The sequence below is a fragment of the Miscanthus floridulus genome, chromosome 1 (genome assembly GCF_019320115.1).
Source record: "Miscanthus floridulus cultivar M001 chromosome 1, ASM1932011v1, whole genome shotgun sequence".
NCBI classification, from domain to species: Eukaryota; Viridiplantae; Streptophyta; class Magnoliopsida; order Poales; family Poaceae; genus Miscanthus; species Miscanthus floridulus.
In genome coordinates this window covers 63,713,217-63,785,305 of record NC_089580.1, presented here as the reverse complement: position 1 = coordinate 63,785,305, position 72,089 = coordinate 63,713,217, and positions in this window count along the sequence as shown.

Sequence of the window (72,089 nt, the reverse complement as noted above, 5' to 3'; positions counted from 1 at the left end):
CTTGTTTTTTTTACTGTAGTCTGCAGGCTTGAATTTGCTTGAATATTTGAGAGAACAATAACATATATGTGTTGTACTGTTGTTTTATGCTGCATTACTATTTAAATTGTCCCTTCAGGCAAATTGCTGCTGAAATTTGCAATTGAATGGGGTGTTTCTTGATTCCTGAAAATTCGGTTCCATCGGTTAGAACCGAAACCGAACCGAATTACCCGAAACCAAAATTCCTCGGTTCCGTATCTTCAAAGTAACCGATCGGTTCCTTCTTCTCAGGTAACCGAATTAACTGAAGAACCGAAGAACCGAACCGATCGGTTTCGGTTAACCGAACGCTCAGGCTGAGTCATAGCGATAGATGAGATCTAATATGTTCATTAGATTTATTTCTATTAAATGGTTGAATGATGATCAATTGTTTCTTTTATAAAAAAGAGGTTCGGTTACTTGCAGTCATTGGCTCAGCATGAACTAATTATTGTTAATATCTTATGGTCATTGACCAATATTTGTTTAAAGAATGGTACTCATCCCGAATGATAACCGATTCTTCTTACACAACCTCATGAGCTTTAACCGATTTATTTTTATAAATATACTAGAATCGGCTATTTAGTCGATCTCCTTTCATATCGGCTCTCGGAGCCGCACATTCGGGACTGTCTGGCAACACCGGCATGTTTCGCCCTTAATTACTAATAAGCTTTCTCTCCTTGTCAATTGCAGGGTCAAATTGACTGGCACGTCTCGGAAGGAGTGCGCAGGATCGACCATCCCTGCGCTGAAGCCAGATGGATCTCCAGCTTCATCGAGCGGATCCTTTCGGCTTGCTCGTGTGTCCTCGGCACGGAACGAAATTCCGTGTCGACACATACCAACTATCTAGCAGAGTAATCACCATGACCAGAGAGCAACTAGATAAGTCGCTAAAAGAGTGCCAACATAGACTCATCACTGAAGTACCAGTTCACGAGCAGGACACTAACGATATGGTTCACAGCGCGTTCCAACGCAGTTTGAGAAATTTTTAAGAGAGCAACGTAACACCCAACACCACTACGACCAATACCATGCTAAGGGCTCACTTAGAGGCAATCAACAATATGAAAACATAAAGCTAGTGTTTTAACAATTTAGTTAGGATTTGAATGCCAAAACGGCATTGTCTACTTCCATTCAATCTTAGAAAGTCAAAAGTTCAGCTCGAACTAAACATCCATTAACACTTTTGTCATAATTTTTAAAATGTCTAAACCTTATTAACTTCAACCAACAAGTATTTCACACAATAGTCCATACTTCATACTAACCTATAGGAGCAAAATATTTAAGCACTCTTTAATTATTTTGCTCAATATAATTCACCACAAATGGTACTTTAAACATAAATTCAAGTGTTTGCCGACTTAACGAAAAAGGCTTATCTTAATTTCATATTTGATCTTTGAGCTCTCAAGAACACTAATTAACAACATTTGTTTTCAAAAATTAAAGTTGTATTTTTAACTACACCACTTACTCATCATCTTTACTTAAGTACTGCACACAAGTTATATTTTATTTTTGTTTATAGGAATTATTTTTCGTACTAAACAATTAAAACTACTTATTTTATTCTTGGTTAGGATTTTCATTAGCACAATTACGCACTGAGTAAATTAACTTAGATATTTATTTGATTTCTCTCAACCATAAAAGAGTCGCACAGGGTTTGTTTAGCATTTCATATGTGTTTTAATTTTTTTTTAACTCGAGAACTTGTTTTGCTAATTTCTCTCGGTACAAAGCAAGCTTGTAACACCCGGGGTGTTACAATTAATACCTTCTTGCCTATTATTTCACGTAAATTTTGGCCCTGCGAATCCTAGATCCAAGAGACCACAGTTCCCTAGGCATTCCCTAAAGAGCTTCATTTGTGATTCACCTCTTCGTGTTCTTCCCAAATGCTCATCACTACTTAAGGCTTCATTAAAATCTTCTGCACATAACCAAGGCCCGTTCCAGTGAGCTCTAATAAAATGAAGAAAATCCCAGAATTGATAACATTGTTTCGTTTTAGGTTCTCCATAAACAAAAGTAGATTTCCACACACTTCCATCTTCTAAATTTATTAGCACATCAATAATATTCATCGAGTAATGCTCAAGTGATACCACACATTCCTTAACCCAAAATAAAGCAAGGCCACCACTTCTTCCTTCGCTACTGACAGCAAAGCAACCTGAAAATCCAAGGGACCACATTAAATTTCTCACTTTAGTATCCCTCATTTTGGTTTCCGATAAAAACAGGAGGGAGGGACGGTATCGCTTCACCAATTGGCGAAGCTCGCCAATTGTCGAGTCCGTCCCTAGGCCTTGACAGTTCCAACATAAGAGACTCATGGCTCCCGGCGGGGCTGGAGACCAGCCGCCGTCGATATACTTGGTTGCAAGTCTTGCTCCTTCTTCTGTTTCTTAAATAGTTCCTTTTCTTTTTCCTCAAGTCCCACTTCAGAACTATCACCCAAAATAATATTAACTGATTCACTAGGTTGAGCCACAACCATAGCCATTTCCATTGGAACTACTTCTTTATCATCCTGTGCTGTCAGAGCTTTCAGTGAACCCTGCATTGAACTTCTTGTTTGTTTTCTTTTCTTGCCTTGGTTAAATATGCTGGGTTTTTTTCCTTGCACAAATTTGTTCCTGCACTCTTAGAGGAATTAGTTTTTGTTAGTCTCGCATATAAGCTGAGCAGCTGATAAGTCTAGAGAACTTGCTGTCTGAATAAATTGGGTGTTTAACTATCCTGATTATTTCTGGTAGATTATCTGTCATGGATGTAAATTGACCTATGTACCCCTAAGACTGATGATACCTCTTTTGCATCATTCGGACAGGAAAATTGATGTCTAGAATTGTCCGTACTTCTAACCTGATTATTTAGTGTTCTGACATCAATTGCACCTGACAATGATTCTTGGCCACTTGTGCCACCACTCTTCCCCGCTGAGGTAGAGCTCTGGCCACTTACATCATCAGAAGGCCTTTTCTTTCTGTCATCTGGAACTCTCAGATCTCCACTATAAGGGAGCAAGCCATCTGCATCTCGCTTAGCTGGTGTAAGACACTCAACAGAGGAATGTCCAATAATTCCACATGAGTAGCAATAATTTGGTAATTTCTCGCACCTCATACCATTCCTTTGATTGTCTTTTGGTTGAGAAAATTGAAACACCCCTCATAAGATGTTTCGTTATATTGATCTGTACCTTTGCTCTAAGGTAAGCTCCCCATGCACGGTCCTGATCATCCACTTCTAATTTTTCAACAGGCCCTATTTTCTTTGCAATCACATAACCCCATTTTCCATTCATCAGACCAAAAGGAATATTATAAATCCTCACCCAAATCGACATATAATCAAAGTGAATATCAGATGGCCTCATAGAAGCATCAAACTCCTGAACTAAAACGGCCCGCTTACCAATATTCCAGGGAGAACCATCTAAAACTCTATTTTTGTCCTGCTTGGAGCCAAAGTCCCCAACTGTTCTCATCCTCAAACCTTTCGGATTACCCCAAGCAGGTTTAAGTGCCGATGTAATTGTTTGTATATGCAAGACCCCTTGAGACATGACCTTACCAATAATGGTGCAATTAGATGTTGCCAAATATTCTTCAATATCATCTGCCACCTCAACTGCATCACTTTCTTCTGATGTCAAGTTCAAGCGACCTAACATCTCGACCATATTGGCATCCAATGGTGTAACTTGAACCCCTTGGCTCACCGTTTGGTTTGGAGACTCCTCCCCCCCCCCCCCCCCCCCCCCCCCCCCCCCCCCCCCCCCCCCCCATTCGTGGATTACGCAGCCTGAATCTCCGCAATCCGTAGGATAAGAAGGCCCCTTTCCTTCTCGTTCTGCTAATCCCCAAGCACAATCCAGCCCTGCCTCAAGCGCAAGCCAAGGGCGGGCAGTGAAGCAAGGTTCACCCCTGAATAGCCCCGAACCGCGATGGACAGGAACCAGATGAAGCCAGGGTAGCAAGAACAGAGCAATAGACCGGAAGGAGGAGCAGATTGAGTGTACCACGAGATGGGCTCGAGCACACAGAAGATCTCCCGACCCTGAATCCCGATCTGTAGCAGGTGGATCTCTGGTGGAGAGAAAAATCGCAACTCTCTATTGTTCACTAGAACACTCGAGAGAGCAGATCGGTGGCTATTACTACTAGCCCAGTAATATTCAGAGACCGATTACTACTAGTTGCGATGAAGGCCTTGTTTCAGCTTTTCTGAGTCTCGCATATAAGCTGAGCAGCTGATAAGTCCAGAGAATTTGCTGTCTGAATAAATTGGGTGTTTAACTATCCTGATTATTTCTGGTAGATTATCTATCATGGATGTAAATTGACCTATGTACCCCTAAGACTGATGATACCTCTTTTGGTTCGTCACAATGATATGAAGGCAATGGTGGGAATATTTTTAAAGTTTGAGATAGTAATATGGATCCATTAAATTGCAATATACAATAATAGTCGAAAAGAACATCCATTTGGGTAATGTAATTGCTACAAAGCAGAGTCAGAGACCTCATCCTCCTCGTCCGGATGGGCCTCCAACTCAGTGCCCCCCACAGCGACGGTAGGCTCTGGCGACACCTCCATTTCTCCGCCCTTCACCTCCATTTCACCGCTCTCCACCTCCACCTCCATCTCCTGCACCACTGTCGCCGACGCGGACGACACCTCCACTTCAGCACCCCACATCGCCGTCTCCGCGGACAAGGCCTGCTCCACCTCTGCATCCACTAACTCCTCCTCTTCCACCACACTGGCTCCCTCCTCCTCTTCCTCTTCCTCCTCCTGCTCCTGACCTTTCGGCACAGCGTGAGCAGGCGGCACCCCTCCGGGCTCCACCATCATCTTCCCCCCGGCACGGAACTGGCGGTGCTTCAAGGGGTGGCGCACGCCGAGGCACTTGTCGTGGATGGAGATCCGGTGGAGGGGGTGGGGAGAGCCGCTGACGCCCTGGATGGAGATCCGGTGGAGGGGGAGGAGAGGGCCGCCGGCGCCCTTCCTTCAAATCCGGCGGAGGGGAGGGGAGGGGAGGGGAGGGGAGGCGAGCCAGAGAAGAGGAGGCGAGGACCGAGCCAGAGGGGAATGGAGGAGGGGCGGCGGAGAGGAGGCGGCGACATTGAGGGAGCGCACGGGAGGGGCCGAACGCTCGGGAAGGTGTCGGTCACGGGCAAGGGAAACGGGTCTGGAGGGAGGGGCAAGGAGAGGAAACGCGCTCGCGATTTCAGAAAAGCGGAGTCGAGCTCGCGATTTGGGAAACGTTGCTGGCGACCGTCAGTCGTGGACATGCGTTTACGACCACGCCCGTATCACAAGGCGTTTGTGCGGGATTATTGGCTTAACTGGCTGGCTCAGAAGCTGACCAAAGGCTCTCCCAGACAGGGCCGAAGCATGTGCTGTTACGGAAGAGAAGAAATCTTACTACTTGCTCAGTAACGTTCAGACCCATTACTACTAGTTCAGGAATGTTCAGAGACCAATTGTGTAAATTTTACTACCATGAGGCCTCGTTTGGCTCTAAAAATGTTTTTTCCAAAAAGTGCTACAGTAGACATCACATCGAATCTTAGGATATGTGCATGGAGTATTAAATGTAGACGAAAAAAACTAATTACACAGTTTAGATAGAAATCGCGAGACGAACATTTTGAGCCTAATTAGTCCATGATTAAATACTAATTGACAAATAAAAATGAAAGTGCTACAATAACCAAATTCCTAAATTTTATCCATCTAAACACAGCCTGAGTTACGATAAGGTTTACGATTGCGTGGGGTCACGGAGCTCGAGATGATTGCCGCTGCTGCTACTACTCATGAGCTCCGTGACCCAACCTTACTGTAACTTTGGTTCGCTTCGTTGAAAATAAAACAAGTTAAAATACTATTCTAACTAATTTGTTGAGGAAAAAAAAATATTGTTTTATCTAAAAAAATAAACTAAAAAAAGATGAATTATAAGAAAAACAAACGGGGCCAATAATAGTAAAATTTACACAATTGGATGAACCAGTAGTAATGGGTCTCTGAACATTACTGAGCAAAGATTTCTTCTCTTCGGTAACAGCACATGCTTCATCGCGACTAGTAGTAATCGGTCTCTGAGTATTACTGGGCTAGTAGTAAGGCCATGTTTAGTCGGCCCAATTCAGCCGGCCTATTCGCTGGTTGGTTTTTGAGCTGGTTTAGGCTGGTTGGTGCTGGTTTGTTGTGAGAGAAAAACACTGTTGACTGGATGGTTTGGGCTGGCTGAAACCAACAAGCGAACAGGCTGAGCGTCGCCAAATATACTGTAGCGTCATGTAATGCACTGTATCATTTCATTTGTATTTGGTAATAATTGTTCAAACATTGACTAATTAGGCTTAAAACTTTCGTCTCGCAAAGTACAACCAAACTGTGCAATTAATTTTTGATTTTGTCAACATTTAGTACTCTATATATGTACCATCAGTTTGATGTGACGAGAAATCTTCTTTTTGCATAGTGCCAAAGTTTGGATTTTGGGCCATGTTTAGTTGCATGCCGAATCGGCGCCGCCGGAAAGCCTACAACACTGTAGCACACTATAGCATTTCGTTGTATCGCAAAGTACAGCCAAACTATGCAATTAGTTTTTATTTTTGATTTCGTCAATATTTAGTACTCCATGCATGTACCACAAGTTTAATGTGACGAAAAATCTTTTTTTTTACATAGTGTCAAAGTTTAGATTTTGGTGGAACTAAACATGCCCTTGTGGAACTAAACACCCCCTAAGATTCTTTTCTCCTCTGTAACAGAAGCGTAGCAGCATGTAGTTCATCCGAACAGTAAAAACAATAATTCCAGAAGCGAAAGCTCGTCCGCGTAAAATCTACTGATTGCTGTCGAAGCAGTAATTTCTGGACTAGTAGTACGATTTTTTTTTTGTTTGAGCAACACTAGTAGTAATTTGTGAATACTGATTGCCGTTGAAGGAGTAATTTCTGGACTACTAGTAATGATATTTTTAAGTAGTGATTCTCTGAATACTGAATCGCACGAACCAACATGTCAAACAAAAATCTTTTTGAAAGATGCTCAAGTAGTAAACTTTGATTCTGCAAGCCATGCGTGCATATCAAAAGACAGATTTGAACATGACGTGTCTGTGCAGAACCAAATTAAGTAACAAATCATCAACAATTTTACATAGAAAAACTCCATCAAAAAACAAATAGTAATCTTATGGAAACGCCTGGAGCCAGAACCAAATCTTGCCAGAGCTGCCGCTGCATCCCCGAGATACAGGAGCTGCCTTCTGTATTAGTTTGAGGGCAGGCACAGATTGACAAGATGTGCTTGACAACAAGAGTTCGTCATCTCGTAGAAGAAGGCAAGAAGCTTCCGCCAATGAAGGATAACGCTATTCTGCCTATCTGTGAACTCGAGAGAAAAAACGGGAGAAGCAACGGAAGAAACACCGGCAGAGCCGATGTATATTGAACTAATCCTCCTCCGCCGCTGCGGATAAAATTTCAGAAGCTAATACGTACTGTACAAAATCCAACGCCACCTCCACGAACTGGATTTGCTGGCTTCCTCCATGGATCTGCCACCACGCCGAGCATGGGAGGAGACGCCAAGGACCCGACAGCAGCTGGAGGACCTCATCTAGCCGGGAGAAGCAGATGCCGGAGGGGGCCGCCGCACTTCCCCAGCACCTCGTGCTCGACCGCCGCCGCCGTTGCCGAAGATACCGAGGTGACCATGGAGGACGCCGCCGTTGCCCAAGATACCGAGGTGACCATGCAGGACGCCGCCGCCGCCGCCCCCAATCTGGCCATGGAGGGCCGCCGCCGCTGCCGTGGAGGCCATGGACACCTCGCACAGGGAGGGCGGCACCGCCTGTTGGAATGAGCCGCCGCCGCTGTGGGGGGAGAGGAGCCGCGGCCGCCGGTTAGGGAGGAGCGCCGCCGCCAGTGGGTAAGGAGGAGGACGGTGCCGGTGAAGGATGCAGACGGAGAGGTCGCGCCCTCGCCGAGCATCGAGAAGTGTGGAGGGGCGGCCGCCGCCCTTGTTGGCGAGGAAGGGGCTGCAGGTGAGGGAACCGGGTGCAGCTGCCAGTGGGAAGGAAGGGCCGCCGTCAGTGGTGGTGGTGGAGGCGCCGCCGCCGCCGTGGGAGGAGGCGCAGCCGCTGGTGGGGAAGGAGGAGGCGCCGCCACCGAGGGCCGTCGTCGCCGCTGGGTCGGTCGCGCCGCAACGGGGGGCCGTCGTCGCCGCTGGGCCGCGCGGCGCCGAAGGAGACCACCAGGAGTCCAGGACCGCTGGTGAGGGAGGAGCCGCGGCCGCCGGCGAGGTCGAGGGGGCGAAGCCGCTGGTTCTGGAAAGGCCGCCGCCGCCGGGATGCGTTCACTACTACCGCTGGTCTAGACTATCTCCAACGGCTCATACCTAAATACCTAAATACAAGACCCCTTCTAAAAATTGGATCACGAACAGTCATTAGGTAACCTATCCAAAATTTCCTTTCTTCAATAATGGACTTAAAATTTCGTTTACAGGAACAAAATATCTCCCTCTCTCTCTCCACCAGCGGCGGTGCACCCGCGCGCACTCTCTCCCTCTCTCCACCCGCGCTCGCCACCGTACCCTCTCCAGGCTCCTAGATCCGGCGAGGAGGCCGGCTGCCCGCCACCACCAGCTCCTCTCCATCTCTCAGCGCCCAGATCTGGCGAGGAGGCCGGCCGTTGCGCTCGGATCCGGCCAGTAGGAGGCTGTCGACGAAGTATGGTCGGCAGTCCACCGAGGGGGGTGCCCGTGGTGGTAGATTATCGGTAGGATGCGTGTGATCTGGAACCAGATGGTGACACAAGGCGCAGAGACAGCGATTTAGACAGGTTCGGGCCGTCTGGTCGACGTAATACCCTACGTCCTGTGTCTTTGGTGTATTGTATTGAGATGTATATGGATTAACCTCTTTGGATCTGTCCCTGAGGGGGACCCCTGCCTCTCCTTATATACTTTGGAGGAGGAGGGTTACAAGTAAAGTATCCTATTTGGTACTATTACAATATCTAGTACAACTTATAATCTTGCTATGCACGCCTTGATCTTACGGGCCGGGCCACCTCGGATGGTGCGGCCCATGTACCATCTTGTGGTACCCGGGGGTATATCCCCCACAGCTAGTCCCCGAGCGCCATGTATTCTGATGCGACACGCCATTTCAACCTTCTTCGAACAGTGAGGCTTGAGTTCTTGGCATCTCCGACCACCGTCATCACCGGAGAAGTAGGTTGTCCGAAGAATGTATGGTGCTCTTAAGAAGAAAAAGATTTCCATCCTACGAAGTGTGCCCACTTGTATTTCTGAAAAGAAATGTAAGTACGTCTTGAAGCGTAGCATCTTTGACCATCAGAGGCGTAGTGGTCGAAAAACAAGCACATTCACCGCAAGGTGAAGTGTGCCCACTTAGTCCCCGAGCCTGGTAGTAGGTGACATAGGCACGTGGTGCCAGGGTCTAAAAAAGAATTCCCAGTTAAGTTGAGAATCCAATCGTCGTACAGGCGATACGAGATGCACCGGCAGGTGTATCGTACCGATGTAGTCCCCGAGCTTGCTGGAAGGCGAGGTATGAGCCTTGTAGCAAGGTCTAAACGAGAAAGAATATCCCAACTGTATGCGAGTCGCCAATCGCATGTAATTGAGACGCAAAGTCCCCGAGCTGTGGTCGGAGAGTGATCGAGGCAGTCCCCGAGCACAGATCAAGAAGCGAGCGACGAAGTCCCTGAGACGTGGTCGGAGCTCAGCAGAGCTGCTCGAGATGTGATCGACGTGGTCGGAGCTCGGAGTGGTCTGGCGAGAAGTCCCAGAGCACGGAGTGGTCTGGCGAGCTCGGACCACGAGCGTGGTCTGGCCAGAGTCCCCGAGCACGAGCGTGGTCTGGCCAGAGTCCTCGAGCACCGTAGTGGTCTTGGCGAACCCTGAAGCATGAGCTCGCTGACCGAACTGTGTTCCTGAAAAATAAACACCGAGAGCGGTAATAAATGATGGTGTACGAAATATATTGACCTCTCTATAGGAGGTGAAGTAAACACTTGGTGTTCGGTTGGCGATGAATTATACTTGGTATAATATTCAAAAAATAACATTAGCTATTTTTAGCCCTTTTGTTATGTAGAGGCGTAGCGCGATGTATTAACCTGTCCTGAAGAATGCGCCAGCCCTGGGCTGACCGACATCTCGTAGCGCGAGGTACGGAACGCTGCCGCGCGTAGAGTGCCAGTGTTACCAGGGAGCGACTGCCGACTACCCGTAGCGCAGAGGGCGGACTCTCATGCACGCGTGGGGTGGAGGCGGAGACAGTGCCGGCTCTGGGATTCTCAAGCAGGAAGGAAAACGTATCGGCGAACCGTTGTAAAAACTTATACATGTTTTGGATTGTATGTATGGAGAAAATTCGACGTGGAGCGCGCCCTTAGGGTGGTCGGCGGAGGTGTACGATGATCGAAGAAATTTTCAATTAAAAATAATACTTAGCTTTATTGACGGCCGGAGGGTGTAGTCGACGTGTTGCGATGTTCGAGAGATGGCTTGATGTGTCGTTGGCGATGAAGTTGTCCGGTCCTCGAGCTTTTCGACCTGTCGTCATGACTGTGGTCGCGATTATCGTAGTGCCGTTCTTCGCGGCGATCATCATTGCGACGTAGTCTTGTGGTCGAGGTGGTCGGAGCTCGACGGAGCTGCTCGGGACGTGGTCGACGTGGTCGCGGTCGACGTGGTCGGAGCTCGGCGGAGCCGCTGAAGACATGGTCGACGTGGTCGCGGTCGACGTGGTCGGAGCTCGGCGTGGCTTGCTCTTCGGCTTGCTCAGCGGCGTGGCTCGCTCCGCGGCTCGCTCAACGGCTCGGCGTGGCTCGCTTGATAGATCAACAATAGCCTGGACGGCTCGCTTCTGGCTTGCTTGGCGGCGTGACTTCACGCTGGCACGTACGTCACGGACTCGAGGACTCGCTTGGCTCAACGTGGCTCGCTCGGCGGCTTGCTATTGCGAAAGCTGTTGTATCTGGCTCCAATCTGCCTTGGTGCTTGTTTGTACTTGGGTCGGAGAAAAAAACAGACGAGCCGTATCAAGTCTGAACACGAGCTTGCCTTATGCAAACACGTCTGAGTGCACGTGTTCACATCTCGTAGCTTGCATGTCTTCTTAGTATGTACGTGCTGGTTGTCTGTAAGGCTCTTGATAATTAGCTTTCTTGCTGGGCATCTTCTTGCTTGGTACTGGTTGGATCCGACTCCGCTCGATGCCGACGGGGCAGCAGATCCGCAGCCGATCGTCCTTGACGTAGCGCCTCTGGCCTGTGGAACACCTCGAGAGCATCAACCGTGTAGGTGCGGGAGTTGTGGGTGAACATCGTGTCCTCGTCCTCCTCTCTGCTTCCGATCTTTGTGGGCTTCTCCCCATGACATGATCCGTGTCACCAATGCGAGACGATGCAGAAAGACAACGAGCGTGGTTGGATTCGTGCTCGAATATTTCTTCGATTGCTCCAGTTTACTCGTACGGCCGATTAGCATCTTTGATGGAAACATAGCTCCATGTTGCTTTATTGCTGGCCGCCCCTTGATCGTTGGAGTGCAGTAGATGCGAAATCAGATCCGTCTGTCGAGGGATGCCGCCGCCAGTCGCTGGGTCGCCACGGATGAAGTTGGTGAAGAAAATCCCATCTGGTTCGTCGGAAGATCAAGCACGCACAACCCCTAAAAGGGGACCCCTACCTGGCACGCCACTGTCGATGAAGTATGGTCGGCAGTCCACCGAGGGGGGTGCCCGTGGTGGTAGATTATCGGTAGGATGCGTGTGATCTGGAACCAGATGGTGACACAAGGCGCAGAGACAGCGATTTAGACAGGTTCGGGCCGTCTGGTCGACGTAATACCCTACGTCCTGTGTCTTTGGTGTATTGTATTGAGATGTATATGGATTAACCTCTTTGGATCTGTCCCTGAGGGGGACCCCTGCCTCTCCTTATATACTCTGGAGGAGGAGGGTTACAAGTAAAGTATCCTATTTGGTACTATTACAATATCTAGTACAACTTATAATCTTGCTATGCACGCCTTGATCTTACGGGCCGGGCCACCTCGGATGGTGCGGCCCATGTACCATCTTGTGGTACCCGGGGGTATATCCCCCACAGAGGCGCTCCCTCTCCTCCTCCAGCCGTGCGCCTCTCTCTCTCTCTCTCTCTCTCCCTCCACCGTCCGCCACGGCGCTCGCCCGCTGGCGCTCCGGTGCGGCCAGGCCGGCGAGTCTGCACCGGTGGGCGCCCCCATCGCGCTGCTCGCGGAGTCGGAGGAGGAGGTGCCACTCGCGCTCGCCAAGGCTGAGGAGCTCTCCAACGGGCAGCCACAATAGGCGCCACCTGCTCCAACGGAGGATGCCGCAGCGGCGCCGCCTCCTCCTTCGGCTCCGGCTCCATCACCTGCTCCATGGAAGATTTGCGTCTTGGAGAAGGACGACGCAAATATGCCTCCCGGTCGGCCTCCTCCCCAAAATGCATGCTCCGATTGCGTCTTCTGTTGGAGCCGGCGAAAACACTATGCAGGACCGATTTTAGGTATGCGTTGTCCTTTGCATGAGCTGTTGGAGACAGTCTTACTACTATCATGCACGACACAACCGAAGGAGTCAATGTCGGAGTTGGGTGTATGCGGAATTGAAACTGGGGGATTGGTAGCAATAATTCCTATTGTGGGCCGGTGAATTACGGTCGTGTGTGTGTGTGTGTGTGTATATATATATATATATATATATAGCTGGCTAAAAAAAATAACTTATTCTATAGTTAGTTTAAGTTAAGATAATTACTATGTTAATTTACGAGATTATAGTAACTCCTTACTGAGTGATTTACTATAACGTTATGGTAAATATTTTCATGTGTTATAGTAACCCAACTATCATAAATATGTATTGATATTATCGTAAATTAGTATATAAAATTATTGTAAATAGAGGTGGCTACAGATTAACTTATTTTGTTGCTAGCTACTGAATACTCTCTCTCTCTATATATATACCAGTTAAATACCCGTGCATTGTAACGGGTACACATAATATCATGATAACATTGTATGAGTGTGTGTTATACTATATCTAAAATAGATACTGCAATCGTGATGTTTTATAAGTTGCAATACACGAGCATTCACCTTATAATTATAACAAGTTTGTGTTTTACATTACATATTTTATAGTATATTGTACAATTAAGAATCTAATCTCTCAATGTTTCGACCAAGAGAACGTGCTTTGCACAAACACCAAGCTGTAGCTGGTCACCAATCAAAGATAATCCAAAAAAATTTTAAGTCTAAGATGCGGCATCTAACTTCTTGCGGCTGAAGCATGCAGATAGTTGAAGCTGTAGTCAGAAGTGTCCTACACATAAGTTGTTTGTTAATTTTTAAAGTTAAAGTACTATTGATATATCTTGAAAAATATGTATCGACGTGTAATTCATTACCTCTTTCATAGAGTTAGAACCTTTTTATATATAATATTCTTTGTAAATATATCCTTTGTTGGTCTCTTCTTCCCCTTCCCCTTTTCTTTTCTCTTGTTCACGTCTTTCTCAGCAGCCGGCACAATCAAGATCCTAATGTTCGATCTTGCTGTAGCTCTTGATAGTGCCATATACAATTGGCCATGCGAGAACACTGGTTCCGGCAAGTATACCCCGACGTTTGGGATAGTCTGTCCCTGTGCCTTGTTAACAGTCATTGTGAAGCTGAGCCGAATAGAGAACTGCTTTCGCTTAAACTGGAAAGGGAACATCTCATCGTCCGACAAACATAAGGGTATTCGAGACAGAAAAACCTACTTTCCAGCATGATGTCCCAATACAATTTCTATGTCTATGGTATTCTTTTGGAACCCCGTATGATAAGCCTGGTACCATTACAAAATCCATTCGCAGGGTCAATGTTCCTAAGCAATATGACCGGACAACTAATCTTCAGTTTCAACACATGTGGATGTAGACCATTGGGTGTCAAAGTGTTAAGGAATTCCTCAGGGTAGTAGTTGTGCGGATCATCCACCGCACAATCAAAGCTATGGTACACCATCTCATCCCTGTGGAAACGACCTATCATCTTCATATTAATCATATCAACCCATTCATTCCGCATAGATATTATCGCTCGAGAGGTGATATAATCTTTGCTTGACATATTTACATTGAGGTTAAGGAATATGCAATCAATTAGAGTATCAAGATTAATATCTTTTCCGGTGTACGGAACACATATATCATGAGTGAAAAGATCAAGATGTCCAAGAGGAGGGTGAATTGGGCTAATTTTAAAATTCTTTGTAATAATTAAACCCTACACTTAGCCCACTTCACCCCTTGTGCCCAGAATGTGATTCTAATAATCTACCACACAAAAGTTTAGCACCCTATGTTTCAATCCTACTCTAGCATAGCAATTCTAAGAATATAAAGATAAGAATTGAATTGCTCAAAGTAAAGAGAGTAGAAGGAACGCGGTGATATTTTACCAAGGTATCGGAGAGTCACCACTCCCCACTAGTCCTCGTTGGAGCACCCACGCAAGGGTGTAGCTCCCCCTTAATCTGTGCAAAGATCAAGTGCTCTCTATGGGTTGATTCTTCGACACTCCGTCGCGGTGAATCACCCACAACCGCTCACAACTTGAGTTGCGTCATCCACAAGCTCTGCCAAATGATCACCAAACTCCCAATCACCACCAACCCATCTAGGTGATGGCGACCACCAAGAGTAACAAGCATGAACTCTCACTTGACCACAACAAGCCTAATGAGAAGGGTGGATGTACACTTGCTACTCTCCTTGCACTAATGAGGCCTTAATCTTGGATTCTCAAATCTCAATCACCTCACTAGGCTCTTGCTCTCCAAAGCACTCTCAAGGGTGCTTCTCAGCTGATCAAATGGGCAAGAGACCTCCCTTCGATGAATAGAGAAAGTATTTATACCTCCTCATTCAAAATGAACCGTTAGGAGGTGGCGTCAGCGTTCTACGGGGTACCGAACGCTCCGGTCAAGGCGACCAGATGCTCCGGTCAGTTCTCCCCGTCATAGAGCCGTTAAGTTGTGATCGGACCCTGATCTGTGTCCGGTCAGCACTGACCAGACGCGTCCGGTCACAAAAACTGCTCTCTGGACCCTTACTGATATTGACCGAACGCTGGCGCCTAGAGTCCGATCACTTTGCTATTCAGCCTCCGGTCAGTAATCAAAACCTAACCAGCGTTAGGTCAGCACTGACCGAACGTGTCCGATCAGGATTCTCCCTCTTTAGAACCTTACTAGAGTTGACCAGACTCTAGCACCCAGCGCTCGGTCACTTTTCACTCAGCATCCGATCGCAACCAGACGATTTCTTGTAAGGTCAAGATGGTGGACTAGAGGGGGGGTGAATAGTCCTTTCTAAAATTAATTGTGTCGGCTAACCGAAACAAGTGCGGAATTAAGACTATTGGTCTAGCCAAGACTATACCCCTCTATCTATGTTCTCTAGCACATTCCAAAGATACTAATTAAGCAACAAAGGTGCCGAGCTAGCTAGAGCTCACCTAACCAATTCTAGAAGCAAGGTCACACAAACCTATGCCACTAGTACTTTAAGCAACAGGGGAGCTCCTACACATGCTAGTAAGCAAAAGCACAAAGCCACCTAATGCTCACTAATAATGCTAAATAACAAGGCAACCAATGCCAAATGAGAGAGCACAATTACTTAGCTACACAAACTAAGCAATATGACTAACAAGGTCACACAAACCAAATTAGCCACGCAAGGGAGCTACTTCTATGCTACACAAGCAAGAAGGTAACTAGTAAGCTACACAAGCTAACTAATTACAAAAGCAACTACACAAGCACAATGTATGTAAAAGTAATTACAAGCTTGTGTAACGAGGATGCAAACCAACGGGAAGAACAAGGTTGACACAGTGATTTTTCTCCCGAGGTTCACGTATTTGCCAACACGCTAGTCCCCGTTGTGTCGACCGCAGACTTGGTGGTTCAGCGGCTAATTGGCATCACCCGCCAAGCCCGCACGTCAGGCACCGCAAGAACCTACCCGAAAGTGAGGGTAGCTCAATGACATGCTTTACTAGAGTTGCTCTTCATGGCTCCCGCGGGGCGAGCACAATGCCCCTCACAAAGCTCATCTTCGGAGCACCGCACAATCTTCTTGTGGGCTTCAATGGAGACCACCACCAAGCTGTCTAGGAGGTAGTAACCTCCAAGAGTAACAAGCACCACTGGCTTGCAACTCGATCACCTAGTGCTACTCGATGCAACCTCACGATCTAATCGCACTAGAATCGCTCTCTCACACAATCGAATGATCACTATCAAGCATATGTGAGATGGAGGGCACCCAAGCACTCTCAAGCATGGACACAAAGTCCCCCGAGGTGCTCAGCACGAGCCATGGCTGAGGCAACCTTCTATTTATAGCCCCACGGGCTAAACTAGCCATTACCCCTTCACTGGACAAAACTCGGGACAACCGGATGCTCCGGTTGTATTGACCGGACGCAGGACCTCAGCATCCGGTCAATGGATGCTCGCCACGTGTCGCCTCCATTCAACCTCAGTCACTTGATCTCAACAGTCAAGTGATAACCGGACGCAGCTGCTCAAACTGACCGAACGCAGCAACCCTAGCGTCTGGTCGTTTCTAGTAAGGTACTAGTAGCGATCGGACGCGTCCAGTCGATCATGATCGGATGCAGCATCAGCGTGCGGTCCTTCTCCAACTTCTCTGCGTCGCTTACGTCACCGTACGTCATCCTGACCGAATGCACCCTACCAATGTCCGGTCACTTTTAGCGCCAGCATCTGGTCGAAGACCGACGCCTACACGCTCTCTGCCGCCACTGACCGAACATAGGACCCCATCGTCCGGTCACCACATGACTAGCATCTGGTCCACTCTGTGAGACCCTATCTTTTCTATATAGGGCATCGGTGGCACCATCGGATTGTTTGCACTCTACGGGCGGACACTCCGCTGGTGGAGTTTTGAACCCTTCTCACCTCCGTTCCATCACCGAGTTGATCCACATCAACTCTAACTTTATCTCCTTTATAAATGTGCCAACACCACCAAGTGTACACCACTATGTGTATGTGTGTTAGCATTTTCATAATCATGTTTCAAAGGATTAGCCACTCAACTTGCCACGCCACTCAATTCTAGCAATGATGCAAAGTTAGATCACTCGAGTGGCACTAGATGACCGATATGTAAACAAGTTTGCCCTTCTTGATAGTACGGCCATCTATCCTAAACCCGGTCACAAACTTCTCTACACACCTAAGATCAGTGAAATGAAATGCCTTAGGTTATACCTTTGCCTTGCGCATTCCATTCCATCTCCTCCAATGTCGATGCAACACATGCACCAACACAATCAACAATGATATGATCCACTTCATATCATCACGTGATTATATTGGTTCATCGATCTTGACTTTACTTGCTTTTCACCATTGCCTTCGTCCATCAGCGCCAAGTCTTGCTCAAGCTTCACCGCCACGCGGTCCATCGCTCCAAAGCCTCTGACTTGTCCTTCACGCTTGCAACCGATCCATCAAGCCAAGTCTTGTCTTGATCTTCTTCACCTTGATCATATGACTCAATGTCATGTCTCATGTGCAATAAGCTCCTTCAACATCACATGTGTGAGCTTTGCAACATCTCCAAACTATTTTCACCTTCATGGCATATGTTGCTCACACACATATACTTATGGACTAATCACATGTGTATCTCGCATAAACACAATTAGTTCACCTAGAGTTGTCACTCAATTACCAAAACCACACAAGGACCTTTCACTTCTCCTTGATCAAATGAACTACTGGACTCTACTGCCAGCGTCCGATCATAACTGAATCAACATCCGGTCAACATTTGACCCACCATTCACTTCCAACTCGACAACATATGTGAATGAAGTTTGATCCAATTGATCTTAGGACTACTTCGGAGCTACCTAGTGCTAGATTTGACAAGTGTGCACCACACCTAACTCACTAGACTCACCTAGGTGAAGCTACTAGCTCATACCCCCCTTAATAGTATGGCCAAAGGAAAAACAAAGTCCTAAACTACTCTAAGTGTCTCTTCAACACCAAACGACACTTAGAACTAGTCCATCCTTAACCTTGTCGTCCATCCTTTGAAAACCAAAACGATTTCCATCATATGGGCATGACAACCATGATTTCCCAATCAATTGCTATTACCATGACCTAACTTAATTACCTCTATAAAACACATGTTAGTCATAGTAATCACGTATTGTCATTAATCACTGAAACCTAACTAGGGGCCTAGATGCTTTCAATCTCCCCCTTTTTGGTGATTGATGACAATACAACCTCGAGTATGTAAAAGAGACAAGGTTTTCAATATGCTTGGTTCATATAAGCTTTTGACAATAAGAACAAAAGAGTTAGGCATGCTTATATGACCGAAGCCATCATCATGTACTCAATAGATATGAAATAAGCATGAGTATAAGAAATACAGCTCATTTGAATCAGAGTAAAACATGGTAGCACACCAAATGAGCATTATGAAGTGACATGACATATATAAAGATCAAAGTAGAGAGCACACATGTCACATATCACATAAATATCACATATCATGTAAATATCATGCTCACACATATATAGTTCAATGCTTGAAAGTAAACATGAATGCATAGTAATGTATCACACATATAAAAAGCCAAATATAATAAATATGCTCCCCCTAGATCTAATCATACTCGATCCCTCTCCCCTTTGGCGTCAAGCATCAAAACCTAAGGGTCGGTCGGTGGGGCTAGAGCAGACTAGTCGGGTGCTGAGGTGCGGTGAGCGATCTGAAACTAGGTAGCATCATCCTCTGATCTAAAGCTCTGAGCTGTCTAACCCTCTATCGCTAGAACTAAAGTTGAAGCGGTATGGGTCGGATCTGGTACTGGTGTGGCCTGTGACTCTACAGGTATCACTGAAGCAGGTGGCTCTGATGATGCAATAGATGAAGGGAGCATCTCTATAGTCCCAGTAACTAGAGCGACTGTGGAAGGTCTAGGGACACATAGCTCTAGCGGTGTAGGCTACCCTGTAAGCTTACTGAATGTCGCACCAAGGCTCCTAGAAACTAGGGTATAAGTCACAAGCACTGAGGAGCTCTAAGCTAGAGTGAAGCCTATGATAATAGGTGTGAAGGAAGGACCCTGGGCTGGCACTAGAGAAGCAAACCATTGGGACACCTGCTCTGTAGGTGAAGGAAACTATGTAGCTGGCTGTCCCTAACTTTGAAGCCCATTGGACTGTAAAGCTGGAGTCACTATAGTGGTGACAGGCTGGCCAAGCTGAGGTGTGAGCTATGGCAGTGCAGACCCAATAGCAGTAATGACATGCTGCATGAACCCGAGTATCTGCTGCTGGATTAGGAGCTACTGCTGCTGCATGGCCTGCTGCTGCTGTATAGCCTGCTACTGTCGCTAAAACTCGTCTTGTCAGGCCTAAACCTGTGCAAGGGCTACATCAGTCTCCAAAGCCTGGCATGCCTGATCTTGCCTCATCTGCTCAAGAATAGCAAGGAGAGCGGGGTCTATCTATGGTGGCTGTGGTGGAGCTAAGCTAGAGCCACCGGCCTCACTATCATGTCGTCGAGGAGACATCTAAGGGATAGTCTGGTAGTCATCATCTGAACTATCACTAGGGTCACTCTTGACCATACCCTCTTGCTGAGCATCTAGCTGTGTCGGTGTTTTGGACCGGCGGGCCCTCAACCAACTAGTAAAAATGTACTGCATGCCCCTAATTCCAGATAATGATGCAAAGAGACACAATGTTTATACTGGTTCGGGCAATGGGTGCCCTATGTCTAGTCTGAGAGATTGATCCTGTATTCCTTGCACCGAAATGCTCGTAGTAGGGGGTTACAAGCAAGGCGAGAGAGGGAGCTAGTCCCAGGTCTCTATGTGGAGCGACGTGGATTGCTTGAGATGCTGATCTTAGGCGGCGGGGAAGCATGCGCGTTACAGAGTCTCGAGCGTGTGTTCGTCTTACCTCATGAACCCATCTATTCCTAGGTGTGTGCGAGCGTGAGAGTGAGTCTATCTTCCTATACGTGTTCATCTATCTCGTGCCCTCGGCCCCCCTAGAAACGGCCTCGATCCCTCCCTTTTATAGTTGAAGAGGGACAGGGGTGATACATGTGTTAGCTATGTGGCGTCGTGCGAACAGAGGTGGCATGTCCGAGCCCTTGTAGCCTGTCACTGTGGTGGCATGGTTGATGGAGTGGTCCTGCCCTTGAAGTGCTGGAGCAATGCGCTAGTCACATCTGATCCTGTGCGACGTGGGAGCTCTAGTGATGGCTTGACGTAGAGCCTGGCAAGCAACGTGCTGGTTGCTGTGCGTTGACTGTGTGAAGAGCCAAGGCTCAGTTGGTGATGAGGCCAAGCCATCATGGGGGGGGCTCGGCGGGCGTGAATCCTAAGGTTGCCGAGGCCCTAAAGTAGACTGCCGAGGCATGAAGGGAGCAGTTGGTCCTATACACTGATTCTGAGGCTATAGTAACCCAGACCTAACTTCCGCACACCATGATGTTCCTGGAGCAGGGGTTAGGTAGCACAGCGTAGTATGGGCACCGGTCGTGGGCACAACACTGAGCACAGCGATCGATAACCCCTGCCCCGTCCTGTCCTAGATGGCATGGCTTCGATGTGACTAGCATCTCATCGGCCACTCTACTGTGTCGAGCCGTTGTTCGGCTGATATCGTGGGAGCGGTTGAGCACACCGGTCGGACGTGACATCTTGTCCGAGAAGTTGGTTGAGGTGGAGGCGATAGGGTTGTTTTGCTGAGCCGGCCTTGAGTCGAGGCGTAGAATCAGTGTCTCATCCGAGGCTGTATGCGCGGGGCCTCGAGCGAGACAGAGAATCGGTTCCCCAGCCGAGGCCTTTCGCGTGAGACCTCTAGCGAGGCGGAAAATCGGTAGATCGTCCAAGGCCTCTCGTGCGAGGCCCCGAGCGAGGCGGAGATTCGGTAGGTCGTGCGAGGCCTCTAGCGAGGCAGAGAGTAGGTGGCCTTGGACATGGCCGGGGTTTAGCCAATAGTTGTCCCTTGGCTTTGATTTTGATGGGGTCTAAGCGATTTTTTCAATTATTGCTTAGGGGACCCCTTCTCGTGGTACCCGACAGTAGCCCCCGAGCCTCAGGGAGAGTGTGAGCGCTCTCTTTGAGGTTTTGACGAGACTCAGCTTGCAGCAGCTCTTGGCAGGATGGTGTTTCAGACTCGAGGCCTTGGTGGGTGCGCGTGAGCGCACCCACCGGGTGTAGCCCCCGAGGCCCTAGAGGAGTGGATTTATTCCTCCAGGGTCTTTTCTTACATCGTGAGAGGGGTTTTATTGTGTTTGCCGAGCGCATGAGTGTGAGTTTGGGTCACTAAGCCTCAGCATGGTTGCAGGAAGAGCCCCCTAGCATCTACACGAAGCAAGAGGGCCGTTAGAGGTTCTCCTGGTTTTTTGTGCGGCCCTCACGCATCCTTTTTGTTCGGAAGGAGGGGTGGAGGGTGCCGTGCTAGCCTCAATGGGCGCGAGCAGTGACACCTCTGATGAGCTATTATCGGGTAAGTCCGAGTGGAGGCCCATGCCCCATTCGATAGGGGTCGGCTAATGGTCCAGAGACGCACTCCAAGAGTATGAGAGGGCTTCTCTAGTGGGTGCCGGGGCCATTCGATGGGCCCCGATGGCTTGGTGCCTCCCTATAGTGGGATCCCATTCGGAGACCTCCCTGCCAGTCTCGGACACGACTTAGGGTGTCCCGAGCGATCGTTTGCTCAGGCCTTGGCCATGCACAGGCTCACCCATAGTTGTCCCTAACTCTGCTACCCTGGGGCGGCTATCAAAACCCTCGGGGGACCAGCCTTCGAACCCCTAGACCGTAATGGGCTCGATGCCCTTTATCGCATTTTTTCAAGCCTTTGAGTGTGAGCTTGGGTCGCTTGTCTTCGTCCTGGGTGTAGGAAGAGCCCCCAAGCCCCCGCACGGAGTGAGAGGGCAGTCGGGGGTTCCCCTGTCTTTTTGTGCGACCCTCGCGCATCCTTTTCATTCGGACAGAGGGGTTGTTCACCGAGCCCCCTTGAGTGCAAGCCTAGGTCGCTGGGTCTCGGCGAAGTTGCAGGAAGAGCCCCCTAGCCTCTACACGGAGCGAGAGGGCCATTAGGGGTTCCCCTGGCTTTTGGTGCGACCCTCGTGCGTCCTTTCCATTCGGCCGGTGGGGTTGTTTGCCGAGCCCCCTCGAGTGCGAGCCTGGGTCGCTGGGTCTCGGCAAGGTTGTAGGAAGAGCCCCCTAGCCTCTGCATGGAGCGAGAGGGCCATCAGGAGTTCCTCTGGCTTTTTGTACAACCCTCACGCATCCTTTTCATTCAGAAGGAGGGGTTGTTTGCCGAGCCCCCTCAAGTGGGAGCCTGGGTCGCTGGGTCTCGGTAAGGTTGTAGGAAGAGCCCCCTAGCCTCTACATGGAGCGAGAGGGCCATCAGGGGTTCCCCTGGCTTTTTGTATGACCCTTGCGCATCCTTTTCATTTGGAAGGAGGGGTGGAATATGCCAGGCTACCCTCTGTCGATGAAATACGGTCGGCAGTCTACCTAGGGTATGCCCAAGGTAGTAGATTATCGGTAGACAGATGCGCAAGCAATAAACAAGATGGTTATGCAAGACAGACACAAGGTTTTATCTAGGTTCGGCCGCCGTAAAGGCGTAATACCTACGTCCTACGTCTGATTGTATTACTGTATGTCAATGAGAGATGATTTTTAGAGGGGTCCCCTGCCCGCCTTATATAATCTGGGGGGTAGGGTTACAGATCTAGAAACTAATCATAGCCAGTCACAATTGCTATAAGTGGCCGGATAAGGATTCTTATTCTAACCAATCAGGATCTTGCTTGATCTCCAAATCTATCTTGATTTATTGCGTGGGATTCCGAACAGGTTGCCTGGGCCGCGCGTCGTCTTCTAGTGGACCAAACCCCCTGATCCGGGCTGGCCCAAATCTAGCCGTAAGGGTATAGGGGTTAATACCCCCACAGCTAGTCCCTGAGCACCATGTATTATGCTACAACATGCCGTTCGATCTCCTTCGACTAATGCGATCCGCCTTTATGTCATCTCCAACTGATTGAAATATTGACCAATCGAATGTGCCAGCATTCCGATCAGAACAGAGAGCAGTAGACCACGATTTTAGCCAAAGATTCTAGTTGTCCAAAGAATGCATGGTGCTCTTAAAGAAAAAATAAAAAGATTTCTTTCCTTATCAAGTGTGTCCACTTGTATTTCTGAAAAGAAATGTAAGTGACCCTTGGACAGTAGTAATTCTGGCAATCAGTCAAAGCGTAGGGGTCGATTAAATAAACACATTCACCACAAGGTGAAGTGTGCCCACTTAGTCCCCAAGGCTGGTAGTAGGTGATGTAGGCACGTGGTGCTAGGGTCTAAAAAGAATTTCCACTGAAGTTAAGAATCCAATCATCGTACAAGCAATACGAGATGCACTGGCAGGTGCATCGTACCAATGTAGTCCCTGAGCTTGCTGGAAGGCAAAGTATAAGCCTTGTAGCAAGGTCCAAATAAATGCCTCTCGACTGTATGTGAGTACAAATCACATGTAGCCGAGGAGAGCAGTCTCCGAGTAGTGGTCAGAATAGTCCCCAAGCATGGCAGTGGTCGGAAGCAGTCCCCGAGCACGGTAGTGGTCGGAGCAGTCCCCGAGCACGGTAGTGGTCGGAGCAGCCCCTGAGCACGGTAGTGCTCTAGGTAGTCCCCGAGCACAGTAGTGGTCGGAGCAATCCCCGAGCACAGTAGTGGTCTGGGTAGTCCCCGAGCACGATAGTGGTCTGGACCATCCCTGAGCACGAGTGTAACACCTCGGGTGTTTAAATATTAAAATCTGACATGTCATCATATGCATTGCAAAGCATTGGGCATTTGGTGAAAACTTTGATATGCATTTACTAAAACAAGTTTACATTTGTGTAATGAGTGTTGAATTGTATTGTTTGACTCGAGTTCAAAGTTTGTCTGGGTTTTGAATTTTTCGAGAAAACCCCGCTTTTCAACATTTAAACCCTACCCTAAAAATCCATTTCGAAATCTAAGCATATTTTGGGGTTGGGCCCAAAAGCAAAAGTGTAGAGCTTGACTAGTTAAGCAAAGTTTATCTTTGGAGTTTTCCAAGTTGTTTGGAAAAATTAGGAGTAATTCAAAAAGGCGTAATTCGTTAATTTTCCCCTTTTAAATTCAAAAGTTCATTTCAAAAACTAGACCGAATTAGAAGATGGTTATAAAAGCAAAGTTGTAGAACTTTTGATTCTGAACAACTTTTGTTTTTGGAGATTTTTGAGTTGTTATGAAAATTTGAGAGTAATTTGTGAATTTTGGTGGATGGCAAACTTGTAATTTCGATGAACAGTGTTCACTGCTTGCGCTACACCGCCGGCGAGCTTTGGCTTGCTTCCAGTCGTGCGCGTGGCCATCTGGGCGTCGTGCTGGCGAGGGAAATGGTTTCGCCATGGCTTCCTTGAGCTTCCTGGCCATCCTTTATAACCAGAGCCATCGCCTTTTGCCCCCGCTCCTTTCCTCTGTTTTCCAGTCACCGCCGCCGCAGCTCCGTCGAGCTCTCGCCGTCGACCTAGCGCCGTTGCCGTCTCGGCAAAGAGTGCTCCAGCTCTGCCACATCCTTGCGCATCCAGCCAACCCACCAATTCATCTAGTCTAAGTCGGGAACTCGAGTTGCATCGTCTTCTTCCTCGCGGCCGGCAACTCCTCCGCCGAGCACGATTCGCCGTGGCCAGAGCTCCACGGTGCATCTCCGTCCCTGGTTTTGGCTGATTCTATTTCATCTCGATGATGTAGTACTTAATCCATAGCTGGTTGCTCATTTTGACCACTGCAGTCGCTAGTACACCATCGCCGACGACATTTTGCTCCGCCGTGATCACCGTGATCGTCGTCACGCCTCTCCGTTGCTTCTCCGACCTCGCTCCTTGCTTCAACGTGTTCGGGGTGAGCCACTGATGCTTCCTGGATCCCATGTTTGAGCTCTACCGGTCGCACACCACCGGCGTAGCGCTGCCGTGCCACCGCGTCCGCCATGGTCGGCGTAGTGTTCGGTTCGGCCCGTAATTGGTCGCCTTAGTGCCATAGATCGATGCGTTGTAACGTAGTGATCATGTTAGTACTCTGGCCGTCACTGTTGGACTCACCATCGGCGAGAAATCGCTGGTCAGCGCCGTCGCCGTCGTGGTCAGCGCGCGAGGTTAGGGATGACAGGTGGGGTCAGGTTGTCAGTGACTCAGCGTTCAAATGGATTTTTCTATTTTTAGATTTGAATAAATAGTGTCTATTTTTGTTATTTTTGTGTAGATTTATTTAAAGCTCCAAAAATTATGAAAATTTTTGTGTAACTTCTCTGTGATGTAAAGTATTTAAGAAAAATATGAAATAATGTTTTTCAGTACTTTTTGAATGTGATAAAAATTACTCAATTTATTAATAAATGGATTTCCATGATTTTTTTCTAGGCTTATTTAATTGTCCAAAAATTATGAAAATTGTTTTGCCACTTAGTTATCATGTAATGAACATTTACTAAAATTTTGAGCTCAATTAGAATGAGTTGATTTATTTCATAATTTTGAATTAAATAATTAATTCATAAAAGCAAATAGTAACCTTTAGTGATTTAGGTTTTGTTTGTAATTTTGGATTGAGTGATGACCTTGGGTCATTAGTTGATAATGATCCTTGGTAATTGATGTATGGGTTATGAAAAAGATTTAGTTTGTTTGACTTGCAACTGTACCGCGAAGGAAAGTTGTATTCAAATTCTTAATTTTTGCATCCATCATCGAGCATCATGTTTCGTATTCCGCATCATGTTAAACATGGCATTGTTACTACATGTAGTGAACGAAGGTGAACACGTGGTAAGTAATCAAGTCGTTGAGGAAGTTAATCCGTCTGTTGAGATCAGATCAAATACTTGTGAAATGTCGCAGGAACCGGACTTTTCCGTCAACGAAGGCAAGCCCTGGATGCATACAACCCTACCTTGTGTTTTATAAATTAATTTCGCTTTTGCTTTTCGTTACTGCATTAAGTAATTAGGAGTTAATTAAGAGCCTAATTGGTGCATTACCACCCTTGTTATTCCATATTTACCATATTACCAATTTTAAACTCGTATATGCCTAGTTTTTCTTAGCTATGCGTGGAATGATGAAAGTCGGGTGACTACCTACCACCTGCAAGTTTTAAATGGAACATTGGTTAATTATGTTAGCATGTGATATGGGATTGTGGAGTAACAAATCTAGACCGGGCAGACTCAGTGTGTGTGAGCCACAAGACATGGAGGTCTTGTGAGCGGGTTCTTTCCGCCTGTGTCGATTAAGGCACGTCCGTTGTTGAATTGCATGAGGTGAGAATTTGTAGTACTAACCACATACTCCGGTAAGCCTAAACTTGGCAATTCTATTACGAGAATGGCTACTCACGCACTGTGAGTGGAGAGATGGCGGGAATAGCGTGTACCCACGTGGCCATGGGCTGGAATGGTGGAGTACTGTATTCTCGGGTGGTGCGGATCCATTCTTGTTTTAGAGGATCTGAGGGTAGGTTGGTATATGTAGGTCAGGGACCTGCATATGTCGTGTGGTCTAGAATTCCCAGCTAGGTTTTATAATCGGTTCGAATCATCGTTGCTCCTCGGTTATGGAGACTCAACTCACTGTTCATCATCGTAGTATTAATAACTGCAACTTGAATAAGGCTTGTGAAGGTGTTGGATACAAAGTTTCATGATCTCAGTGCGGATCGTGTTAGCTTTGTATATAATTCTTAAGAAGTTTTCTCTAAAAAGGAATTTTGTTAAAAGAACTTTTACGCAAAAGAACTTTGATCCTTGTTAAAGCTATACCTTGAATCCCTGAGCCTGCATTCCTAAGTTATTAGTTAATATTTCGGTTAAGTCTTGTTGAGTACTTTTGTACTTAGGGTTCGTTGACCCTTGTTGCAGGTGAGCCTCATGAGCAGATCTATTTTGGATCGTGCTGCATGACTATCGTTCGTTCTGACGATGAGAAGTAAATGTGTGATCCTTGGGCAGGATGTTTATTTTGTGTGTTATGTATATGTTAATTATGCCACTCCACTACTACTATGGTTTGTAATAATTATCGAACTTAGTTTGTAAGGTTTGAAACAACTGGTTTGTAAACTATGTTACCGTAAGATTTTCGCTATTTTTACTCTGGTGTCGATATTTGAATAAATGTTGTAATACTGCAATGACTCTGTAACGTGATCCTGCTTAGAAATCGTGGATGATTCGGGGTTCCCCGAGGACACCCGATAGTCTTTTTAAGTTCATGGAAACACATGCATAGATGTCAAAGGTCGTCGGACAGTGATAGGTGCATGTGGGCCCTATAACTTAGGAGGTTCTGCCACAGAATGGTATCGGAGCATCGTTACAAGGTTTTTGTTGTATTGTTTTACAAAAACTTCAAAATGATTTGGAGTGACTAAATTTAACTTGCTAATTTAGTCCAAATTGCTTCTGACTTATCTTATTTCTTTCTCACCATTCTGTATTTGATTAAAAAGGTTTTATGTGGTGGAGTAGTAATATTACTATGCCCTATATAAAATAAATGTTATTTATGTGCATTATTAACGTTGATGTTTTTGTTCATAAGAACGATTCATGCATCATGATTAATTCACTCGTTACTTCCTTCACCTCTTAGTCTGGAGTTGAGTAGTGAGTCTGGTTTGAGGAATGTAATCCATCTTAGCTACTTTTTGGATTTTGATCAAATGGTCTTACTTGGATTAAATTGGCTTCCTACAGTATGGCTCGTGCCAAAATGACACCTCGTAAGTCCACTAGACCCATAGGAGTTCCTCATCACCAACTTGCCCCTAGAAATGATGGTGCTAGCAGTAGCAGTACTAGGCCTGATCCCCAGGCAGAGACACTGAGGGTTTCTATGGAGTTAGCACAATCTACTAGAGATAAGGCTTTGGATGTTATACAAATAGGAGAATTACAGGGTCAATTGAGGCATCTCACCACCGCGCATAGGAACTATGAAAGCATGTTGGTTCGTACGGTGGAGGAAAGAAATGAAGCTTGGTAGAGGGAAAATGTAGCTAGAGCTAGAACTCATGAGCTAGAATTCTATGTAGAAGATTTAGAAGAACATAATACCTATCTACATAAGGAAGTTCATAGGCTTAGCAATCTACTAAATCTGAATCATGAGCCTCAAGCTGATGCCATGGACCCCGGTGTCATCCTTGCTGATGATGATGAACCAGGAGAGGAAGAGGAAGAAGATCCTGAAGAATTAGTAATGATCGATGAAAGTGATGAAGAAGGCGGTAATAATTCTGGAATGGATACCGAGCCTGAAGTTTGAGGAAATTGAGGAAAAGAGTAGAGTTGTATAATAGTAGCTCTAGTTAAGTTATGTAGTTCTGTTTTCGTACTCGTGGGTTTGTTTGTACATTAGTAAACTCTATGTAATGTGTCTAGAGTAAGCTTTGGTACAATTCAATAAAGACATATGAATAAAGTTTGGTTTGTTATGAGCAGATGCGACGTACGCGGGGTTCGTATGTTCCTGGAACTTCACAAGATGAGGATGGTATTTTAGATCCGCCACCAATTCCAACAAATTTAGCTAATGCTATAACCACACTTGTCAATGTGACGACTGAAAATTCTTGTTTGCTTCATGAGATGGCTCAGAGTAATTAGAATCAGATGTATGGAAACCATGGACGCCACCATAACAGACAGGAGGCTACATATGTTGATTTCACCAACACAAGACCCCCGGTGTGCACCAAGGCAGATGAACCATTGGAGGCTGATGACTAGCTTCAAACCATGGAGCAGAAATTTGACCTTATTCCATGCACGGAGTATCAGAAACCTGCGTTTGCCGTCCAGCAACTTAGAGGAGCAGCAAGTGCTTGGTGGGCAAACTTAGTGGCTATGCAACCAGCTGGCATTCCAATAACTTGGGCTGAGTTCCGTGCAGCTTTCAGAGCCCATTATATCCCTGAAGGAGTGATGGCTATGAAGCTAGATGAATTCCTTGCTTTGAAACAAGGAGATCAAACCGTGATGTAGTATGTGGGAAGATTTAATCATCTGTCCTAATATGCATCTGAACATGTCAATACTAATGCCAAGAAAAGAGGTGGTTTATGAGAGGCCTGAATACCAAGTTGCAGACTATGATGACCACTTGCACCAATGTTACTTATCATGAGGCAGTAAATATTGCAATTGCTTTAGAGTCCAAATATTGGCAACATAAGGAGCTCAAAAAGAAAAAGAGTATGCCGTCTGGATCTTTTGGGGGAAATCAGAAGAGGCAGAGGGTGATTTATCATCTAGTACATCATAATCATCCTCCTTATCGTCTACCATAGTTCCAAGCCAAGCAATAGTCAAATGTCCATCCTGCTATAACCTATCCGAATTCACAGTCAACCAATGCTTCTAGTGGCAATGCTCCAACGTCCCAGGGTCACAACTATCTGTGTTACAATTGTGGAAGGACTGGTCATTTCTCTAGGGAATGTCCATATCCTAGGCAGGCTAATCAAAATTATCAGAAGATCCCTGCCAATCAACAACAGGGTCAGGCACCAAATAAGAACCCCAATCAAAATGCTCAGAAGGGCAAAGATGAGAGGAAAACAGGACGGGTGTTCTATATTCAAGCTGGAGAAATTCTGGAAGGGGAGCTAGTGATGATGGGTATGTTTCCTGTTGCCAATGACCCTATAGTTATACTTTTTGATTCTGGCGCATCGCATTCATTCATCAATAGAATATTTGTCATGAAGCATGAAATTTCAATTGGGGCAACAAAGGAAAGTTTCTTTATACAGTCGCTCGGGGGACGTCTATGTACTAAGGAAATGGTATACCAGGTACTCGTAAACCTGGGTGGGCATATTTTTCCCACTACCATGATTATCCTTAAGGATCAGGATATAGATGTAATTTTGGGAATGAATTGGATGTATCAGCATAGGGCTGTTATAGATGCTTTGAATAGGACTTTAAGAGTGAGTTTGCCTGATAGTAATTCTCAACTCCTAATCCAACTTTCAATCCTAAGAAGATCAGTGGGCAAGATCTGTGCAACTGCTGTCAAAGAGATTAGAGATATTCCGGTAGTGTGTGAATTTTCAGACGTGTTTCCTGAAGATTTACCCGGTCTACCACCTGATAGGGATGTACAGTTCAATATAGAGTTACAACCTGGAACAGCTCTGATTTCTCAGAGAGCTTATAGGATGCCACCTAAGGAATTGGCCGAGTTGAAGACTCAGTTACAAGAATTGATTGAGAAAGGGTTTATCCAACCTAGTTCCTCACCTTGGGGATGTCCGACAATTTTTGTGAAAAAGAAAGATGAGGCCCTAAGGTTATGTGTTGACTATCATCCATTGAATGAAGTGACCATCAAGAATATGTATCCATTACCTCGGATAGATTTGCTTTTTGATCAATTGGCCGGAGCCAAAGTTTTCTCTAAGATAGATTTGAGGTCAGGATATCACCAAATCAAGATAAAGCCTGAAGATATTCCCAAAATGGCATTTACCATAAGATATGGATTATATGAATACTTGGTAATATCTTTTGGTTTGACAAATGCTCCAGCTCATTTCATGTATCTAATGAACTCTGTATTTATGCCTAAGCTAGACAAGTTTGTAGTGGTGTCTATTGATGACATTTTAGTATATTCCAAGAATAAGAAAGAACATGCGGAACATCTCAAAATTGTTCTGACCCGCTTGAGAGAACATCAACTATATGCTAAGTTCAGCAAGTGTGATTTTTGGCTTAAGGAAGTGCAATTTCTTGGACATGTCTTGTCAGCCGAAGGAGTTGCAGTTGATCCCAGCAAAGTGAAAGATGTGCTTGATTGGAAACCGCCAGCCACAGTTCATCAAGTTTGGAGTTTTCTGGGATTGGCGGGGTATTACCGTCAGTTTATTCCAGATTTCTTGAAAATATCAAAGTCCATAACTGAATTGTTGAAGAACCAAGTTAAGTTTGTCTGGTCATCAGATTATGAGGAGGCTTTCCAGACTTTGAAGAGACTGTTAACCACTACACCAGTATTAGCCCAACCTGATATCGAGAAGCCGTTTGACGTCTATTGTGATGCTTCAGGTATTGGTATTGGATGTGTGTTGATGTAAGAAGCCCGAGTTATTGCTTATGCATCCCGGCAACTTAAGCAACATGAAGAACACTATCCAACTCATGATCTAGAGTTAGCAGCTGTGGTTCATGCTCTAAAGATTTGGCGGCATTACCTACTTGGTAATACGTGTCATATGTATACAGACCATAAGAGCCTAAAGTATATCTTCACTCAGTCAGAGTTGAACATGCGACAAAGAAGATGGTTAGAACTGATTAAGGATTATGATTTGGAAGTACATTATCACCCTGGTAAAGCAAATGTAGTTGCAGATGCCCTCAGTCGCAAAAGTTATTGCAATTGTCTAACAGTGAGAACAATGAGTTTGAATTTATGTCAAGAAATGGAAAAGTTGAATGTAGAAGTAATTCAACAAGGAAGTTTGACCAACATAATTGTTGAAGCCACTATTCGAGATCAAGTTATTACTGCTCAGAAGGAAAACAAGGGTATAGCCCATATCAAGGAAAGAGTCAAGAATGGAAAGGCGGAATGCTTTAGCATAGATGATGAAGATGTGTTATAGTTCAAGGATCGCCTGGTGGTACCAAAAGTTCCTGAGTTGCTACAGTCAATTCTAGATGAGGCACATGCTACTAGGTTATCAATCCATCCAGGAAGTAACAAGATGTACCATGACTTGAAGCAAAGATTCTGGTGGACTAAAATGAAAATAGAGATTGCTAGATATATAGCAAAGTGTGATACTTATCAAAAGGTGAAAGCTATACATTTAAGGTCTACTGGTGAGTTACAACCATTACCTATTTCATCTTGGAAGTGGGAGGACATAAGTATGGACTTTATTGTTGGTCTACCCAAGACATTAAAGGGATTTGACTTAGTATGGGTTATTGTAGATCGACTCACTAAGTCAGCGCATTTTCTTCCAATCAAGACAATATATCCTACGATCCAATATGCCAAGATGTATTTAGCAAGAATCATGAGTCTCCATGGAGTACCCAAGACTATAGTGTCAGATAGGGATACACAGTTTGTCTCCAATTTTTGGAAACAGTTGCATTCTTCATTGGGTACCAAACTTCCGTACAGTACAGCTTATCATCCGCAGACTGATGGATAGACTGAAAGAGTCAATCAAGTACTTAAAGATATGTTAAGGTGTTGTGTCCTTAACTATTCCAATAAGTGGGATGAATGCTTACCTTTGGCCGAGTTCTCATACAACAATAGTTATCAGGAAAGCATTAGAATGGCTCCATTTGAAGCACTCTATGGTCGTAGATGCAGAACATCGCTGAGTTGGTCTGAGCCTAGAGAAAGAAGATTCTTTGGGGTTGACCTTGTGAAAGAAACAGAAGACAAGGTTAAGCAAATACAAAGTAATTTGAAGATAGCTCAATCCCGACAAAAGAGTTATGCTGATAGAAGACGGAGACCATTGGTATTTAACAAAGGAGATTTTGTATATCTGAAAGTATCACTAATGAAGGGAGTTACCCATTTTGGTGTTAAAGGAAAGTTGGCACCTCGATATATTGGACCATATCAAATTTTGGAGAGGTATGGAAAAGTAGCATATCGCTTGAAGTTACCTGAACATCTTGCAGCTGTACATGATGTGTTCCATGTTTCTCAATTAAAGAAGTGTCTCCGAGTGCTTGAATCGAATGTTGAAGTTGAAGGAGTGGAACTAGAACCGAATTTAACTTATTCTGAATATCCTATCTGAGTGTTGGATCAGAAAGATCGTGTTACTCAAAGATGGACAATCAAGTTCTATAAAATACAATGGAATCAACATTCAGAAGAGGAAGCTACTTGGGAATTAGAAGATTACTTGTTAGAAAAGTTTCCAGAGTTTCTAGCGTCAATATAAAATAGAATAATGTTAGTTGAGCTCGGTTGTTACAAGTTGTGTTTTATAAAGGGACCTCAGCTGTTTTATGGGCAAGTTTTGGATGTTTTTGGATTGACACATTTCCTTTTCCATTACTTACTCTATGGCTTTGAATCTCGGGGCGAGATTTTTTTAGGGGGAAGGATTGTAACACCTCGGGTGTTTAAATATTAAAATCTGACATGCCATCATATGCATTGCAAAGCATTGGGCATTTGGTGAAAACTTTGATATGCATTTACTAAAACAAGTTTACATTTGTGTAATGAGTGTTGAATTATATTGTTTGACTCGAGTTCAAAGTTTGTCTGGGTTTTGAATTTTTTGAGAAAACCCTGCTTTTCAACATTTAAACCCTACCCTGAAAATCCATTTCAAAATCTAAGCATATTTTGGGGTTGGGCCCAAAAGCAAAAGTGTAGAGCTTGACTAGTTAAGCAAAGTTTATCTTTGGAGTTTTTCAAGTTGTTTGGAAAAAATTAGGAGTAATTCAAAAAGGCGTAATTCGTTAATTTTCCCCTTTTAAATTCAAAAGTTCATTTCAAAAACTAGACCGAATTAGAAGATGGTTATAAAAGAAAAGTTGTAGAACTTTTGATTTTGAACAACTTTTGTTTTTGGAGATTTTTGAGTTGTTATGAAAATTTGAGAGTAATTGGTGAATTTTGGCGAATGGCAAACTTGTAATTTTGATGAACAGTGTTCACCGCTTGTGCTACACTGCCCGCGAGCTTCGGCTTGCTTCCAGTCGCGCGTGTGGCCGTCTGGGCATCACGCTGGCGAGGGAAATGGTTTCGCCGTGGCTTCCTTGAGCTTCCTGGCCATCCTTTATAACCAGAGCCGTCGCCGTTTGCCCCCGCTCCTTTTCTCTGTTTTCCAGTCACCGCCGCCACAGCTCCATCGAGCTCTCGCCGTCGACCTAGCGTCGTTGCCGTCTCGGCAAAGAGTGCTCCAGCTCCGCCACATCCTTACGCATCTAGCCAACCCACCAATTCATCTAGTCTAAGTCGGGAACTCGAGTTGCATCGTCTTCTTCCTCGCGGCCGGCAACTCCTCTACCGAGCATGATTCGCCGCGGCCAGAGCTCCACGGTGCATCTCCGTCCCTGGTTTTGGCTGATTCTATTTCATCTCGATGATGTAGTACTTAATCCATAGCTGGTTGCTCATTTTGACCACTGCAGTCACTGGTACACCATCGCCGACGACGTTTTGCTCCGCCGCGATCACCGTGATCGCCGTCACGCCTCTCTGTTGCTTCTCCGACCTCGCTCCTTGCTTCAATGTGTTCGGGGTGAGCCACTGATGCTTCCTGGATCCCTTGTTTGAGCTCTACCGGTCGCACACCGCCGGCGTAGCACTGCCGTGCCACCGCGTCCGCCATGGTCGGCGTAGTGTTCGGTTCGGCCTGTAATTGGTCGCGTTAGTGCCATAGATCGATGCGCTGTAACGTAGTGATCATGTTAGTACTCTGGCCTTCACCGTTGGACTCACCGTCGGTGAGAAATCGCTGGTCAGCGCCGTCGCCGTCGTGGTCAGCGCGTGAGGTTAGGGATGACAGGTGGGGTCAGGTTGTTAGTGACTCAGCGTTCAAATGGATTTTTCTATTTTCAGATTTGAATGAATAGTGTCTATTTTTGTTATTTTTGTGTAGATTTATTTAAAGCTCCAAAAATTATGAAAATTTTTGTGTGACTTCTCTGTGATGTAAAGTATTTAATAAAAATATGAAATAATGTTTTTCAGTACTTTTTGAATGTGATAAAAATTGCTCAATTTATTAATAAATGGATTTCTATGATTTTTTCTAGGCTTATTTAATTGTCCAAAAATTATGAAAATTGTTTTTCCACTTAGTTATCATGTAATGAACATTTACTAAAATTTTGAGCTCAATTAGAATGAGTTGATTTATTTCATAATTTTGAATCAAATAATTAATTCATAAAAGCAAATAGTAACCTTTAGTGATTTAGGTTTTGTTTGTAATTTTGGATTGAGTGATGACCTTGGGTCATTAGTTGATAATGATCCTTGGTAATTGATGTATGGGTTATGAAAAAGATTTAGTTTGTTTGACTTGCAACTGTACCGCAAAGGAAAGTTGTATTCAAATTCTTAATTTTTGCATCCATCATCGAGCATCATGTTTCGTATTCCGCATCATGTTAAACATGGCATTGTTACTACATGTAGTGAACAAAGGTGAACATGTGGTAAGTAATCAAGTTGTTGAGGAAGTTAATCCGTCTGTTGAGATCGGATCGAATACTTGTGAAACATCGCAGGAACCGAACTTTTCCGTCAATGAAGGCAAGCCCCGGATGCATACAACCCTACCTTGTGTTTTATAAATTAATTTCGCTTTTGCTTTTCATTACTGCATTAAGTAATTAGGAGTTAAGTAAGAGCCTAATTGGTGCATTACCACCCTTGTTATTCCATATTTACCATATTACCAATTTTAAACTCGTATATGTCTAGTTTTGCTTAGCTATGCGTGGAACGATGAAAGTCGGGTGACTACCTGCCACCTGCAAGTTTTAAATGGAACATTGGTTAATTATGTTAGCATGTGATATGGGAATGTGGAGTAACAAATCTAGACCGGGCGGACTCGGTGTGTGTGAGCCACAAGACATGGAGGTCTTGTGAGCGGGTTCTTTCCGCTTGTGTCGATTAAGGCACGTCCGTTGTTGAATTGCATGAGGTGAGAATTTGTAGTACTAACCACATACTTCGGTAAGCCTGAACTTGGCAATTCTATTATGAGAATGGCTACTCACGCACTGGGAGTGGAGAGATGGCGGGAATAGCATGTACCCATGTGGCCATGGGCTAGAATGGTGGAGTATTGTATTCTCGGGTGGCGCGGACCCGTTCTTGTTTTAGAGGATCCAAGGGTAGGTTGGTATATGTAGGTCAGGGACCTGCATATGTCGTGTGGTCTGGAATTCCCAGCTGGGTTTTATAATCGGTTCAAATCGTCGTTGCTCCTCGGTTATGGAGACTCAACTCACTGTTCATCATCGTAGTATTAATAACTGGAACTTGAATAAGGCTTGTGAAGGTGTTGGATACAAAGTTTCATGATCTCAGTGTGGATCGTGTTAGCTTTGTATATAATTCTTAAGAAGTTTTCTCTAAAAAGGAATTTTGTTAAAAGAACTTTTACGCAAAAGAACTTTGATCCTTGTTAAAGCTATACCTTGAATCCCTGAGCCTGCATTCCTAAGTTATCAGTTAATATTTTGGTTAAGTCTTGTTGAGTACTTTTGTACTCAGGGTTCATTGACCCTTGTTGCAGGTGAGCCTCATGAGCAGATCTGTTTTGGATCATGCTGCATGGCTATCATTCGTTTTGATAATGAAAAGTAAATGTGTGATCCTTGGGCAGGATGTTTATTTTGTGTGTTATGTATATGTTAATTATGACACTCCACTACTACTATGGTTTGTAATAATTATCGAACTTAGTTTGTAAGGTTTGAAACAACTGGTTTGTAAACTATGTTACCGTAAGACTTCCGTTGTTTTTACTCTGGTGTCGATATTTTAATAAATGTTGTAATACTGCAATGACTCTGTAACGTGATCCTGCTCGGAAATCGTGGATGATTTGGGGTTCCCCGAGGACACCCGATAGTCTTTTTAAGTTCATGGAAACACATGCATAGATGTCAAAGGTCGTCGGACAGTGACAGGTGCATGTGGGCCCTACAACTTAGGAGGTTCTACCATAATGAGACGTACGGCGAAGAACCAAATGCCACTTGTACTATTATTTGGTATATTTATTTATCTTCTTACTCTGTCAAGTCCAATCTGACACGTCTGGTCAAAAAAGTAGACGGGTATAGCACGTCATACTGCCTTCTTGTCCTTTCAAGCAAACAGTCACTTGGCACCTATAAGGAGGTGCGTCAGTGTGGGCCCTCTCACACTGGTAACGAAGAGGCGCATACACTGATTATAAAGAGGCACATATATTGGCATAGATCTCGAGGTTGTGAAAACAACCATCTGTGGCGCGTGCGCACATCTCCCAAGAATCTTAGGTAGACAAAATGGCGAAACTCTTGGTTAAATATAGTATTGAATTGGTAAGTTACATTTTATCGAGCTCCATTACCATTCACCGCCATAGCCTTCTTCTTCCTCTTGCCAACCCTAATACCTCCTAAATCATCACCAACCACTCCTCCACCGTATCAATTTTCATCGGCAAGGCCAGATTCATGGCGAAAAGTGATGCCCAAAAGAAAGCTAGAGTCATGGCGAAGGACTGGTGGAAGTCAAGAAGCAACGAGCAAACCATCGAAGACCTCGTCATCATGGGAGTACTCCACAACAAGGAACTCACGGGATGGTGCACGCCGGAGGGCGAGGGGTACCCCGATCCACAACCAGGTGAGATTGTGGTTTTCGAAGATTTCTTCAAGCGGGGTTTTGGGGTTCCAGTGCACCCTTTCCTTCAGGGGCTCTATCTATATTACGAGATTGGGATTTGCAATCTGCATCCCAACTTGATTCTTCTTGTCTCCACCTTCATTCATCTTTGCGAAGCATATGGCGGCTTCTAGCCCCATTTCGACTTCTTTCGCCATCTTTTCTGTCTATGGAACTAAGGAAGTGGTGGCTTGAAGATAGCCGAAGGTGTGTACCTCAACCTTCATGACAGGATGAAGGCCCAGTACTTGCACTACCCTTGGAACACATCGCTTGATGACTGGTACAAGAAGTGGTTCTACATCCACGAAGAGCCAAACACGATCACACTATGCGACGTGGGGTTCATTCCAAAGAAGAGGACCAGCTGGTTGGAGAAGCCCGAGCACCTAGAACATATCCCAGAACTACTTGGGATGATCCCATGGAAGAAACTGGACAGTCCGAGCGTGGTCGGGAACTTCATCAGCCGAAGGATCTAGCCCTGCCAGAGGAGGGTACACCCCGGCTATCAGTACCAAGGTAGCATAGACCCAACGAGGACAAGGCAAGAGGCGCTTGACAAGATCAAAGTCAGAGCCAAAATTGGAGAGCTATTTAACTTAGCTGATCCAAATTCTATCAGATTGAGCGACATCGAGCACACTTTCAAGCTCGCCCGACCTCCCCCAAAGGTAAATCATCCTGCCTTGTACCCATAGTTTTATGTTGTAACAGAAACTTACTGTGTTATCTCCTTTGTGTTTCCTAGATTAATGGTCGGGATAGAGCAACAGTGTTCGTGTCTCCACCCCCTAGTGTAGATTGGCCGCAAGTTGCTGGCCCAACCGCCTAGACCAGCGCCGGGATCGAAGATGTCAACTGGGCCGTGCTCGTAGTTGGGGAGGAGGCAGCGGCTAGAGCTACTGGTAAGCGGCCAACGGCCAGCAAGAGTCGTTAGGCGATCTTTACATTGTCAGACAATGAAATAGAGGATGCAGACATCTTTTGACTCATCCCTCGAAAGAGGAGGAGGCAACTGGAGTCGACGGAGCAAGGTGGCTCCTCCATGCCAGTGGGACCCGCATCCCCGACCACTGCAGCGTGGAGGACAAGCGGCGAAAGGGTCGAGCACCAAGCCTCGGTGCCAGTGCTGGATGTAGAAGGAGACCAGGTGTCACCCGCACAGCATGTGGAGCAGGCACGGCCGAAGAGACGTGCCTTTGCCACATCATTTCATGCTTCCAACATGTAAGTGTTTGTACCTTTGATGTAAGCTTGCAATTTTTATTGACTATGGTTGCCTTCTGAACTTATCTTGGATGTACTAGGTTGGCGTCCACCAAAAATCCAAATCAACTAGCCGAGAGCAGCGTGGCTCCAGCAACAGTTGCAGAGAAGACTGCGTAGTAGCCGGCCATGGAGAAAAACATAGCAGAAGGTCCACCAGAGCCTCAGACCACAAGTGGTTAGACAATAGTCCCGAGCAGGGGGTCGAGAGAAGAGCTAAGCTAAGTGTAAGTGCTTCGAGCACTAACCCTGTTGAGGGTGACACTTCAGCACCTAGGGTAACGGGTCAGACCGAGGAGCAGCAGATAGAGGCAAGAGCATAGAGCACGTTTATCAATGCTATAGCCCGTGGGAAGGCTATAGTGATCGCAGAAGCTACCAACTCCAGACCAGCACCGATACCCGAAGAAGAGGTCGAAGAGGACGAAGTAGAAGAGGTCCTGGGCCGTCCATAGGACAAACGACAACATGTATATGTGTCGCACTGGCGGAATGACCAATGGGTTGTTCATGAGGAAATCCTAGAGGTCAAAGAGACCATGAAAGTTGAACGGGCGGCGAAACGACTAGTGACGGAAGTCCAGGTATGCTTTGCTTGACCACCTAATCTTGCCATCTAGTCATACTATCTTACTTAGCTTTTTGCATGCAGGACTTAATGAAGACCACAAGGTACCACAAGAAATGCTTCCACCAGATTGAGGGGATCACAACAAGCAATAAAGAACTAGCGGCCGAAGTGGAACGCTTGCGCCACCAACTTGAAGCCGCCAACCATGAGAGGACGGAGCAAGAGGCACAGAACTAGAACCTGGTCATCTAGCTCAGTAACAAAGAGCAGGAAAAAACAAGTAAGTAGTTACTTTATCACAACGATTGCATGACAAGTGTTGTTGCGTTGTTGGTAGTAACAGCCATAGTGTAGGCTTAGAAGCCAAAGTAGTCCGTCTCCGAGAGAAGAATAGTTGTGCGGTCATAGAGTGTGATCACCTGAAGGAGGACAATAGGAAACTAGCGCATGACCAGTTGCAGCTCCGGGACCACACGACCAATATGAAAGAGGAACTGAAAGTAAGTGTTCCAGACCCCTTTGCTCACTTTTGTTTCCCACCTTATCTTGTCGTGGTATGACGTTTTAATGTCTTGTGCGGTTTGCAGTTTTAAAAGTCAATGCCAAGAAGCATCTGGAAGCTATGATGAAAGATCATGACGGCTGAAAGGCGCGATGCCAAGAGATCACCGAGGATCGGGACACATGGAAAAACTGGTGCCAGGATGTGGCAATGGGCATTTTGCCTGTCCTCAACCTTATCGACCCAACGCTTATAGAGGAAGTGCCAAGGATACCGCAGCTCGGACTGGTTGATAGATGCCGAAAGTCATGGGGATGGTTCCAAGAGTTCGTGAAGGAGGCAGGTGAGTACACAGGCGCACATATGCTAAGCATGGTACGTGCTCACTACCCCTTGATCGATCTCAAGTGCCTGGAGGCTGGATACCCAAAGGAGGTAGATCCAGACAAGGCTAAGGAGCTTCGGATGACCCAGCTGGACTTGTCGGCAAAAATAATTGGCGACATTATCCTATGTGGAGGCGGGACAGCACCTATACAGGTACACCATCAACAAGTTAGCTGGAAATGCCATCAGTTTTGAGCCAAATGGGGAAGCCTGCGGTCTCGACCAGCCAGGCATCGGCGGGGCCATCTTCTTTAGCTCGACCAGTACAAGGGTCCCCAGGACCCAAGCACGATGTCAGACCCAACGAGCAGTAGGTGCCGCGTAACCCGACCAGCCAATAGTATAGGCTATAGCTGTAGAAGAAGATGTAGTTGTGTTATTGTAAACTTAGACCTTTTCAGGCAAGCTGGTAATAATGTAACTGTATATCATCATAAGCTTGTTTGTTTTGTGGAAAATGTATTTAAGCTTGAATCTCACGTTGGTGTAACTAAGTGAGAACATGTTAGTGTTCTGTTTAGTTGTACCAGTTTAGTCGACATGTCATCTTGACAGGTTTGTATGGCCCTAGTTTGTCTTGTGGTCGGAGTGTGAGGAGCATAGCCTGTGCACATGTAGATGTAGACAAATCAAACCAGAGGGGACCTACCGATCACCCACAGCGTAGAGAGCAGATCCCATGCACGCGTTGGGAGGAACCGAAGACAAGGCCTGCTTCAAAAACCCAGAAAGGAATGGTGGTCGGTTTTGACTGGTTAAGTTAGAATAATAATGGACTTCTAAGTGACACATTAGAGTGGTTGGAGAAATCATATTAGCTTTATTGAATTAAATCGAAAGTACAAGAGGAGTACATATCTTAGCAGTTAAGCATAGAAACACCTAAGCTTGTCGATGTGCCATGAATTGGGTACATCCGTACCATCCAGGTGAGCTAACCTATAAGACATAGGTCACATAACTTCCTTGATCATGAAGGGCCCTTCCCATGGAGTTGCGAGTTTGTGGACACCAGCCTGATTCGTCTTCCACTTCAGGACCAGGTCCCCGACCACAAAGAACCGCTCCTTAACATTCTTGTTGTAGTACCTACGCAAAACAACAAGGTATTTGGCTGTACATACGCAAGAATCGAGCTGCTTCTCTTCTGTACTATTCACTTCTAGCTCCCCTGCTTCATTGGCCTTGTCTTCGTCGAAGTTCTCTACCCGTGCTGATCTGAAGGCTATATCTGCTGGGAGCACTGCCTTAGCGCTATAAACCATAAAGTATGGTGATACGCTAGTATTGCGACTGGGCTGGGTTCTGAGGCCCCAGACCATGGCTGGTAACTCTTTGAGCCATCTTCTAAGAGCCTTGTCATTTTCTCTGTACATCCTCTTCTTAAGTTCGTCCAAGATCATACCGTTTGCCCGCTCAACCTATCCATTAGCTCTAGGGTGTGCCACCGAGACGTATTTTACTACTATGCTCCTTTCATCGCAGAAGTCCCAAAAAGCGTTTTTGGTGAACTGAGTACCTAGATCAGTGATGATGCTGTTGGGTATGCCAAAGCGGTGGATGACCTGGTCAATGAACGTGACAGCCTTTTTGAAGATGCCTGTACTCTATCCACTTAGAAAATTTGTCAATCAGCACAAAGACACTTGTGAATTTCCCAGGAGCTGGTTTGAAGGGCCTGATCATATCCAGTCCCCAGCATGTGAAGGGCTAAGAGGCTGGTATTGTTTGGATCTCATGTGCTAGTATGTGGATTCTCTTGGCAAAGAACTAACAACCCTCACAATGGTGGACTAGCTTCTCTGCATCGGCTACAGCTGACAGCCAATATAACCCTACTCGGAAAGCCTTGCCAACCAGCGTTCTCAAGGCTGCGTGGTTGCCACAGGAGCCAGAGTGGATTTGGTTCAGGAGATGTTTGCCATCCTCCTGGGTTATACACTTCATCAAGATTTCCTCCTTTGCGTTCTTGCGCCATAATTTGCCATCAACAAGCAGGTACTGCTTACTACGATGCATCAAGCATTCGTTTTCTATCTGATCAGTGTAACCACTGCCATCTGTCAGGTACTTGATGAAAGGTACTCTCTAGTCAGGCTCATTGGTGGTCGGAGGTGTCTTGGTGGTGCTTGACACTAGAACCGTAGCCACCAATATCTGGTCTGGAAGCTTGTCGACCATGGGGTCTTCCTCTTCGATGGAAGGCGTGAGTAGGTCTTGAACGAATACACCATGTGGGACTTTGGCTTGGGATGATCCTAACTTTAACATCGCATCTGCTGCTTGATTTTTGTCTTGGACCACGTGTGCGTACTTGATGCCGTAGAACTTGCCTTCTAGCTTTCTGATTGATTTACAATATGCATCCATCTTTTCACTGGTTGTGTCCTAGTCCTTGTTGAGTTGGTTGATGACCAGAGCCAAGTCTCTATAAACATAGAGACGTTTGACACCTAGCTCGACCGCAATGCGCAAACCATGTAGGCATGCTTTGTACTCGGCAGCATTATTTGATGCTGGGAAATAAATCCTGAGGACGTACCGTAGCTGCTCCTTGGATGGTGACACAAAAAGGACTCCTGCTCATGCACCATCGATGTTGAGAGAGCCATCAAAGTACATCTTCCAATACTCATCGGGCCCCTGAGAGGCAGGTGTGCTTAAGTCTGTCCACTCGACGATGAAATCGACGAGTGCCTGAGACTTGATTGTAGTACGGCTTGCAAATTCCAAAGAGAAAGGGCATAGCTCCATTGCCCATTTGATGATGCACCTGTTCACATCCTTGTTGCGAATGATGTCTCCCAGAGGGTACTCGATCATGACCACCACATGATATCCATGAAAGTAATATTTCAACTTTCAGGATGTTATCAGTATGGCGTAGATCAGTTTCTGAATCTGTGGGTACCTAGTCTTGGATTCATTGAGTACCTCCCTGATGAAATAGATTGGTCGTTGTACCTTGTAGGCGTGGCCAGGCTCATCACGCTCGACCACCATGGCAGTGGAGACCACCCGATTAGTTGCTGTAATGTAAAGTAGGAGAGTTTCATCTTCTCTGGGAGCAGTGAGGACCGAAGGTGATGTAAGGTATTGTTTTAGCTGTGTGAAGGCAGCGTCTGCTTCCTATGACCACTCAAAACTCTCGGATGCTTTAAGCAGCTTGAAAAACGGTAGTCCTTTCTCTCCTAATCTTGATATGAAACGACTGAGGGCAGCCATGCATCTAGTAAGCTTCTAGATATCCTTTACCTTTTTGGGCGGCTTCATGTCTAAGATAGCTTTGACTTTCTTTGGGTTAGGGCATATGCCATCGTGACTGATGACGTTGCCAAGCAACATACCAGAAGGAACACCAAAGATGCACTTCTTTGGGTTCAACTTCCATTAGAATGTAAAGGTGCGTGCAAAGGGTATGTGCTAGGTCATCAACAAGGGTATGTGCTTCCTTGGTCTTGACAACTACATCATTGACATAAGCCGTGATGAGGTCATCTTTTATCTCATCTTTGAGGTAGGCCTGTATGGCGCGCTGATAGGTAGCCCTGACATTCTTGAGCCCGAATGACATAGTCGTGTAGCAGTAGGCGCCGAAAGGCATGATAAAAGATGTCTTGATCTGGTCATCCTTTTTGAAAGCGATATGGTGATAACTAGAGTAGCAATTGAGAAAGGAAAGTAGCTCGCAACCGGTGGTTGAATCTATGACCTCGTTTATGTGAGGTAAGCCAAAGGGGTCTTTAGGGTAGTGTTTGTTGAGATCAGTGTAATCAACGCACATTCTCCATTCATTATTCTTTTTGCATACAAGAACCGGGTTGGCTAACCACTCCGAATGATACACTTCTTTGATAAATCCAACTGCCAAAAGCCATGTAACTTGTACCCTAATCACCTACTTCTTGTTATGAGCGAACCATCGTAGCTTCTGCTTGATAGGTTTGGCCTTGCTGTTGACATTCAAGGAGTGCTCAATCAAGTTCCGAGGTACATCGGGCATGTCAGCAGGTTTCCATGCGAACACATCCACGTTGCTCCTCAAGAACCTAACGAGTGCGTCTTCCTATTTGGGATCCAGGTTGGCCCTGATAAGGGCCATTTTGCTAGGATCACCATCGACCAGCTAGATCACCTTGTGCTCCTTGGACTTGATGTTCTTGTGTGGAACCTCGAGCTCTAGGATCTCCAGGTGGTCGGCTGAGGTCTTCTTAGCGTCGAGCATGGTCTCAGCCATGCGAATAGAGAGGTCGTGAGCCTCTGCTATTTTGAAGCTATTGTCCTCGTAGGTGTAAGCTGCGTATATGTTGCCCCTGAGAGTTAGAACTCCTTTCTCGGTAGGCATCTTGAGCACCAAATACCTATAGTGAGGTATGGCCATGAACTTGGTGAGCGATGGTCAACCAAGGATAGCATGGTAGGTGCGGAAGTGGTCCAAAGTACCAAACTGCACAGGTAGCGTGATCTGCCCGAGAGGTGTAGAGCTCTGACCGGGGAGAACACCCCAAAACTATGCCTTGTATGGTTTGAGATCCGCCTGGGTTATCTTTAGGGCTGGCAGACTGTTCTTGAACAGTATATCGATGGAACCGCCGCTGTCAATCAGCACTCTATCGAACTGAACCTTGTTGATACAAGGATTGAGGACCAGGAGAAAACGTCCTAGCTCAGGTATTGCTACCCATTGGTCCTTTCTGCTAAAGGAGATCTCACGATGAGACCAAGGAGGGAGCCATGGATCACCGACGAGGTTGTCGGTGTTGGCCACATTCAAGCAGGCGCGGGTGAGAAGCTTGCATTCTCGTTTGGTCTCGATGGACACTTTGCCTCCAATGATGGTGTGGACGCGATCGGTTGGCTTGACGTACTTGTGACGGGGATATGTGTCTTCATCGTCGTTGTCCTCGTTGCGCTGTTCCCATGCATCGTTAGGCTTGTCGGATGTATCCGGAGCCTGTTGATGTGTGTAGATAGACTTTAGAACATGGCAATTCTCCATGGTATGGTTTGACTTCAGATGGAGCTGGCAGGGCCCTTTCAATGCTTTGGTGTAGTCTTCTTTGTAGTTACAATGTCTGCCACCTTTTTTAATGGTGTTGACCTCGCCATCATCTTCCCGAGCATGCTTGCCCCTATAATCGTCATGGCAGTTATGCCGCTGATTATGTTGGTTGCGGTGGTCACGGGAGTCGTTGCGCTGGTTGCGGCGGTCAAAATTGTCGTTCTGACCACGGTTGCCGTGGTAGTCGTCGTGGTGTGGGGGGTGGTCGGAGCGTGGAACCCTTGCTGCTTCTTCGATAATTATCTTTTTGGCATCGTCGGCGTCCACATATTTCTTAGCAGTGGCCAGGAGCACTGTGACTGATTTAGGTCTCTTGCAAAGGAGCTTGTCCCTTAGGGCATCATGGAAGCGGAGGCCAGTGATGAAAGCCTCGATTGCCTCATTATCGGAGATTGATGGGACCTTGATGCGCATCTCCGAAAAACACCGAACATACTTGCACAGTGGCTCATCTTTTCGATCTCGAATCTGCTGCAGATCATATTTGTTGCCGGGTTGCTCGCAAGTAGCAATGAAGTTGTCGATGAAAGCTTGCTTGAGCTCTTGCCAAGAATCAAAGTAGTTCGCCGACAAGCTGACCAGCCATTGGTGACCTGCATGGCCGATAGCGACTGGGAAGTAGTTAGACATGACATGCTCATCAGCCATGGCTGATCTGCACGTAGTTTCATAGAGCATGACCCATAATTCAAGGTTCTCCTTGCCATCGTACTTCTAAAATTTTTTGAGCTTGAAGTTCTTGGGCCATATGACTTGGCAAAGGTGTGGAGTAAACTGCTTCAAACCTAGAGGGCCATGGGCAGTATCATATTCCATACGGTGATAGCTTTTGTGGGATGCACGATCATTGGCTCTTTGATTGATGCGATCGTGTAGATCGCGTCCTCCAAGATAACGGCGGAGATTGTTTTTGCCATCACGGCAATCTCAGTTGCCATCCTGATTAACCCTGCGACCATGGTTATCGCAGCAATTATCACTGTTGTCTCGGTGGTTGTCGTCTCAAACATCGCGATGGTTGTCCTCTCGACGGCGGTTGACGTCCCGACCACCATCATGGCCACCGTTTCCACCTTGACGGTTGTCTGATGGGTCATTGTAGTGCGAGCCATGTTGGTTGGGTGGGTATGAGCAACTTGAGTACTGGCAACTATGGCTTGATTTGACTGAGATGGATGGAGCCCAGGCTTGATTTTCAATTTCTACGGTCTAGGCCATAGCAGCCGTCAGGTAAGCTTGTATATCATCACAAACTGCCTATGTTTCCAGGGTGTTGGGTAGTCGTTGCATTGTCGCCATAGCAACAGCTACGTTGGTGCTTGGAGTCCTAAAGACCTGCTTGTCCCCCACCCTATCAAAAGCATTGTTAAAGTCACGTGGCTAGACCCTTATGCGTTGGGCCTCCTCTTCTGCCTTGGCTTCAATTTGTCGGTGATTAAACCGGTCAATATTGCGTGCTTCGCGTGCTAGCCTTTCTTGTTCTGTTTCGCTGACCGTCGGCGGTTCGTCATTACTAACGACATTGATCAAGTCTCCTCGCCTTGGTGGGAAGGATGGGAATTGCAGGATTCCCGGGGCATGGTCTAGGGTATCTAGATCGTATTCAACGCCTTCATCGTCATGATGCTGGAGCTCGATGTGAACGGAGGCATTAGATGCGATGTCAGACGAGGAGCTTGAGCCACCCTCATGAACTATGTGGACCGATCCTTCTTGATAATCCTCAATTCGGACCATGTTGACGAAGTTGCGTAGGCCGTAGGGCTAGACCTGGTGGTTTTCCATCGAGGCTTCGTACTCGGAGAGCCAGAGACCCATCACAGGGGCTGGTCGACGATGGACGGAGCGCCCTTCAGGAGTAGATGTGACCACGAGATCCGTACCGAGTCATGTAGGATGACTGGCCTGAGCTAGTCGGGTAGATCTGTTGTGGGTCATAGTTACCTGCTCATTAGGTTGACTTTGAATCGAACTTACCAGAGCCAGGGTTTCAACAAGTTTGGTGCCAACCCGATCGATGGAGTCGAGCAAGTCGGTGTTGTCAATCTGCCTCCTTTTGTAGTGAGGAAGTGGACGATGGGTTGTTGGCGTGGCTGAAGACGACGCTGGCTTGGTTGGAGCCAGATCCACCATGGTCAGAGCTAGATCCACCATGGTCGGAGCCAGATCCACCGTGGTCGGAGCCGTAGTCGATGCAGGTGAAGCAGTGGTTGGCGTAGATTGAACTCGCACCTCCTCCAGGGTCATGGCAATGAAGTCATCGAAGTCGGTGGTCCAGGTGATCTAGCCAATGGTGAACGTGAGGCCGTTCGGTGTAGCCATGGAATCGGGGATGATGACCATCTTGTTCACCTAGAGAGCAGTACGCATACCCCCTACCTGGCGTGCCACTGTCGACGAAATACGGTCGGCAGTCTACCTAGGGGTATGCCCAAGGTAGTAGATTATCGACAGACAGATGCGCAAGCAACAAACAAGGTGGTTACGCAAGACAGACACAAGGTTTTATCTAGGTTCGACCGCCATAAAGGCGTAATACCTACGTCCTGCGTCTGATTATATTGTTGTATGTCAATGAGAGATGATTTTTAGAGGGGTCCCCTATGGCAGAACCTCCTAAGAAATCGAGCCCACATGCACCTATCGTTGTCTTAAAAGACCTCGGATAGCGTACATGAGTTCCCAACAACTCAACAGGTCTGTCGGGTGTCCTCGAGAAACCTGAATCATCCATGATTCTCTTTTCAAATAGGATCCCAATCATAGACATAGCAAATTACAACAGTTTATTCAAATATATACCAGTGTAAAAGATAGCGGAAGTCTTAAGATAACATAATTACAAACCAGTTGTTTTCAAACTTACAATACCATAAGTGTTATACAACCATAGTAGCGGGATAATATTACATTAACTTTATTTATCATACAAACTAGTACCTTGTCCAAAGGCCATTCATTACTCCTCATCATCATTGACTTCAAACACCGACATGCAGCAGGGACCAAAACAAGCCTGCGCATGCGACTCACCTGCAACAAGGGTTAACAAACCCTGAGTACAAAAGTACTCAACAAGACTAACCCGACATAACGGGGTGTAAGACTTTAGAGATGCAGGGATTTGGGGCAAGGTAAGGATGTAGCAAGATTCAAAAGTTCTTTGCCAAAAGCTTACTATTCTTCATTCTATTTTCATGTTTTACCACTAGTCCTTGCTGTTCATTATCTCAACTAAATATACATTTTCCATATTCCATTCCTTCTCATTCCACTCTTTTTCTCATATTTTAGTAATTCACCAGTCCTACATTGCTTCTGTAATGAATCGAGTGTCCATATCCGTGGAGCACCGGCAATTTGAATTGATTCAAGTCCCAGCTAGGGATTCCTTATCACACGACATATGTAGAACTTAATCTTGCATACATCAACCTCGCTATTGGATCCTCCTATACTAAGCCGTCTCCACGCCACCCGAGAGCACAGCACACCTTAAATCCGACCACATTCCAGCCACGAGGGTACACGCTACTCCCGCCATCTCTCCACTCCCAGTGCATGGGCATTCGTCTTAGTATCAGATTAGCCGAAGTAGGCTTACCGGAGTATGTGACTAGTACTACAAAGTGTCTCATTCAGAAGATCCACAATGAGTGGCCTTTAAGCGACATAGCCGGCAACATTACCCAACATTCAAGATAAGTCACCCGACTAGTCCCTAGTTCATTCAACCTTCTTTCTTTCTTTGGCCAATATGCCATCTTTGATTGTATCAAAACTTTTACTTTGAAAGCCTACTATAAAACATACTAAGCATTCTACGCCTTTGTAAATAAAAACATCTCCAAGGTTGGTAAACAAGTAACAAGGTTGGTAATGCATCAAGTAGGTAACATTTGAATTAAACAACTTAATGCATTAAGTAACATAGGTGATAAACTTTTCAAAGTAAACAAGGTAATGGCTTAATGCTTAAACCAGGGCTTGCCTTCGTTGACGATCTTAGATTCCGGATCGGTACCACAATTATCAAATCTCGTGACAACCGGGGATTCTTCTAGAACTTGCTCAACTAGAATCATTTCATTCTCGGGTTCTACACGAATGATAACATATGCTTTAACATGATGATAATGTAAACATGATGCTTTCATGGTACATGAAATGTAAAAACACCCGCAAATAATTTTATTTCACGGTACAGTTGCAAGCCAACAAAACCAACTTGCAATCCTACCATCAAGAACCACATATGTGAATTGACCAAAAGGATCTTGAAACCCTACTAGTCACAAAACATGACCAAAACAAGATCCAACACTATTTAAGCACTTAGGGTTTGTGTTTATTTATTTTTTTAAATTAATTTGGAAATAAGCCCAAAAATGAACTTGTTCCAAATGACCTCAAAATTTTATGTAAGCTTACTCATGACAAATTAGTGTACCAAAACAAATTTCATAATTTTTGGAGTTATACAGTGGCCTACAAAAATCATGGAAATTGCATTTATTAATTAATGGACTGAATATTTGAACATTAAAAATTTATTCAAATTTCAAGTTTTAAATTTTCAAATCATACTAGAACATGTACAGAAGCTACACACAAAATTTCAGAATTTTTGGAGCTATCATGAATTTCCTACAAATTCCCAAAGTTTCAGCACTATTCACAAATTCAGAAAATAAAAATCATCACTGTTCTTCTTCCTCACTCGCACTGATAGGCTGACCCCACTGTCAGTGACTCAAAGCAAACACGGCGGCGCTACCCTCACTGACCGGCCGCAAAATGCGCCGACGGTGATGCTCCGGCGAAGTCGACCTCACCAAAATGATCTACACCTTACTACGAACCCATCCCCATCCTTGGAATGATAGAAGGTACACCGGAGAAGACCCCACGCCGGCCATGGTGGCTCGAGCACGTTGGCTCATGGCGTAACCCCAGCAAAACTGTGGTAGCATCAAAAGCGAAGTGGACTTCATGTTCAGTGGCTCACCACGGTCACGTCGGTGGGCTTGGTGAAGGCAGAGATGGTCTGGAATGGCCTAGCCACATCGAGGCGATGGTGGCGGAGCTTCGGCCAGGCTCGAGGAAGAAGCAGTTGCGCCGGGCGACTCCAGCCAACCCAAGCGGCGTAGGCAAGACACCGAGAAGCGCAGGACCAAGACGATCGCGTAGGCGTAACTAGGCATGGCGGATGCTGCTCGACGGAGGCTACGACGAGCGGCGGAGCAAGCTGGCGGCGGAGCAGAGCAGAAGGTGAAAAACAGAAATGACGATGGCGTGCTCCTATTTATAGCAAGAAGGATGGCGTGCGGTGTTGACAGCACACGGGCGAACTCGCCACGGAGGTTTGGGCGTGTCACTGCGCGTGAAAGCGGTGAAATCCGATCGGCGGTGACCTCCGCGTGGCGCCGGCGGCAAGCAGAGAGGTGGAGGTGATTTTTGAAATAATTACAGAACTGCCACTACGTCCATTTTTCAAATTACTCAAAAATTTTCTAAAGAAGTTGAAAATCTCCAAAAATGAAAGTTGTTCAATTTTTCAAACTCTACAACTTTGCTTCTAGAAATATTTTCAAATTCTGCCTCCATTTTGAAATTTGAATTTGGGGTGCATTTGAGCATTTGTATCATTTCAAAATTACTCCAAATTTTATATATAAACTTGAAAAACTTTGAATACCAAAGTTGATCTACATAAAATAATCTCCAACTTTGCTTTTTGCCTCAACCCCAAATTCCACATGGATTTTGAATTAGTCAAAAGGGGCAAAAAGGACTTTTATAAGTTGAATATGAATTCAAATTTGATTTGTCTGTCTTTTACTTAAATTTTGATTTTTGACCAGTAACATGGCCCATTAGGGTTACTTGAGTCAAATGACACATGACCTCACATGATCACATGAAATTTGACCCTTGTGGTCATGATCTATATTTAGGGTTTTTGAAACACATTACATGAAATAAACCTTATTTAGTGAATGCATTCAAAACTTTATACTATATGAATGCTTTGCAATGCACATGATGACATGTCAAATTTTAGTACAAGGTCAAAACACCAGAGGTGTTACAACCCTTCCCCTTAAAGAAATCTCGTCCTGAGATTTAAAACTTAAGGCTAAGTAATGGAAAAGGAAATGTGTCAAGCTAACACATCATAACTTTATTCAAAAGGCTAGAGAGGGGGTTTTCCATTCTGTTGACAAACGAGACAAGTTACAATATAGACAAGGTATTACAATTAGATAGAAGCGAAAAAGTCAGGAAAATTTTCTTCTAAGTAATCCTCGGACTCCCAAGTAGCTTCATCTTCAGTGTGTTGATTCCATTGTACTTTGTAGAACTTGATCGTACGTCTTCGAGTGACTCGATCTTTCTGATCTAAGACTCTAATGGGATACTCAGCATAAGTCAAATCAGGTTCCAGTTCTACATCACCAAAGTCGATCTCTTGGTCAGGTACTTGAAGGCACTTCTTTAACTGAGATACATGGAAGATATCATGCACCGCTGACATGTGATCTGGTAGCTTGATGCGATAGGCGACTGGTCCACATCGTTGTTGGATTTGAAAAGGACCTACATAACGGGGTGCCAACTTTCCCCGAATCCCAAAACGATGAACTCCTTTCATCGGTGATACCTTGAGGTAGACATAATCTCCCACTTTGGATTCTAGCGGTCGTCTCCTCTTATTAGCATAGCTTTTCTGTTGGGATTGAGCTATCTTCATATTAGCTTGTATGATTTTAACCTTTTCTTCAGCTTCCTTGACCATATCCGGTCCAAAGAACCAATGTTCTCTAGCTTCTGACCAATTTAAAGGTGTTTAGCACCTATGGCCATACAGTGCTTCAAATGGTGCCATTTTAATGCTCTCTTGATGACTATTGTTATACGAGAATTCAGCTAAGGGAAGGCATTCATCCCATTTAGCACCAAAGGAAAGGACACATGCCCTTAACATATCTTCAAGAATTTGATTTACCCTTTCAGTCTATCCGTCTATTTGTGGATGATAAGCAGAACTATGGATAAGTTTAGTTCCCAAAGACTCATGTAGACTTTTCCAAAACTTGGATATGAACAATGATCCTCTGTCAGAGACAATGGTCTTGGGTGCCCCATGCAGACTGAAGATTCTATCAAGATAAATCTTTGCATACTGCTCTGCTCGATATTTATCTCTGACTGGTAGGAAATGAGCTATCTTGGTTAGACGATCAACAATAACCCATATTGAATTGTAGCCTGCAGATGTCCTAGGCAACCCTACTATGAAGTCCATACAGATATCTTCCCACTTCCAAGATGGAACTGGCAACGAATGTAATGGACCTACAGTCTTCATATGAACTGCTTTGACTCTCTGGCAAATATCACACTTGGCCACATATTGAGCTATTTCTATTTTCATTTTGGTCCACCAATATCTCTTTCTCAAATCATGATACATTTTGTTGCTACCCGGATGAATGGAGTATCTTGTAGAATGAGCTTCATCAAGAATCTGCTTTCGCAGCTCCGGATTTTTAGGGACTACCAATCTATCCTTGAACCATACGACATCTGATTCATCAATCTTGAAACATGTTGGTTTTCTAGATTTGACTTTATCCTTAATATGGGCTATGCCCTTACTTTTTTGTTGAGCAGCAATGATCTGATCTTTGATAGTGGACTCAACTACAATATTGGATAGGGAACCTTGTTCTATGATTTGTAAATTCAGATGCCCCATCTCTTGACACAATGTTCGCTGCATCGGTTCTACAATCAGGCATTGACAATGACTCTTGCGACTCAGGGCATCGGCAACCACATTAGCCTTGCTCGGATGATAGTGCACTTCTAAATCATAATCTTTAATAAGTTCCAACCATCTTCTTTGCCTCATATTCAACTCTGACTGAGTGAAGATGTATTTCAAACTTTTGTGATCCATATAGATATGACAGATATTGCCCAATAAATAATGTCGCCAAATCTTGAGTGAATGGACAACAGCAGCTAATTCAAGATCATGGGTGGGATAATGTTCCTCATGCTTCTTGAGTTGTCTAGAAGCGTATGCTATGACTCTGCCTTCTTGCATAAGAACACAGCCAATACCAATTCCAGATGCATCATAATAGATATCAAATGGCCTCTCGATATCCGGTTGTGCTAATACTGGTGCAGTTGTTAGCAACTTCTTCAATGTCTGAAAGGCCTCTTCACATTCTGTTGACCATACAAACTTAGTTTGATTTTTCAACAGTCCAGTAATTGGCTTCGCAATTCTGGAGAAGTCAGGGATAAACTGACGGTAATACCCTGCCAACCCCAGGAAACTACGAACTTGATGAACAGTTGTAGGTGCCTTCCAATTAAGGACTTCTTCTACCTTACTCGGATCAACAACTATACCTTCAGCAGATAGCACATGACCTAGAAATTGTACTTCCTCTAACCAAAATGCATATTTACTGAATTTGGCATATAGTTGGTGATCTCTTAATCTTTGTAGAACAATACAGAGATGTTCCGGATGTTCCTCTTTGCTTTTAGAGTAGATAAGAATGTCATCAATGAACACCACGGCAAACTTATCCAACTCAGGCATGAAAACTGAGTTCATCAGGTACATGAAATGGGCCGAGGCATTGGTTAGCCCAAAAGACATGACTAGATACTCATATAGACCATATTAGGTAGTAAATGCTGTCTTCGACACATCTTCATGTCTGATCTTAATCTGGTGGTAGCCTGATCTTAGGTCTATCTTCGAAAATTCCTTAGCTCCCGCAAGTTGATCAAAAAGCAAATCAATTCAGGGTAAGGGGTATTTGTTCTTGATGGTGACTTCATTTAATGGCTGATAGTCAACACATAACCTCAAGGTTTGGTCCTTCTTCTTCACGAAGATAGCAGGGCATCCCTAAGGTGATGAACTGGGTTGAATGAAACCCTTGTCTAACAACTCTTGTAGTTGCATTTTAATTCTGCTAGTTCCTTGGGTGGCATCCTATATGCTCTTCTGGACACTGGTGCTGTCCCTGGTTTCAGATCAATTCTGAACTCTACGTCTTGGTCTGGTGGCAGACTAGGCAGATCATCGGGAAAGACATCCATAAACTCACATACCACTAAAATTTTCTCGACTCCTTCAACAATAGTTGCACAGACTGTTTCCACTGTACTCTTAGGAAAGGGAAGTTGGATGAGAAGTTTGGTTTTGCTGTTGGGTACATTTACCCTTATGGTTCTACGCAGGACATCTATGATAGCCCCGAGCTAAGCTAACCAGTTCATACCAAGGATCACATCTATATCTTGATCCTTTAATATCAGCATATTGGTAGGGAACTCATAACCTCCCAAATCAATAGGTACATGCTAAACTACCTCCCTTGTATAGATTCTTCCCCCAGGCGACTGTATATGATAGGGTTCTTTTGTTTCCCCAATAGCTATCCCATGCTTCACAATAAATGTACGATTGATGAATGTATGGGATGCACCAGAATCAAATAAGGTAATTGCAGGATGCTTAGCAATGGGAAACATACCCATCATAACTGGTTCTCCTTTTGGAATAGATTCCACTTGAGTATAGAAGACCCTTCCAGTTTTCTTCTCAGCCTAACCCTTCTGATTGATCTGAGCATTACCCTTGTACTGATTTTGAGCTTGATTAATAGGGGCTTTGGGTGCATCAGGATTGTTCTTCCTAGGATACGGACATTCTCAGGAAAAATGTCCGGGTTTACCATAATTATAACATGGAAAATTGTGATTCTAGGGAGTAGCATTGCAGTTTGCATTATTTGTATTGTTCTGCTGCTACGGTGCTTGATGAGTATAAGGCGTATTAGTTGCAGGGCGAATAAAGATCTGCTACCTGCTTTGGCCTTGTTGTGGGCGGAATGGTGCACGACCATGATTCTGAGGATGGTATACGATCTTCTGACACTTTCCACTCGATGATCCGGAAGCAAATATTTTCTTCTTCTTCGCCTCCTTGTGTCAGCGGTAATTCTCCTCTGAAGCGATAGCAATGTTGATTGTCTCATGGTAAGTTGCGTTACCACAAGTTGTCATCATGGTCTGAAGTTTAGTGTTTAGGCCTCTAAGAAAATGATTCTTTTTCTTCCTATCAGTATTCACATACTCAATAGCATACTGCGATAGGTGGTTGAAACGCCCAACATAATGCATCACCGGGTGCTCCCCTTGCTTAAGAGCCAAAAACTCTTCTAACTTCATGGTCATCACATCGTCTGGAATATAGTGTGCCCTGAAGGCATCCTTGAATTCCCTCTAGTTGATTTGGTGACCAGCGGGCTGTACTGCTACCAAATTTGCCCACCAGGCACCAGCAGCTCCTCGGAGTTGCTGTGCCGCAAACCTAGGTTTCTGAACCTCGGTACAGTGAATCAGCTTGAACTTTTGCTCTATTGTCCTAAGCCAATCATCAGCTTCTAAAGGCTCTTCTGCCTTAGAGAACACAGGCGGACGTGTGTCAGTAAAATCCACATAGGTTGACTCATTATTTCCATTATTACGACGGCCACGATTAGGGTATGGTGCCTGCTGGTTCTGTGCCAACTCCCTTACTAGCCTAGCATTTTCTACCATTGCATTGATGAGTGCGGCTATGGCATCTGCCATAGTTGAGGGCATTGGTGGAGGATTTGGGCACTCATCATCGTCATGCGAGCCACTAGCACCAGTTCGGGTGATAGGATGAGGCATCTGTTAGAGAAACACGTTTACTTACATTATTCTTTATTGAAAGCATTTAAAAGGTTTCATGCTACAAAGGGTCCTTATTTATATTACTTGTCTTGTATCCCACAAGACAACCCTAGTTTTCTAGGAAAGTAGTAAAGGAACTACTTTTACTCCAAGCTCTCAGTCTTCGGCATCCGTGCCCATATCGGAAGAAACCTCATCTTCATCTGAGAAGTACACCAACTCCTCAGGATCCTCCTCCTCTTCTTCATTCTCGACTTCTCCTAGAGCTACAATCATTTCTTCATCGGTAACTTTACCATCCCCATGAGGTGGATGAAGTTGAGCGTACAACATGTGGACATTCTCATGAAGAATAGCATTATCCATCTCTAGGTCCTCTATGTAGAACTCCAACTCATTGACACGTTCATTGGCCGCATCCTCTCGTGTCCAGGCTTCATTTCGTAGCTCCATGGTCATGGTGATACCCCATTGCATTTCCGCCAGCTCTTCTTGATCTTTGGCATGAGCTCGATGAAGAGTGTTGAGCTCCTTGTTAAGGTTCTCGATGTTGGTGGGGTTGCTTGAAGATCCTTCCTCTCCTAGGTTCTTGGAACTTCCTTCACCAAGCTCGTGATTTCTTGGTGCCAATTGGTGACGAGGGACTCCATGAGGTCAGCTGTGGTAGAACCTCCTAAGAAATCGGGCCCACATGCACCTATTGTTGTCTTAACAGACCTCGGATAGTGTACACAAGTTCCCAACAACTCAACAGGTCTGTCGGGTGTCCTCGGGAAACCCAAATCATCCACGATTCTCTTTTCAAATAGGATCCCAATCACAGACATTGCAGATTACAATAATTTATTCAAATATATACCAGAGTAAAAGATAGCGGAAGTCTTAAGATAACATAATTACAAACCAGTTGTTTTCAAACTTACAATACCATAAGTGTTATACAACCATAGTAGCGGGATAATATTATATTAACTTTATTTATCATACAAACTAGTGCCTTGTCCAAAGGCCATTCATTACTCCTCATCATCATTGACTTCAAACACCGACATGCAGCAGGGACGAAAACAAGCCTATGCATGCGACTCACCTACAACAAGGGTTAACAAACCCTGAGTACAAAAGTACTCAACAAGACTAACCCGACGTAACGGGGTGTAAGACTTTAGAGATGCAGGGGTTTGGGGCAAGGTAAGGATGTAGCAAGATTCAAAAGTTCTTTGCCAAAAGCTTACTATTCTTCATTCTATTTTCAAGTTTTACCACTAGTCCTTGTTGTTCATTATCTCAACTAAATATACATTTCCCATATAATATTCCTTCTCATTCCACTCTTTTTCTCATATTTTAGTAATTCACCAGTCCTACATTGCTTCTGTAATGAATCGAGTCTCCATATCCACGGAGCACCGGCAATTCGAATTGATTCAAGTCCCAGCTGGGGATTCCTTATCACACGACATATGTAGAACTTAATCTTGCATACATCAACCTCGCTACCGGATCCTCCTATACTAAGCTGTCTCCACGCCACCCGAGAGCATAGCACACCTTAAATCCAACCACATTCCAGCCACGAGGGTATATGCTACTCCCGCCATCTCTCCACTCCCAGTGCGCGGGCATTCATCTTAGTATTGGATTAGCCGAAGTAGGCTTACCGGAGTATGTGACTAGTACTACAAAGTGTCTTGTTCAGAAGATCCACAATGAGTGGCCTTTAAGCGACATAGCCGGCAACATTACCCAACATTCAAGATAAGTCACCCGACTAGTCCCTAGTTCATTCAACCTTCTTTCTTTCTTTGGCCAGTATGCCTTCTTTGATTGTATCAAAACTTTTACTTTGAAAGCCTACTATAAAGCATACTAAGCATTCTACGCCTTTGTAAATAAAAACATCTCCAAGGATGGTAAACAAGTAACAAGGTAGGTAATGCATCAAGTAGGTAACATTTGAATTAAATGACTTAATGCATTAAGTAACATAGGTGATAAACTTTTCAAAGTAAACAAGGTAATGGCTTAATGCTTAAACCGGGGCTTGCCATCGTTGACGATCTCAGGTTCCGGATCAGTACCACAATTATCGAATCCCGTGACAACCGGGGATTCTTCCAGAACTTGCTCAACTAGAATTGTTTCATTCTCAGGTTCTACATGAAATGATAACATATGCTTTAACATGATGATAATGTAAACATGATGCTTTCACGGTACATGAAATGTAAAAACACCCACAAATGATTTTATTTCACGGTACAGTTGCAAGCCAACAAAACCAACTTGCAATCCTACTATCAAGAACCACACATGTGAATTGACCAAAAGGATCTTGAAACCCTACTAGTCACAAAACATGACCAAAACAAGATCCAACACTATTTAAGCACTTAGGGTTTGTGTTTATTTATTTTTTTAAATTAATTTGGAAATAAGCCCAAAAATGCACTTGTTCCAAATGACCTCAAAATTTTATGTAAGCTTACTCATGACAAATTAGTGTACCAAAACAAATTTCATAATTTTTGGAGTTATACAGTGGCCTACAAAAATCATGGAAATTGCATTTATTAATTAATGGACTGAATATTTGAACATTAAAAATTTATTCAAATTTCAAGTTTCAAATTTTTAAATCATACTAGAACATGTACAGAAGCTACACACAAAATTTCAAAATTTTTGGAGCTATCATGAATTTCCTACAAATTCCCAAAATTTCAGCACTATTCACAAATTCAGAAAATAAAAATCATCACTGTTCTTCTTCCTCACTCGCACTGACAGGCTGACCCCACTGTCAGTGACTCAAAGCAAACACGGCGGCGCTACCCTCACTGACCGGCCGCAAAATGCGCTGACGGTGATGCTCCGGCGAAGCCGACCTCACCAAAATGATCTACACCTTACTACGAACCCATCCCCGTCCTTGGAACGACAGAAGGTACACCGGAGAAGACCCCACGCCGGCCATGGCGGCTCGAGCACGTCGGCTCATGGCATAACCCCGGCAAAACTACGGTAGCATCAAAAGCGAAGTGGACTTCACGTTCAGTGGCTCACCACGGTCACGTCGGTTGGCTTGGTCAAGGTGGAGATGGTCTGGAACGGCCTAGCCACATCGAGGCGATGGTGGCAAAGCTCCGGCCGGGCTCGAGGAAGAAGCAGTTGCACCGAGCGACTCCGGCCAACCCAAGCGGCATAGGCAAGACACCGAGAAGCGCAGGACTGAGATGATCACGTAGGCGAAACTGGGCACGGCGGATGCTGCTCGACGGAGGCTACGGTGAGCGGCGGGGCAAGCTGGCGGCGGAGTAGAGTAGAAGGTGAAAAACAGAAATGACAACGGTGTGCTCCTATTTATAGCAAGAAGGATGGCGTGCGGTGTTGACAGCACACGGGCGAACTCGCCATGGAGGTTTGGGCGTGTCAGTGCGCGTGAAAGCGGCGAAATTCGATCGGCGATGACCTCCGTGTGGCGCCGGCGGCAAGCAGAGAGGTGGAGGTGATTTTTGAAATAATGACAGAACTGCCACTGCGTCCATTTTTCAAATTACTCAAAAATTTTCTAAAGAAGTTGAAAATCTCCAAAAATGAAAGTTGTTCAATTTTTCAAACTCTACAACTTTGCTTCTAGAAATATTTTCAAATTCTACCTCCATTTTGAAATTTGAATTTGGGGTGCATTTGAGCATTTGAATCATTTCAAAATTACTCCAAATTTTATATATAAACTTGAAAAACTTTGAATACCAAAGTTGATCTACATAAAATAATCTCCAACTTTGCTTTTTGCCTCAACTCCAAATTCCACATGGATTTTGAATTAGTCAAAAGGGGCAAAAAGGACTTTTATAAGTTGAATATGAATTCAAATTTGATTTGTCTTTCTTTTACTTAAATTTTGATTTTTGACCAGTAGCATGGCCCATTAGGGTTACTTGAGTCAAATGACACATGACCTCACATGATCATATGAAATTTGACCCTTGTGGTCATGATCTATATTTAGGGTTTTTGAAACACATTACATGGAATAACAACATTATGAAATAAACCTTATTTAGTGAATGCATTCAAAACTTTATACTATATGAATGCTTTGCAATGCACATGATGACATGTCAAATTTTAGTACAAGGTCAAAACACCAGAGGTGTTACATCCCCTGCCCGCCTTATATAATCCAGGGGGTAGGATTATAGATCTAGAAACTAATCCTAGCCAGTTACAATTGTCATAGGTGGCCGAATAAGGATTACTATTCTAACCAACTAGGATCTTGCTTGATTTCCAAATCTATCTTGATTCATTGCGCGGGATTCTGAACAGGTTGTCTAGGCCACGCATCATCTTCTAGTGGACTAGACCCACTGATCCGGGCCAGCCCAAGCCTAGCCGTAAGGGTATAGGGGTTAATACCCCCACACCCTCGATGGGCGCAAGCGGTGGCACTTCCGGTGAGCTATTATTGGGTAAGTCCAAGTGGAGGCCCATGCCCCATTTGATAGGGGTCGGCTAGCAGTCCAGAGACGCACTCCAAGAGTACTAGAGGGTTTTTCTAGTGGGTGCCGAGGCCGTTCGATGGGCCCTGGTGGCTCGATGCCTCCCTACAGTGAGATCCCATTCAAAGACCTCCCTGCTGGTCTCGGACATGACTTAGGGCGTCCCAAGCGTTTCGTTTGCTTGGGTCTTAGCCCCGTATGGGCTCGCCCGTAGTTGTCCCTAACTCTATTGCCCTGGGGCGACTGTCGAAACCCTCAGGGGCCCAGCCTTTGAACCCCTAGACCGTAATGGGCTCGACGCCCAGTTCCTTCATCTGAAAGGAATCGGGTGGGGGATATTCCCCCCATCGGTTTGACAACAGCGGGCGCGCCTTTTGAGGCGATTTTCTCAGGGAGGCAGAACGACGCCTACACTGCAGTGGTCGGACGCGATGCCGTGTCAGCGGATGGAACATAACTATTCACACGATTAATGTGGAAAAGGTGGGTATGTGGGCGGTAACATCGGATCTAGATTAACTGTGCTGGATCTGAGGGAAACTTTCCTAATTTCATCGCCCGCTCATTTTGCCTCCTTCCTGCAAAAATACACAATGAGCCTCACCCCTCCCCTCCTTACCTTGCCTGCATTCACCTTTGCCGCCCTTGAGCCATTGCTAGAATAGAGAGCGCCAGGGAGAAGAAGAGAGAGGGGAGAGGTAGAGAGAGCAAGAGAGGCTCACCGCCGTAGTCGTATTCTCCATCGCACCTATGGCCAGCGCCGTTGTTATTGAGGTGGACCCTTGGGGTTAGTCTGATGTATCCGTGGAGACGCTCTAGTCACTCGTCGACAATGGCCTTCTCCATCCAGTTATCGACCCCAACAGGCCGGAGTGGATTGCTCCGTCGAGCGAGCCGAAGCCAAGGCCACATGACAGCTATGTTGTGAGCTTCGTATCCTTTCACGAGCGTGGCCTCGGCCTGCCGGTGGACTGGTTCATGCAGGCGCTCCCGCACTACTATGGCGTGGAGCTCCACAACTTCAACCCCAACTCCATCGTGCAGGCGGCCATTATTGTCGCCGTCTGCGAGGGGTATCTGGGGATCGCTCCCCATTGGGAGCTATGGCTCCACCTCTTTCGGGCGAGGCATACCACCAAGCCGACGGGTACGTCAGGCATAAGGAAGGCGGTGAGGGCCAGCGGCTGCACTCTCCAAGTGCGCCAGGACTGTCAGCACCTTTACATCCTGGCCTAGCTTGCATCAACCAATCGCCGTTGGTACACCAGCTAGTTCTATCTCCGCAACGACAATGGCGGACTTCCCCCCTACACTGGGCAGATCATGGAGAGCTGTCCGGAGAAGTGGAAGTATGGCATCCCGAGGGAGGATCAGCCCAAGCTGTAGCCGCTCCTAGGGGGCTGGAGAGGCTATAGAGCCGCTACCTTATGGCAGCTGTGGTCGTGGCTGCCTTCCACCGCCGGAGGGTGCTGTCGCTGATGGCTCGGTGGCAGTGCCTGTTCAAGGTGAGACCGGATGAGCTGATTGAGGGCATCCAGATGTCCACCTCCGCCCTCTCTGACAAGGAGATTCTTCGTCGGGTGAGGGAGACGGTGGAGGCGAAGCTGAGGAGTGGTGGCCTGACCCCCATCACGATGCGCCCATCGTGGGGGTACCTCTCCCTAGTAAGTCACGCGCCGCTGCAGTCCCCGAAGCCTCCCGGTTCCTCACTGTTTCCTGTTCCCTTACCCGTGTTTGCTGTTCCTATAGGGGATGAGGGATCTGCGAGCCTCCCCGCCGCCTGTTCCTGAGGACGCAGCACGACGGGTGGTGAACCGAGTGCATGCCAAGGCATAGAAGAGGCGGAAGGATGCCAAGGAGGCAAAGCGTACGAGGAAGATCCTTGCACGCGAGGGACTGGAGAAGCGTCACCGGTAGCAGAGGCAGGACAATCTCCCGGTGGAGTCATCTCCATTGCCGTCACTATCGATGGACGCTTCGGAAGGAGATGATGAGAGCAAGAGTAGGCAGGGTCCCCTGGACCATCTCCTTGACATCGGGGAGACAGTGCCCGGGGTGTTGGCGAGTAGCCCGGCGCTCCTAGGAGGAGGAGAGGACGCCTCGGGGCCGACGATCGCCCACCCCGGGTCCATGGCCAAAATGCCCGAGGCACGGGCGTTGGGAAAATGCGCCATCAGCCTAGTGGGCTCGACGGCAGAGGTGGAGTAGGTGGTGGTGGGGGCGACGCAATTGCCCCCATAGAGGACCGAGGCGATGCCGGAGTCCGGCGAGGGCCAGCTGGCACTAACAGATACGGAGGCGGTGCCACCGCCGTTGCCACCGCCATTGCAGAGGCGAGTCACAGTGCCGAAGCGGTTGCACCCCCGCTCGAGGTGAGTGTTTTTTCAGCAGAGTTCGCATCATTTCCCGCTCGCTTTATGGTCATATGCTGACCAAGTGGGTGTTTTGCCTTCAGCCGGAAGCATAAGGCGGAGGTGCCAGCCCTGGCGCCACTTAAGTCGCTCAAGGTGAGCGTGGGCTCCACCGCTCATCAGGTGGTGGAGGCGCAGGCCGCTGCACAACGTGGCGGGGTGTCGGCAAGGGCCGACCCGAAGGAGCTGGTCGCCCAGGGGGAGGTTACCGGGCAGCCACGGAGCAAGCGGGGGAGGAAACGCCGATGCCCCACGAGGCTGAGGCTCATGAGTCAGATGGGGCCAAGGTGCCCTCAGTTGCTGAGGCCGTCGAGGGTGAGACAGAGGCCCCTCGGACTTCTAAGGCTAAGGCGATGAAGGCCGGGGTGCTCAGGACCGCTGAGGCCAAAGTGGCGGGGACCGGAGCCCCGAGACCACCGAGGCCGGGGTGGCAGGGACCGAAGCCCCCAAGATCGCCGAGGTCGGGGTGGCGGGAGATGACATGAGCATGGCGAAGCTGGCAGCCTAGGAAGTGGAGGTGGAGGTGGAGGTAGGACAAGCCTCAATACTACTGCCGGTCCAAAGCCCGCCACCGTTGTAGGAGAGCGCCCGAGAAGCGGAGGTCCATCCGATCTCCTCCGACCATACTTCTTGGGTGAAGGAGGTGGTCGACACTGAGGTGGCTAGCACCATGGAGCAGCCGGCTCTGACCTCAGGCGAGGGAAGCTCGGCCCTCATGCAGGTACGACCTGAGCCCCATGGGTGGGATCACACACGTGTCCTATGGCAGAGCCAGGACGACCCTGAGGGGGAGCCTCTATTCGCCCTCGAGGACGTGGCCGAGGGTAGGCACTAGGACACCTTCGAGCAATACCATCAGCTGGCAAAGCGGTCACTATGAATAGCGCTGTCCGTCGTGGCCGACGATCTGCCTGGGGTCACCCAGGTTCGCGCCTTCCTTTCTCATGCGGTGTCGTCTTTTTCTGAATTTTCTCATAGTGAATGACCCCTGTTTTGTCTATCTAGGAGCTCGAGACCCGGTCCCTCAGGAAGTCATTGTTCCTCCGATGGGAGAGGGACGTCTAGGACCAGCTCCAGCGGCAGAAGGGCTTGCTTACTGACGCCAACGAGCTTCTGTCGGCGTGGAGTGCGGAGGTAGAGGACCTCCGCCTTCGCTATGCCGATATGAAGGCTGAGGCGGCCACGGCTCAGGAGCAGGTCACCCCTTTGGCGGCGTGGGTCAAGGAGCTGGAGGAGGAGCTGACCCGGGTGGCCGGCAATCAGGACGCCTTTTGGTCTCGGGCGGAAGAAGTGATGGCCTCTACCAAGGCCCTCGCTGGGTAGCTAGGGGCAGAGCAGGGTGCACACCTGCTGACGAAAGGCTCCCTAGTAGAGGCCCTCAAGGTGGCCGTGGCCTCTCGGACCAAGGCTGTGGTCTTTAAGGGAAAGGTCGAGGGTGAGTCCCGTTCCCCTTGTTTTATTTGTTTTTCTTGTGTTTGACTCCTAACTCCCTAGTGTGGTGTAGAGCTGGAGAAAGAGGCTTCCAGGGTGGCCAAGGCTTCTCGGGTTGAGGTCCAGGGCTGGAAGGAGAAGGCCAAGGCCTCTCGAGTCAAGGCCCAGCACTAGAAGGAGAAAGCTGAGGCCTCTCGGGTCGAGGCCCAACGCTGGGAGGAGAAGGCTGAGGGTGAGTCCCGTAGGCTTCTGCCCCTATTTGGCTTGTTTCCCTTTGCGCTCAACCCCATTCCGTTTCCTTTTGGCGTAGAGTTGGAGAAGGAGGTCACTTGGGCAGCCGAGGCCTCTGTCGCGGTGCAGGCGGTGCTTGAGGCCGAGATCGGGGAGCACGACGCGCTGAAGAGTGCCGCCCATACCGTATGCGAGGCCCTAGAGGTTGAGGGGCCCGGTTGGGCAGCTCCCTTAAGAGCCGCTTGGTTGCGTTGAGCGGCCAAGTGCATGAGCAACTCTGGGGGGCGCTGCATGCGGGCATCAAGCGTGCCCTGGCCATCATCTCCTCACACTACGCCGACATCGACCTCGAGACCGTCAGCAACGGCTATGTCTTGCCCGAGGCCAACGAGGAGGCCGACGAGGAGGTCGCGAAGCTAATGGAGGCAGCTGAGGGCCCCGGCACGGTGCTAGCTAGGCTGTTTGAAGAGGAGGTGGTCCCTCCCCCACCATCCACCGATGCTGGAGACCCTGAGCCCTGACCTAGGCCTAAAAGGCCATGTAAATAAATTAGGGATTACATTACCGTATCATAACGCTGGTGGCCTGTCGAGGCCTTTTTGAAATACTTATGCGTATATGCTTCTTAATCATTTTTCTTTATTGTATTTCCAAGCCTCTACCCTCTGTCTTGTTTCTGAGCATCACTTGCAAACAACTTCCTCAGAGCCTAAGCTGTCCCTAGGGCGAAAAGGTGGTGAGGGAGTGCTGTAGCCCGGAGGCATAGGCTGTCTCGTGACTTGGCTAGCCTTTTGGCCCTGAGACAGACTTTCGGTCCTTAGGTCTTTTACAATTGACTTGTCAGAGCGTGATAGAGAGTTTAGCGTATAATTTTTTTTTGAAAAATGACTAAAAAATGGTGCGTGGGACTTAGGGGGGAGTCCCCCCTTCTAGCCCCCAAGGGAGGCTCGGTTCTACAGAGGCAGAGCTGAGTCTCCCTAATGGAGTTATCGTATCGCTGAGGCCCTTGATGGGCCCAGGGGGTTTCTCAAAAAATTAGGACAACTAAAGAACGCTTCTTAATTGTATTTCGAGAAACAATGTATACAATGCTTGGAAATTTAAGGGTAAAAGTGACGTAGTTGTTCTATGTTCCAAGCGTTGGTGAGGATTTCACCCTTCTCATTGGCTAGCTTGTAGGTTCTAGGCTTCAGCACTTGGGCGACGATGTATGGTCCTTCCCACGGTGGGGTGAGCTTTGTGGCGGCCCTTGTTGCTCTGCCTCAGCCTCAGCACCAGGTCGCCCACCTTCAGGTCTTAGCTTCGAATGCGTCGGGCTTGATAGCGTCGCAGGGGTTGCTGGTACTTGGTCGAATGTAGTAGCGCAATGTCTTGGGCTTTCTCCAATTGGTCGAGGGCGTCTTCGCGGGTGGTGCGGTTGCTTTGCTTGTTGTAAGCCTGTAGCCTTGGGGAACCATATTCCAAGTTAGTGGGGAGGATGGCCTCGGCTTCGTAGACCAAGAAGAATGGTGTGAACCTCGTGGCTCGGCTCAGGGTGTTCCTCAGACTCCAGATGACCGAAGGGAGTTCAGCAAGCCATTTCTTGCCAAATTTCTTCAACCGGTTGTATATTCTTAGCTTGAGGCCTTGTAGGGTCATGCCATTGGCACGCTCTACTTGGCCGTTTGTCCTAGGGTGTCCTACAGCTGACTAGGCCACATAGATGTGGTGGTCGTTGTAGAACATCAGAAATTTTTGGCCAGTGAATTATGTCCCATTATCGGTGATGATGGTGTTCGGAACCCTGAACCTGTGGATGATATCGGTGAAGAACAGCACCGCTTGCTCGAACTTGATTCGATTGATTGGATGAGCCTCGATCCACTTGGAGAACTTGTCGATTACTACCAGTAGATGGGTGTAGCCCCCGAGGGCCTTCTGTAGAGGCCCAACCATGTCGAGCCCCCACACGGCGAACGGCCATGTGATAGGGATGGTTTGAAGGGCTTGAGCCGGGAGATGCGTCTGCCATGCGTAGTATTGGCATCCCTCGCAGGAGCGTACGAGCTTGGTGGCGTCAGCAACTGCTGTTGGCCAGTAGAACCCTTGGCGGAAGGTGTTTTCGATGAGCGTCCAAGGTGCCGCATGGTGCCCGTAGGCTCCCGCGTGCAAGTCCCAAAGTAGGGCTCGACCTACCTCGGTAGTGATGCATCGTTGGAGGACACTAGATGGGCTTCACCTATATAATTCCCCATCGCTGAGAACGTAAGTCTTGGCTCAGCGAGCAAGCCACCGAGCTTCGGTCCTGTCAGTGGGAAGCTCTCCTCGGACAAGGCAATCAAGGAACGGGACTCGCCAGTCCGTGCCCTGGTTGGCTTCGGGAGGCTCCATGTTGACTTCCATGACCTCAGGCTCGGCCGAAGGAGTCTCAGTGACAGAGGGGGCCCCAAGCCCTACGGGGGGCTCGACCACTGGGCCCTCTTCCACCGCCGAGGTGCAGTCGATGGAATGTTTGTGGAGGTCTTTGGCACCGTCGCCTGCTGACCACCTCATGGTCACCCTGCACCTCGCATCGGTTACTAAGGCGATCATGCAGCAAGGGGACCCTGTTGATTGTCGGTGCCCGAGCGGGTTCGGGATGAGCCAAGGCCTCCCTGTCCTGCCGAGGTGGTGCTGTGGGAAGGTCCGAGGCGCCTCCGCACCATCGGGAGGTGGAACTCTCAGCCTGCTGCACCACGGTGGTCTCGAGGAGATCCCAGAGCTCACCACTGACCCATCGTCCCTTCGTGGTAGAGGGCTCAGGCATCATTCGGACTAGCATCACCGCAACCACGATGTTCTGGCTAGCATGATTGAAGATTGGGGGTTGCTCACCCCCTTCGTCGTCGTTAATGCAGTGGTGGACGTCGCAGGCCCTCCACCGGGCTCCTCCACCATCACCGCGACCCTGCTGCTCCTGCTCGAGACTTTCTCGGAGCTACTGTAGAAGGAGTCAGTCTTGCTCGACCTTGGCCTAAAGCTCATAGAGCTGCTCTAGGTCCGAGCGTCGAAGTTATCCAGGGGCAAGGCTCTCATTCCGTGTTGTCAGTGGGACAACACGTGAAGGTGTAACATCGCATGCTCCCTAGCGAAGCAGGGTATGGTTGCCTGCCCCCTCGTCCTCATCGCCCGTGCTTGGCATCCCAAGTCCGATGTGGAAGCACTCATGAGTGGGATCGTAAGTGCCTTCGTTGTCAGAGTTGGAGTAGCCAAAGCAGTAGTCGCTCGCGGCTAGGAAGCGGCACATGGCTTTAGGGTCATGAAGTTCGGAGAAGTCCACTCTGGCCCACTCCTCATCCTCCTCTGAGGAGTCAACATGGGTGTGAGTCGAAGTCGTGGTGCCGAAGTCGAGGGCAAAGCGTTGGTGGCATCCTAAGGGCTCTGCGTGAGCAGAAGCATAGGCGGAAGCATAGGTGGCGGCGACATTTCTCAACCCGAAGGGGTACGAGGATGGTGCCATCACTAGGCTTTGCTCTGCCAAAGTCAACTTCTTAGGAGGTGGCGGGGTAGAGCTTGATGATGGGGCATCATCGTGTGCCACCGGTGTCTTTCCCTTGTCTAGGCTCAGGCTCGACAGGTCCCCAACCAGGGACCTTGTACCAACAGCTAGGTGTGGGATACCGGTGGAGCGTGGCATGTCGCCCTGAGTTCGTGTGGTGTCGGGGTAGCCCTACTCATGTCATGCCCGGCGAGCGCGACAAGAATGGCCGCCTAGGCACCGCCTACGCCTGGGCTGCGGGTGCGTGATGTTGTCATCGATCGGTGGGGCTCAGGGTGCGAGAAGTACCATATCATACTCACAACCTAGAGACATGAACTCTAGGCTCCCGAACCAGATCAACGTGCCGAGACGTAGTGGTCGTACGGGGTCCGTCATCTTGAACTCGTTAGGATGATGAAGCTGACACATAGGTTCCCCTACCTAGCTCGCCAACTGTCGATGTTTTGGACTGGTGGGCCCACAACCGACTAGTAAAAATGTACTACGTGCCCCTAATCCCAGATGGTGATGCAAAGAGACACAAGGTTTATACTGGTTTGGGCAATGGGTGCCCTACGTCCAGTCTGAGAGATCAATCCTGTATTCCTTGCACCGAAATGCTCATAGTAGGGGGTTACAAGCAAGATGAGAGAGGGGGCTAGTCCCAGGTCTCTGTGTGGAGCGGCGTGGATTGCTTAAGATGCTGATCTTAGGCGGTGGGGAAGCGTGCGCGTTACAGAGTCTCGAGCATGTGTTCGTCCTACCTTGTGAACCTGTCTATGCCTAGGTGTGTGCGAGCGTGAGAGTGAGTTTGTCTTCCTATATGTGTTCATCTATCTCGTGCCCTCGGGTCCCCCTAGAAACAGCCCCAATCCCTCCCTTTTATAGTTGAAGGGGGGATAGGGGTGATACATGTGTTAGCTACGCGGCATCATGCGAATAGAGGCAGCATGTCCGAGCCCTCGTTGCCTATCACTATGGTGGCATGGTTGATGGAGTGGTCCTGCCCTTGAAGTGCTAGAGCAATGCTCCGGTCACATCCGATCCTATGCGATGTGGGAGCTCCAGTGATGGCTTGATGCAGGGCCTAGCAAGCGACGTGCTGGTTGCTGTGCGTTGACTGCATGAAGAGCCGAGGCTCAGTTGGTGCTGAGGCCGAGCCATCATGGGGGGGGGCTCGATGGGCACGAATCCTGAGGTTGCCGAGGCCCTGAAGTAGACTGTCGAGGCGTGGAGGGAGCAGTTGGTCCTATACACTGATTCTGCGGCTATAGTAACCTGGACCTGACTCCACACGCCATGATGTTCCTAGAGTAGGGGTTAGGTAGCACAGCGTAGTACGGGCGCTGGTCGTGGGCACATCACCGAGCATAGTGACCGGTAACCCCTGCCCCATCCTATCCTAGACGACATGGCTTCAATGTGACTGGCATCTCATCGGTCACTCCGCTGTGTCGAGCCGTCGTTCGACTGATATCGCGGGAGCAGTTGAGTGCACCGGTCAGACGTGACATCTTGTCTGAGAAGTTGGTCGAGGCAGAGGCGACGGGGTTGTTTTGTCGTGCCGGCCTTGAGTCAAGGTGGAGAATCGGTGTCTCATCTGAGGCTGTATGCGTGGGGCCTCAAGCAAGATGGAGAATCAGTTCCCCAGCCGAGGGCTTTCGTGTGAGACCTCGAGCGAGGTGGAAAATTGATAGATTGTCCGAGGCCTCCTGTGCGAGGCCCCGAGCGAGGTGGAGATTTGGTAGGCCGTTCGAGGCCTTCCATGCGAGGCCTCTAGTGAGGCAGAGAGTAGGTGGCCTCGGACATGGCCGGGGTTTAGCCAATAGTTGTCCCTTGGCTTTGATTTTGACGGGGTCTAAGCGATTTTTTCGATTGTTGCTTAAGGGACCCCTTCTCGTGGTACCCGACAAGCTGCTTCTCCTCTATCGCTGCAATGCCCCTAATGATCTCATCCTACTAGGCTACAGTCTCTAGCACCTCTGGGTGATGACACGGCTGGCTGGGTGTCGTCACGCTGCTGTGACAGAGCATTTGGGTCATGTTGTATGGAGGAAACTCTATAGTAGCACCAGTATACTCTGCCATAGTCTCTGGGGACTTCACTGTAATTGCCTTGCGAATCAAAAATATAATCCAGTGAGCATAAGGCAGCTGACGATGGCCTCTGAACCCCTCTGCAAGAGTATCATCCATATCTAATAGTATGACATCCCCGATATCAAATACTATCTGCTGGATCAGAGAGTTCACTAGCCACAACTGGATGCGAGTCAATCCCTCGTGATAACCCATCCTTGGGAGCAGGGTCCTCCTCATGATAGCATCAAGTAGCCTCACCGTAGGAGTAAGATCTCTCGATGTCCTGCTCGACCCCTAGCCAAAAGACTATGTGAAGCAGGGTCAGACCAAGTCTATAGGATGTACAAGACCACCGTGAGGGTGCCTAGGAGGCTCTGTCTGACCATAGCACACCTCGTGCAGGTGAATGGGTGCCTCTAGAATCCCGAGGATCTCTCTAACCCTATAGCTCATCAGCCTGTAGTCACAGCCTTTGAATATAAAGTGAATGAATCTGTGGCCCGGGTCAATCCAAAGTGAAGCATAGACCTCATGGACCCATGATGGAACATATCTGCCAGTCTATCCAAGTAAGTCTGTCAGCCTTGGTGGATAAGATAGGTGAGGGTGGATCTGCTCTCCTGCTGCTGCAATAACTAACTCAATGGAGCAAACCCTCTAAGATCTAAAAGCCACACCACTATTTAGATAAGCATTGTAGAAATCCTCCTACAGTGGTGTATAGAAACCCTCTAAAGCATGCTCATCCCTCCTCGCTGGTGTCACAAAACCTGCTAAATTATAGGGCCCACATGCACCTGTCACTGTCTAATGACCTCTGACGACTATGCATATGTTCCCAATAACTTAAGAAGACTGTTGGGTGTCCCTGGGGAACCCCGAATCATCCACGATTTTCGAGCAGGATCCCATTACAAAGTCATACATCAGAGTGAAATAGTGGAAGTCTTACAATAACTTAGTTTACAAAATAGTTGTTTCAAACCTTACAAACTAAGTTCGATAATTATTACAAACCATAATAGTGGAGTGGCATGACTAACATAATACAAACACATAATATAAGTACCCTGCCCAAGGGTCACACATTTACTCGGCATCATCAATCTGAACAACAGTCATGCAACACGGTCCAAGACAGACCTTTGCATGAGGCTCACCTGCAACAAGGGTCAACGAACCCTGAGTACAAAAGTACTCAGCAAGACTTAACCGAAATAAAAACTGATAAAACTCAGGAATGCAGGCTCAGGGATTCAAGGTAAGGCTTTAGCAATAAACAAGGTTCTTTTGCGTAAAAGCTTTCTAACAAGATTCTTTCAACATTTAATTCTTCATAAAAACAATATATGAATCTACCATGATCCGTAATGAGATCATGAACTTCATATCAAACTCTTTCTCAAATCCAGCTCAAGTTTCATTTATTAACTATGATGATGAACAGTGAATTGAGTCTCCATAACCGAGGAGCAACGACGATTCAAACTGATTATAACCCAGCCAGGGATTCCCAACCACATGACATATGCAGATCCCCAACCTACATATACCAACCCACCCTCAGATCCTCTAAAACAAGAACGGGTCCACGCCACCCGAGAATACAGTACTTCACCAATCTAGCCCATTGCCATGTGGGTACACGCTAC